The sequence below is a fragment of the Anabrus simplex genome, chromosome 1 (genome assembly GCF_040414725.1).
Source record: "Anabrus simplex isolate iqAnaSimp1 chromosome 1, ASM4041472v1, whole genome shotgun sequence".
In the NCBI taxonomy this organism is placed as follows: Eukaryota; Metazoa; Arthropoda; class Insecta; order Orthoptera; family Tettigoniidae; genus Anabrus; species Anabrus simplex.
The window spans coordinates 271,122,181-271,194,269 of NC_090265.1; the positions used below are offsets into that span (position 1 = coordinate 271,122,181).

A 72,089-nucleotide genomic window follows, 5' to 3' on the forward strand; every position below is an offset into this window, starting at 1 on the left:
TGATTACAAAGACATTTTATATAAAACTACAAGGATAGTTTAGGCCCCGACAAACAGGAATTCGACATTGCAGGATTTCCTCTCTCATATAAACAAACCTTCCCATTTTTTTGTCTACAATTCCTTCTGCGTGCCGGCCCCGTGGTGCAGGGGTAGCGTGCCTGCCTCTTACCCGATTCCCGGCCAGGCCAGCGAATTTACCTGGACCTGAGGGCAGGTTCGAGGTCCACTCAGCCTACGTGATTAGAATTGAGGAGCTATCTGACGGTGAGATAGCGGCCCCGGTCTAGAAAGCCAAGAATAACGGCCGAGAGGATTCGTCGTGCTGACCACACGACACCTCCTAATCTGCAGGCCTTCGGGCTGAACAGTGGTCGCTTGGTAGGCCAAGACCCTTCAAGGGCTGTAGTGCCATGTAGTTTGGTTTGGTTTTAATACCTTCTGTACGATGGTCGTCATTTATTCTGATAAACACTACTTGGAAGTTGGGCTTTATCTCACTTCATATAGAGTTAGCCCATCAGCGATCTCTCTCTCTCTCTCTCTCTCTCTCCATATCTGATACATATCATTCGCAAATTAACTGATAGCATATTGTTCTAATAGGCACTAGGGAAATTCCATTGTTGAATGATTAAATTGCGATACTCTACTGTACAAAATCTCTTCACTCTCCGATTTCGATAGCTCAGAATATTTTAGACCTTACAGGTGCAGTGAATACCTCCTGATTGGATGGCAATCTTCTAGCCAACAATTGGAAAGGTAGTAAGTCATAAAATGTGAATTTTACAGCAAAAAAGTGGTATTGCCAATATTCTGAAAAATATGTTATTGAAAAAAATAATGTAAATTCAAGGAGTAACCCTTTTTTAACATGTAAAATTATGCTAATTATATTTCAGGCCCAAATTGTGCGATAAAACACATTATCAAAAATCACAATCTAATCAATTTGTCAGGTGGCATGTATGTTTCAAACACAGCTTCCACGATAAAATGCATGACGCTTTTGACCCAAGAAATGCAGCATGGTGAATTAGTCCTCGCCGATGGTTTGTTCGTTTCCAAGTGGTTGTAAGAACTGCATGTTGTTGATTGGTTGATAGGACGTTGCGCTCCTTCCACAGTTCTAACACATTGAATGATTCCATTCTCTTGATTGACGCAAGTTCTTATCCACCTCACAGTGTAATCTTAATGTGTGGGATATTTAAATATCTCTTGCTTTACATGGCGAAGCCACAAATATTCCCAAACACCATCATGATTACATGAAATGGTCGAAAATGTTTAGCCTGTCTGATCATTTTCACAGCTTCCTCTGAAACTATTGTTGGGCACGTGTAGTACTTATTTATGAAAAATTAAGAACTAGTATGAACGTCATGTCAAGAGAATGGCAATAACGACATACCGTTTTGAATGTAAGAGGTTTTGGAGGCATTCTGGCAACTGAAATATCACTACGACAAATGTTAATAGCTATAAACGAGGTTTACATGCAGTTGTCTGCCAACAAGTGGCAAAGGTTATACCTAATTACTCCAGAGGCATGGGTTGACTTACTACCTTTCCCATGTCAACTCCTCGATTCTTGAAATAGTTTCCATGGTCTCAGCTACAACAGCAAACCTTTTTTTTCTCATAAAAGCAAAGCAAAGCAAAGCAAAGCAAAGTCATCTCCGTACAGGGCATGAAGGCCCTTGGAAGGTTGGAAGGTAAAGGCTTCCACTCTTCGTAACCTCAGCACTAGATGGGGTAGAGTTGTTACCTCTACGCCCGGCCCCTTTGCCCCCAGGAATGAACCTGGTACTCATTTTTGGTGTAGGCTGAGTGAACCTCAGGGCCATATGCACCTCCGGAAGTGGAAATCTCGTTTCTTAAATTTTACGACTTCCTGACGGGGATTCGAACCCACGTCCTTCCGGGGGAACCGTTTGTTTCTCATACAGGTCCGAATTAGTGAAAGTAAAAGCATCATAATAGGAACTTAAATTATGATCTTAATGGAAGATTAATTTTATGTATATAAGAACCAAATCTTAGAAAGAAGAAAGTGGTAGGCTTTGGACTAGACTTTCACATTTATACAACGAGAAATTATGCGCCTAGAGAGCGAATTCGTGCATCTGTTATATGAAATCAGATAACTATTATCTCAGTATTGCTCTGCTGACAGAGTTGTCGTCGTTGGTACCTTCATTCAGCACATCTATAACAAACTGAACTCTTAATCTTCCGTTTTGAAATATTTTGTGATTCTAAATTACAGCCCTAATGCACTTTTGTGAAATAGGCTCCATGCTGTACTGTTTATTCAATAATAATAGATAATGCAGTTACTCATATTTGTTAAAATTCAAGCATGCAGTGAATGTAGTTTGCATCACATCGCATCGCACCGACACAGATAGATCTTACAGCGATGGTGGGATTAGGCAAGGGCTATGAGTAAAGAAGGAAGCAACCGTGGCCTTAATTCAGGTAAATACCCAGCATTTACCTGGCTTGAAAATGGGAAACCGCGGAAAACCATCTTCATGGCTGCCGACCGTGGGGGTCGAATCTACTCTCTCCCCAATGCAAGCAGATAGCTATGTGACACAAACCGCCCAGCCAAATGCTCAATTTTTAAAAAGTAGTTACATTTTATAACAAAGTAAGTAAAATTATTGTGTGTTTGTGAAGAAATATGAAAATGAGGATCATTGCAGACAAAAATGATGCAGGTTTTTTTCTTTTTCTACATTAAATCACATTTCTCTACCGTCAGCAGTAACTACGGTACTAAAAAGTAAATAAAAATCAGAGTCAAAGTATACCCAACGTTTTCTATCGTAACTACATTGAGGGCGCCTCCAGCGTATGTATCAGATATCTTGAGTCCATCCAACTTTCACTCCCGTACAGTGAAATAGATCTAGATTAGGGCAATTTTGGGATAATTTCGTATGCATACTCACTTCTTTCTTACACAGTTCCGGTGTTTACAACAATTAAGTCACTGCCTGAGCCTGGTTAAGTCTAGATTCCATTTCACGTACTATGCTATTAATTCTGGCACATTACACATCTTAGGTATTTGACGTCCACCAACTTCGTATTTTCAATGGGCATTCGATCGCCTTAGGGTTCCTTCCACTTTAGCCTTGGAAGTGCTATATTAATGTGACATTCTATGCATTCCTCTTCAAGCTCCGTGATATTAGTTCACAGTCTACCATCAAGTCCAAGTCATCAAATTATTAGGGGAAATCATGTCAGGAAACGGCATTATAAGGGCGAACGTTCAGTAAAGGGTTAGATCGCATATCGTCAGCATAGTGTGTGTATGACGTTGTTCCACTGCGCTCTCGAACCTCGTCGGTGGCGTCAAACACGAGATAAGTAAAAGCATGTAAATATGTATTCGTCTTGTAGAGATTACAAGCCAGTTGAGAGTGTTTGGTCTTTCAATATACCTGACTCCTTCGTATAATAATTCATGGAATTTAACCGAATATTCTTGATCGATATGCAATTTTATTGCAGAAACTATTTCGATTCAAAACAGTACATTATTATTTATGCTAACGTTGGCGGAACACATCAATCGAAATCTAATGTATGTATGTTTAGTCCTCAGCCCAAAGGCTGGTTGGATCCTCAACAGCTCCGCCATCAGCTGTCATAAATGGCCTAGGCATCACTGAAGAGGCGTACTAAGGAAATGAGAAGTGAGGTAGTTTCCCGTTGCTTTGCTCACCGAGCCAGAAGTTGCTATTACATATCAGCCTGCCAAGCCCACTGAAATGCATGCACCAAATGACCCTATGAGCAACATTTTCACACCATTCATAGCAGGGACTGGCTGCATAAGGAATGGCATTGCTAGCATCGCTCATACCTCAGTCCCTTTCGTCTTGTCAAAGCGAAGGATAAAGCTGAGACAGATCAATGAAAGTAACAATATTGCTCTAGCCCATACCAGAAGACGTAGTGCACTGTAAATACTACGTCCTGCCAGCAAAGGCATCGAAATCTAATAATATGATAAAATAAATTCCCAAATTGTGAGTATGAGAGAGTGCGGTTCTTTCATGGTTATGTTGAGCGTACTGGCCTTCTGTTCATTTGGCTCCAGCTTCGTAGAGTTAATTCCTCTGGCTCGGGGACTGAGCGTCTCTGTTCGTTCTGACACACTTCTCTTCATTTACCCATAAAACACTACACTAGCAACCACAAAAACACTCAATAGTGAATTAATTCCTCGACATTGGATTGGCGTCAGTAGTATAATTGGACAGTTCGGTGGCCGCCGCCGCCGCACGCCTCCTCCTCCGCCGCCGCCGCCGCCCGCGGGAAATTTGAATTTTGGCGGGAAATTTGAATTTTGGCGGGAGATTTGAATTTGTAAACAAAGCCACGTGCTTTTTGACAGCTGTCATCGACAACAACGCATCGCTAACCTCACTGCTGCCATCTTGACGGGCCTAAACCTCACTAGTGCCAACTTAACCTAACTAGCGTGAGGTAAACAAAGCCACGTGCTTTTTGACAGCCACGTGCTTTTTGACAGACAACAACGCATCGCTAACCTCAGTACTACCATCTTGACGGGCCTAAACCTCAGTAGTGCCAACTTAACCTCACTAGCGCGAGGTAAACAAAGCCACGTGCTTTTTGACAGCCACGTGCTTTTTGACAGATTTGTAAACAAAGCCACGTGCTTTTTGACAGACAACAACGCATCGCTAACCTCAGTACTGCCATCTTGACGGGCCTAAACCTTAGTGGTACCAACTTAACCTAACTAGCATGAGGTAAACAAAGCCACGTGCTTTTTGACAGCCACGTGTTTTTTGACAGCCACGTGCTTTTTGACAGACAACAACGCATCGCTAACCTCAGTACTGCCATCTTGACGGGCCTAAACCTTAGTGGTACCAACTTAACCTAACTAGCATGAGGTAAACAAAGCCACGTGTTTTTTGACAGCCACGTGCTTTTTTGACAGCTGTCATCCGCCATCTTTAATCCAGAGAGCACCGTGCTGCCCTCTTTAGATGTAAATTCGTCACCTGTCACCCGCAGTGCTGCCATCTCGGCGGGCCTAAACCTTAGTGCTACCAACTTAACCTCACTAGCGTGAGATAAACAAAGCCACGTGCAGCTGTCATCCGCCATCTTTAATCTATAGAGCACAGTGCTGCCCTCTTTAGCTACTTACCTTTGAAATGTGGTGGCGGATAATTTGAAAAATGCTTTTTTGACAGCAGCCATCTTGCATCGCAAACCTCAGTGCTGCCCTCTTTAGCTAGATACCTGTGGTGGCAGACAATTCCACGTGACAGCAGCCATCTTTAATCAAGAGAGCACCGTGCTGCCCTCTATGTGGTGGCGGCAAATTCCACGTGCTCTTGTTTGGAAACAAACTCACGTGCTTTTTTGACAGCTACTACCCACCATCTTTAATCAACAGAGTATAGTGCTGCCCTCTATGTGGTGGCGGTAAATTCCACGTGCTCTTGTTTGGTAAACAAAGCCACGTGCTTTTTTGACAGCTGTCATCCGCCATCTTTGAGCACCGTGCTGCGGGCAATTTCATCACCTATCACCCGCCTTTTTGACAGCCGTCATCCACCATCTTTGAGCACAGTGCTGCACTCTATGTGGTGGCGGCAATTTGAAAAAATGTATGTGCTCTTGTTGGGAAACAAAGCCACGTGCTTTTTTGACAGCTGTCATTCGCCATCTTTGAGCACTGTGCTGCGGGCAATTTCGTCAGCTGTCATCCGCCATCTTTAATCCAGAGAGAACAGTGCTGCACTCTATGTGGTGGTGGTAAATTCCACGTGCTTTACAAACCTATGCGCTTTTCTGACAGCCGTCATCCGCCATCTTTGAGAACAGTGCTGCCCTCTATGTAGCGGTGGCAAATTCCACGTGCTTTACAAACCTATGCGCTTTTCTGACAGCCGTCATCCGCCATCTTTAATCACCGTGCTGCACTCTATGTGGCGGCGGTAAATTCTACGTGCTCTTGTTTGGAAACAAAGCTTTTAATCCAGAGAGAACAGTGCTGCCCCGGTGGCGGCAAATTCTACGTGCTTTACAAAGCTATGTGCTTTTTTGACAAAAAAAAATTCTGCTCTCGAGATACTTACCGAACAAGACGATACTATACTTACGAAACTGCTCATCACCTTCTTTCTTCTTCTATGAGTAATAAACAAAAACTCTATCTTGCAAATAAGGAGTGGGAGGAAGGTAATACCTAACCTAAAATAAAAGAATATGCCAATTCTACATTATTTATTTACATCTTGTATGTACACGTTTTATCTCGAATCATTTTACCCTAGTGATGTTTTGCGTACTTCTCGATGCAATTCTTGAATGTACAAGTTTAAACTTGCTGTACTACGCTCTCAGCGTACCTCCCCCGAATTGTGATGTAAGACAGCGTAACGTGAGTACACACACCTCTAGCATAATGTTTATGTAAAGTAGTACCTATCAATACTACTATGCCCCCAGGCTAGCGTGTTGGTAGAATTTGGGATGACAAACCGTTTACAATCATCGCTATTAAGGGCTACCTTACTAATTAAATGAGTGTACAACTGGTGCTTCTTGCTTCTAATGACAGACATTTGCTTATGCAAAACAGGTGGATTACTTTTAATGCAATTGTTATAGTTTTCAAAACTTAGCTGATTCTGAACGACATTCTTTTTAACCCCCTTCAATCTCTTTATTTGTAATTCATTTAAGAGTTTTATGCAATATGACTTGGATTTAGTACCTACAAATGAATCGATAATATTCCCAGCACATTCATCTTTCATTTTACCTAGAACCTTTTTGTTCACTAGCGGTAGATGATATTGATTATCTGCAGGATAGTTACTTGTATCAAACCTACCCAAGTCTGGCTTTATATCATTGTAATAGTCATCAGTTTTGATTTGATAAGTAAACGAATCGGTATCTGTGTAGAGCAATTGCGCATTATGCGCGTACTTCTTCATCATATAATCGTAATGGAATTCATACATGAGTGTTTTAGCCAATTCAAGTACTGCAAAGCCGACGTAGGTAGGTTTGTCATACTTAACCTTGACACGATTCATCTGTATAATAACTAAATTCTCATGTATGATGGTACAGCTGTGGAAATTTGGTTTACTTATTAAATAGTTAGCACCATACCTTTTCTTAATATTATCCCAGTTTGTAATCAATTTTACATCAACGCGTTTGTCAACATTCTCCATAGTCTTACCAAACACACTGTTATTCATGAGCTTGTAGAAATCTTTTTCAAACTCATTAACCGCATTCGTTCTTAAATTATTGTTCAGATCGATATATGGCTTTAGCCACGGTGACTGATTAAATTCTAGTACGCGATGAATTTTGGATAACTTCAAACCATGCTGCAAACACTGTTTTAAATTTCGGTAATGAATGATATACTTAGATTTATCGCATAAATTAGCGATGAGCATTTTCGTCGTTGATGCAATGTACGGGGGCTTCATATTTTCAGGGCAGAACGGTAGGTCATTATGAGAAGTGTGTAACTCTTTAGGATACTGTAAGTCAACTTCGAGGAAATAACCTTTATCAGCTTCATCACCTAGGGCGTGTAGCTGTAAAGCATCAATTTCGCACTGCGTCAGCCAGCGGAAACCACTCACCGGTAGATGCTGACTCATCGCCCACCCATACTGATTATTAGCATCGAGGTAAACGATATACCGAGATTCCTGACTAGAATCGAAACTCGGCATGTACTTATTATTAGCCCTCGAATGTCGGCCGCTGCACTGACTCAGACCGCCTCGAATGGATGCTTTTATAAAGTGCACCATATCGATATCGGTTAGCAGTTCCAAATTCACACGCGTGTATTTTAACATCGCGTCCCAACTTAACCCAAGTAAAATACTGACATGGGTCAAGGCTGTAGGTGTTCATGCAAACACAGCGAAAATTTTCAAAAACATCAGCTAACAAAAGTACATCTGTCTTTAAATATAAATCGGAGTATTCACCCAGCGTTTGAATGTGGAACTGCTCCCAGATATGTTGTGCATGTAAATAGTCATCATCACTAATATCTGCTGAATTCAGCGAGCTGTAAAAGGATTGTTTCGATGGTAAGGCACGTTCTTCGAGGCGGTCTAAGCAGTCGAGATATTCATAACAAAAAACACCCTTACGCCGAAGTAAATTAAACTGCGCTTCTTCGGGGGAAACGCGTCGAATTTCCGTAAATTGTTCAGGCTGTAAATGACTAGAAAGTTTATCGAGGCTACTCGCCATAAAGCGAAACGAGTCAAGGAATCTCAGTTTTATAGAATGCTCAGCATCTACTTTTACAGACTTTGCAAACGCAATGTACCGCTCTTTATTCTGAGGGATTATATCTACTTTTTCATCTGAAGCTCCAAATTGTGAAATGATGAAATGAGAGTCGTAACCAGATAAGTTATGAAAAATTACAGGGATGAATTTAGGAACTCTATACTTAAGATTACAGCTATAATGAGCGGCACATCTGTAGAAACCAGTTAAATGATCATGACCAAAAACTTTAGGGTCATTTTCGGAAAATTCCCCATCACAAATGCTACACTTTGTAGCACGTTCATGATCATTTAACTGAATGTCAGTGAGTGGCTTCATAGGAATATTACTATTCAGAATACGACCGAGACGAACTGCATCACTTTCAAGTCTTTCTAAAAATACTTTAGCAGCATCATGTCCTCGATACAGCTCTAACTTGTTAAGCGTACTATCGTAACTACACTTGATGTAATACGCGAAGCTATACGGGACATGCATGTGCGTAGTATTAGTGAAAGAGTTGTCAGGATTAGGTGAGCATGTGTTGCATGGCGTGAGGATGGCTTCAAAGTCTGCATAAATCACGAACGGTACCCACATCTGCTTGTGAAAATTTGTAAATTTTAAAACATTATTGCCTGTAGTAGGTATCTCTGTACGTACATGATTGCAGTCATTCTTGGAATGCTTCGTTAACTGATCTTCATTTCTGAAATACTGCAAGCATCCATCACATAGCCACTTTTTACCATCATGTTTTGACAACTGACTGCCAACAAGTCTACTCAGATTTTTAATCCAGCAAAAGTGGCTATTCTCACTGTTTTCAATATAGAGTAAATTAACGTGAGTACTCTTCTTATGACATGTATAATACAGAGGACCTACTACAGACTTTTTCTCTACACCATACACATTGATACTAATGTTATTTAGTTCCTCAAAGTGCTTAATATCCTTTATCTGTACAGGAAATTCTATACTATCGAAATTTAGCTGCGTTGAATAGTGTGGATACGATGATGTTCTCTTAGCTACGTCTGATTTCGCAGGATTTAAAGCTGACATCACCGCCCATGCAAAACATGCTTCGTCATTGTTTTGGATGTTTACAACAGCTTCTTTTCGCTGAATCCATGTCGGCAGCTCGATGTACGATGAACCTCGCATGGGATTGTACTTATTGATGTTAACTTCTAGATACATTATCTCAACTAAAGCCCACCCTGATTCCTTTTCCTGAAATTCCTCGCTCTTAGTTGAAATAATGTTAGAGACATCCCTAAGTACATCACCAAAATTAGTCGACTGACTTATGACAAAATTCTTCGTATTAAATGATTTAATGTCCGTTATTTCGGATTCATCCGTGCTTTTAATGTACAAGGCGAAAAGTTCAAAATTAACTTTAAATAAACTATGATTGGACAAAGATTTAGCAAGAAGCTGTTGTACATCCGGTTGAACGCAATTTAAAAAGTTTGAAGTGCTCTGAAACTTTTGACTGGTGCGAATTCGGTAACTAGCAATCCTACTTTTAAATGCTGTATTAATTTCCTCGATGTTTGCGTTACTACCACTTCTACACGCATTATTTTTATGCGCATTACTCCGTAAGTGCCCCTGAAAATGCGAAGATGGTACATCAGTGTTACAGTGCTCGCAGTGAATAGTTTGAAGTTCATGATTTTTCTAGGTTTTTTACTACTAGTACTTTCTACAGCTACATCAGTAGCTGCACGCTTTTCCCCTACTACTACCTGAGGGCAAGTAGATATTTGATGTACCTCTGCTAAGTGATCCTCATATCGCTCTACGTTAGCGAAATACACACTACAAACTTTACATAAAGCAGATGTTATGCTAGGGTGTTTTGATTTCATATGGCGCGTGAAGTTATCACGCCTTGCAAACGTTACATTACATTCCTCGCAGCAGGGGGACATCTGTTCATGATTTTTTCTAGGTTTTTTACTACTACTACTTTCTACAGCCACATCAGTAGCTGCACGCTTTTTCCCTACTACTACCTGAGGGCGAGTAGATATTTGATGTACCTCTGCTAAGTGATCCTCATATCGCTCTACGTTAGCGAAATACACACTACAAACTTTACATAAAGCAGATGTTATGCTAGGGTGTTTTGATTTCATATGGCGTATGAAGTTATCACGCCTTGCAAACGTTACATTACATTCCTCGCAGCAGGGGAACATCTGAAAAGAGAACGACCGATAGAGATTAGGTGAAAGTTACGGAAGAAACCAAGTTTCAGCGTATAGAGGTTGGACATGGCTGTGAGTTAGGCCTATAGCATGAGGATTGAAGAGAACGACTAAAATTACGATGTTCGGAAGAAACCAAGTTTCAGCCCGTTGAGGACAGACATAGCTATGTGTACGTGTTTGAAATTATACCACGTCTATAGCGCGAGGATTGAAGAGAACAACTATTTATCAATTGCTTAGAGTTACGGAAGAAACCAAGTTTCAACCCGTTGAGGGCAGACATAGCTATGTGCATGTGTTTGAAATTATACCCCGTCTATAGCGTGAGGATTAAAGAGAACAACTATTTATCAATACTCTAAAGTTACAATGTTTTAGAAGAAACCAATTTTCAGCCTGTTGAGGGCAGACATAGCTATGTGTACGTGTTTGAAATTATACCACGTCTATAGTATGAGGATTGAAGAGAACAACTATTTATCAATAGACTAAAGTTATGATGTTTTAGAAGAAACCAACTTTCAGCCTGTTGAGGATAGACATAGCTATGTGCACACCTCGTCTATAGCGTGAGGATTAAAGAGAACAACTATTTATCAATAGACTAAAGTAACGATGTTTTAGAAGAAACCAAGTTTCAACCCGTTGAGGTCAGACATAGCTATGTGTACGTGTTTGAAATTATACCTCGTCTATAGTATGCAAGAACAACTATTTATCAATAGACTAAAGTTACGATGTTCGGAAGAAACCAACTTTCAACCCGTTGAGGTCAGACATAGCTATGTGTGCGTGTTTGAAATTATACCACGTCTATAGCATGCAAGAACAACTATTTATCAATAGACTAAAGTTATAATGTTTTAGAAGAAACCAAGTTTCAACCCGTTGAGGTCAGACATAGCTATGTGTGCGTGTTTGAAATTATACCACGTCTATAGGATGCGGGTTGAAGAGAACAACTATTTATGATTAGCTTAAAGTTATAATGTTTTAGAAGAAACCAAGTTTCAACCCGTTGAGGTCAGACATAGCCATGTGTGCCTGTTTGAAATTATACCCCGTCTATAGCGTGAGGATTAAAGAGAACAACTATTTATGATTAGCTTAAAGTTATAATGTTTTAGAAGAAACCAAGTTTCAACCCGTTGAGGTCAGACATAGCCATGTATGCCTGTTTGAAATTATACCCCTCTATAGCGTGAGGATTAAAGAGAACAACTATTTATCAATACTCTAAAGTTACAAATTTTTAGAAGAAACCAATTTTCAGCCTGTTGAGGTCAGACATAGCTATGTGTGCGTGGTTGAAATTATACCACGTCTATAGTATGAGGATTGAAGAGAACAACTATTTATGATTAGCTTAAAGTTACGATGTTTTAGAAGAAACCAACTTTCAGCCTGTTGAGGATAGACATAGCTATGTGCACACCTCGTCTATAGCGTGAGGATTAAAGAGAACAACTATTTATCAATAGACTAAAGTAACGATGTTTTAGAAGAAACCAAGTTTCAACCCGTTGAGGTCAGACATAGCTATGTGTACGTGTTTGAAATTATACCACGTCTATAGCATGATGATTGAAGAGAACAACTATTTATCAATAGACTAAAGTTACGATGTTCGGAAGAAACCAACTTTCAACCCGTTGAGGTCAGACATAGCTATGTGTGCGTGTTTGAAATTATACCACGTCTATAGCATGATGATTGAAGAGAACAACTATTTATCAATAGACTAAAGTTACGATGTTCGGAAGAAACCAACTTTCAACCCATTGAGGTCAGACATAGCTATGTGTGCGTGTTTGAAATTATACCACGTCTATAGCATGATGATTGAAGAGAACAACTGTTTATCAATAGACTAAAGTTACGATGTTCGGAAGAAACCAACTTTCAACCCGTTGAGGTCAGACATAGCTATGTGTGCGTGTTTGAAATTATACCACGTCTATAGGATGCGGGTTGAAGAGAACAACTATTTATGATTAGCTTAAAGTTACAATGTTTTAGAAGAAACCAAGTTTCAACCCGTTGAGGTCAGGCATAACCATGTGTGCCTGTTTGAAATTATACCCCGTCTATAGCGTGAGGATTAAAGAGAACAACTATTTATCAATACTCTAAAGTTACAAAGTTTTAGAAGAAACCAATTTTCAGCCTGTTGAGGGCAGACATAGCTATGTGCGCACCACGTCTATAGTATGCGGGTTGAAGAGAACAACTGTTTATGAATAGCTTAAAGTTACGATGTTTTAGAAGAAACCAAGTTTCAACCTGTTGAGGGCAGACATAGCTATGTACGTACCCCGCGTGAGGATTAAAGAGAACAACTATTTTTCAATAGACTAAAGTTACGATGTTTTAGAAGAAACCAAGTTTCAACGAATAGAGGTCAGACATACCTTAAAAGATTCGCGCTGCAAACTGTTACTCGGATGTATAAAATGCGTGCGTTCAAGCCTGAAACTCGAATGATAATATTCTGGTCGTACCTAAAAAAAAAAGAAGAAACATATATGAATGTAGTGTAGGGTGCATCATCTAACCTAATTATCTTTACAACTCAAAGTTCGAAAACATACCTTTAAAAAAAATGCACGTGCTGCAGGCTGTTACTGGGATGAATAAAATTGCGTACTTTCGAACGGTACCTAAAAAAAAGAATAAACATATATGAATGTAGATGTCTAGCGTAGAAGTTGCTTTGCGAAAAGTAACTAACAGTTCTACCTTACCTTAAGATAAAGGCTGAAGAATAATATTCACAGCAGACGGGAGATGTGTGTGTGTACGTAATAAACGCATACAGAGAACTGTGAGCACTTCGCGCAGACTGCAGCGGCTAAATATTCTGCTTGTTACCGAGCGGATGTGAAAAAATCGCTGACAAACTGCGGGTACAGTCAGAACGAATGCAACAAGAGCCCTCCCTGTACTCCTGCAAGCTGACATATTCGAACCTCCTGTTGATGCCGAGGTGTCAGAATTTAAGAGTTCGAGCCTTGGAAAGTTAGCATGTGATCCTCGACTTCTCGAGGGTACATACGCGGTATTCCTTACCTGTAGGTATCGAGCTAAAGCTAGATCATGTAATGACGATCGCGCAGGCCCCCTCGCCTAGCATTTACGGCTTCTAGTTCGAACCCGCTATCTACCGAAGTAGCGAGAATGATTGAAGAATGTTGAGGGTGATTCATTTGTCGGATGGAGGCGTTAAGCTATGTGCAGGCTTCTTCTAGTCGGGGTACGCGATTCAAATCCTGGCAACTTATACCGTCGGGAAGGGCATCCAGCTAGATCATGCAATGACGATCACGCAGGTCCCTCACCTAGCATTTGCGGCTTCCAGTTCGAACCCGCTATCTTCCGAAGTAGCGAGAATGATTGAAGAGTGTTGAGGGTGATTCATTTGTCAGATGGAGGCGTTAAGCTGGCTTCTCCGGTAGGAGTAGGCTATGTTGTAATGTTCGGAAGAAACCAAGTTTCAGCCTACTGAGGTCGGACATTGTCGTGAGTTTTACTAAGCTAAGTCTACATCTACCGTACCCCCTACCTGCTAGCAATAACACGAAACGCTGAGGTACCGAAATATACAAGTTCTACAAGCTGACGTACTTGTACTATGATTGAACTGGGGGAGGTTTGAGCTCAACTCGAGAAGCTGCTAATAATTTTAATGCGAACTGTACACGTGTAGTGGACTCTGTACCCTGCTGAGGTAAACGCATTCCAGCGAGGAGCTAGCGAGCCGGATGCAGCTTGCGTGCGCGTGTGTGTGTGTGGGCATGCTATCCCAGAATATATTTTTCCTCGTTCTAGAGCCTGTTACCTTCCTGATGTAACAAGACTAGGATTTATTTTTTAGACTACACTTAGCTAGAAATAGCTACATGAAATATCGCAAGAATTTGTTGAGTTGCCCTTCCTGATGCAAACTACGAAGCTACGTATTAGGCGGAAAAATTTTGCCCGTTTTGCTCTACGATGCATCGTTTTCGAGATATTTAACATTTTGCATTTAAGCCTCCAAATTTAATGAATCGAACCTGCACGGTACGTTATACTCTCTACCATAGCTAGACCTGATCATGTTACGAAGACTCGCTTCAATACAAGCTAAAACAGAGCAAATGCCAAAGGGCCTAAGTAGGAACCGAACCGTTGATCCCATCATTAGACTATGATTTTCTTGTTCCTCATACTGCGAACCTAGGTATTAAGCAGAAAAATGTTGTCCGTTTTGCTCTACGGTGCACCGTTTTCGATATATTTAACATTTTGCATTTAAGCCCTAAATTTAATGAATCGAACTATCACGACACGTTAGCCTCTAAGCTAAGAGTAGCAACCATCTTGCGCAAGCACCCTTAAAGCGTCTCATAAGGAGTTATGTATAGCCGCCATCTTGTGTCCGCCATCTTGCGCAAGCATCCTTAGGGCGTCTCTAGCCAAGGACACTTAAGCCGTCCCATAAGAGCAGTCGCTATCTTGAGCAAGCATCCCTAGGGCATCTCATAAGGAGCCATGTATAACTACCATCTTGAGCAAGCATCCCAAGGGCGTCTCATAAGAACCTGTGTATAGCAGCCATCTTGCGTAAGCACCCTTAAGGAGTCATGTATAGCCGCCATCTTATGCAATTAGTGTCGAGAGAGGGCTGCTGTAGAATTTTCTTTTTAAATTATCCGCCACCACATTTCAAAGGTATCTAGCTAAAGATGGCAGCACTGCGGATGACAGGTGACGAATTTACATCTAAAGAGGGCAGCACGGTGCTCAAAGATGACGGATGACAGCTGCACATAGCTATGTTTACCAAACAAGAGCACGTGGAATTTGCCACCGCTACATAGAGGGCAGCACTGTTCTCAAAGATGGCGGATGACGGCTGTCAGAAAAGCGCATAGGTTTGTAAAGCACGTGGAATTTACCACCACCACATAGAGTGCAGCACTGTTCTCTCTGGATTAAAGATGGCGGATGACAGCTGACGAAATTGCCCGCAGCACAGTGCTCAAAGATGGCGAATGACAGCTGTCAAAAAAGCACGTGGCTTTGTTTCCCAACAAGAGCACATACATTTTTTCAAATTGCCGCCACCACATAGAGTGCAGCACTGTGCTCAAAGATGGTGGATGACGGCTGTCAAAAAGGCGGGTGATAGGTGATGAAATTGCCCGCAGCACGGTGCTCAAAGATGGCGGATGACAGCTGTCAAAAAAGCACGTGGCTTTGTTTACCAAACAAGAGCACGTGGAATTTACCGCCACCACATAGAGGGCAGCACTATACTCTGTTGATTAAAGATGGTGGGTAGTAGCTGTCAAAAAAGCACGTGAGTTTGTTTCCAAACAAGAGCACGTGGAATTTGCCGCCACCACATAGAGGGCAGCACGGTGCTCTCTTGATTAAAGATGGCTGCTGTCACGTGGAATTGTCTGCCACCACAGGTATCTAGCTAAAGAGGGCAGCACTGAGGTTTGCGATGCAAGATGGCTGCTGTCAAAAAAGCACTTTTCAAATTATCCGCCACCACATTTCAAAGGTAAGTAGCTAAAGAGGGCAGCACTGTGCTCTATAGATTAAAGATGGCGGATGACAGCTGCACGTGGCTTTGTTTATCTCACGCTAGTGAGGTTAAGTTGGTAGCACTAAGGTTTAGGCCCGCCGAGATGGCAGCACTGCGGGTGACAGGTGACGAATTTACATCTAAAGAGGGCAGCACGGTGCTCTCTGGATTAAAGATGGCGGATGACAGCTGTCAAAAAAGCACGTGGCTGTCAAAAAACACGTGGCTTTGTTTACCTCATGCTAGTTAGGTTAAGTTGGTACCACTAAGGTTTAGGCCCGTCAAGATGGCAGTACTGAGGTTAGCGATGCGTTGTTGTCTGTCAAAAAGCACGTGGCTGTCAAAAAACACGTGGCTGTCAAAAAGCACGTGGCTTTGTTTACCTCATGCTAGTTAGGTTAAGTTGGTACCACTAAGGTTTAGGCCCGTCAAGATGGCAGTACTGAGGTTAGCGATGCGTTGTTGTCTGTCAAAAAGCACGTGGCTTTGTTTACAAATTCAAATCTCCCGCCAAAATTCAAATTTCCCGCCAAAATTGAAATTTCCCGCGGGCGGCGGCGGCGGCGGCGGAGGAGGAGGCGTGCGGCGGAGGCGGCCGCCGAACTGTCCAATTATACTACTGGCGTCAGCAGAGCCATCCGACCATAAAACTGGGGCAAAACTAGATCGAGTGGTTCCCCAATGAATTTGGAAATGGCTAAGAAGACCTTGATTGATTTTTAAAACATTCATGAAGAAATATGTATTCGTCTTGTAGAGATTACAAGCCAGTTGAGAGTGTTTGGTCTTTCAATATACCTGACTCCTTCGTATAATAATTCATGGAATTTAACCGAATATTCTTGATCGATATGCAATTTTATTGCAGAAACTATTTCGATTCAAAACAGTACATTATTATTTATGCTAACGTTGGCGGAACACATCAATCGAAATCTAATGTATGTATGTTTAGTCCTCAGCCCAAAGGCTAGAAAAACCGCTATGTGACAATATTTTAGCTTAGAACTCTGACCAGATCTATCATCTAAGGTTCAGTATTGCATGAACTATATCAAGGAATTTTCTTTAAGTGATACCTGTGCTGCGGGTCGGTAATTTTCCGACAACTTTGTCGCATAACGGTATTTCGAGGCACAACGACCATACGTAGAATAGGCTACATTTATTTTTAAGCAATTAAACTATACAAGTATACGAATATAAATGGACAGTTTTATTTTTATATTTTCATTTTCCGAATTTCCTTTATTAGAGGAACTTTCACTTATCCCATGTATCTAATTCAAAAGTTCGGACGTTAAAGTTTTATTGACATTACATAACTATTCACAATGTGTTTATAATTATTACAACCATCTATATTTTATTATAACAGATCATTATTGGCCTACAAGTGTTGAAAATGCACAAATAGATGGACGGAACATGTAATGTGTAAGTATGATTATTTTTCACACTCTGAATGGCGTACTTCTTCTGATGTTCACCAGCTTAGAACTATTAGCGGCAAGAATAAAATATCTTGCAAGAAATAAAATAATATGCATGTAAACAATATCCGTCTAGAGATAGAGCGACATATGGACAGCAAAAGTTTGAAAGAACTACATGCCAGAAAATTCAAACTTACATTTCAGATGGTCCGGAATAAGGATGGAGAAACCATCTGTGATGTTCCAGAAATCATGATGGAATGGAAAAACGATTACAGTAGGCCTACACTTTCCACTTAAAGGGTTAACCATAAATTAATCGATTATAGATGACAGATAACATGAAATAATAAGGGGAAGTCAGAGAGGCGATAAAGAACCTGAAAACTGTAAGGCAGAAGGAGCAGACATGACGACAGCAGAAATGATCGAGGCAATTGGAAACAAGCACGTGGATATATTTCTTCACTTCTGTACTCAATTAATTGCTATATGGGCTCGAACTGTATCCAAAAGATTGGTGCCACTCTGCATGTATACCACTGCATAAAAAGGGATCTCCACGGGACTGTGGTAGTTAAAAATAGTCCTCAAGATAGTAAGATTCTGCCATCAACCATAAATGAAAGACTAAAATCTTAGCTTCTCCCACAGATTTCAGAAAAAAAGAATCAGGTTTTATTTCGGATTAGGGCAATAAGTGAAGATGCGCCAGCAAATGAAATGAAGCTAGAGAGTTTATTGCAGCGCTGTATTTGTGCTTTGTGGACTACTCCAAAACTTTCGATTCATTCAAATGGACCTAACTGTGGGATATTTTCAAGAGTATAGGTGTATCAAAACATCCGATAGGTCTGGTAAAGACAATATACGACAACACAGCAACAGAGCGTATGGTGCATATTGAGGTAGTTTCAATGTCGGGGTAGAAGTTGAGCAGGATTAACTTATGTGGCCGCTATCCTTGATAGTTGGGAACACGGTATCCCTATAGGTGGTAGGAAGATCAACAATCTCAGTTACGCTGATGGTACGCCTTGAGAAAGTGGTGCAGAAGCTAGAAAATTGAACTAAAAGTACGGTGCAGATCTGTAAAACAAAAGTGATGATTGTGGATAGAACCAATCTTGCAAAATTTGAGGCTATGAGGTTGTTGCGAATTTCATCTATCTCGGTTATGTAATTAATGACCATGGTGGCTGTGAATATGAAATAAATTGGCCGGGAGCTCTATTATCACGCTAGAACTGTACGGAAAGATTCAGTGCTCACTCATAACTCCAAATTCAAACTAATGCCGACCCTATTTTCTCCGGCAGCAGCCTATGCCGCTGAGACCAGGATGCTCAAATCAAATGACTGGAAGGAAGTCAACTCGTTGGATATGTGGGCATACAGAAGGATGCGGAGAAAACTTGCACAGAACATCGTACCATCGCACTGATCTTACAACAACTATGAATCGAACACAGGCCACAATTACTAGATGAAGTTATCTCATGTGCTGAACGAACGATATTGTATTGTGAATTGGGAAGTGTCGGAGAGGACAGAGACCTGCACGATGGTTCGATCAACTGATCTAAGCCTATATAAAGCCGTACTAGAAGTGGGCAATAATAATGCTGCCATGTGACCATACGGGTGAATGGAAAGAAAGGAGCGAATGGTTTACGGTGACTATGATCACAGCAGAGGACATGCATGCGCTATACGGCTCTGGATAACGCTGACCTTTGACTGAGTATTCTACGGTAATAAATCTTAAATGATGATGTCCATTACATATATATACAAGTTACAGAAATAAACCGACTGCATTACTCTCTGATGACGGTAAATGAACTACATCATTGGAAATGCTTTTACACGGTCACCCACAGCATCTTTTTATTTTATGTCCGCTACCAATTTCGGGGTTATAAATATAGTTTCAATGGTATTGTCGTGTACTGTGTTGCCAATTTGGTATTTTTGCCAGACGTTTTGAGGCGATGGCCTTCTGACTCCAACTTGGCAGGTTCGATCCTGGCTCACTACGGTTATATATGAAGGCGCTCCAAATAGGTCAACCTCGTGTCAGTAGATTTACTGGCACGTAAAAGAACACCTGCGGGACAATATTCCGGCACATCGGCGTCTCCGAAAACCGAAAAACTAGTGGGACGTAAAGCCAATAACATTATTATTATTATTATTGACACTTTTGCCGCCAGACCTCATGTTTTTGAACCTAATATGCTGTCCGATATTGTAGATTTAGTGCCATGTCTAACATTTAGTGTTTTTTTCGATGAAGTCATATACAGTTACTTGTCCAGTGCCTCATTTCCATTGAAGTAATGGACCGTCAGTTGAAAAAACTTCACTACGATGAATAGATCAAAGTGAGATATGATGTGAAATTTTGGACCGAGGTGGTATAATGCAGGGATGTAAAGAGGGAGAACTCCTTTGCCTAAATACGGGATAACGGAATACCCTTACTTTTCTTCCGCATGAAAATGCTGATGTCGAGAGTTTTCAAGCAGGTAAATTTAATGAAGACAAAACTAAGAAACAGAATTAAAATTCAGGCATTGCTTTCCACGTTAATTGTGCGCTTTGGACGTTACAAGATAGTATGGAAGGATGTCGTGAAAAGAATTGGACGTAGTACAATAGTCCGTCCCTTTCCTCCTCTAAAGAAGATGCAGTGACTGAAAACAACTATAAAGGGGAAGAATTTTAAGGGATAAAACGTGTGCACATCAATTACTTCTTATACGAGAATTATATTGTTGGATTCCATTGTTGGATGCCCTTGAGAATGGTCAGATGTTGAGAGTGCTCTTGCATTATCGTAGTGATAAAGTAGTTCAAACATATTGAAAATGAAAATTGAAACCCACAGCCTATTTCCAGTCATTCGACCGGGTAAGGAATGGAATGAATGAAGCCCCCACCTAGCGGCTAGGATAGGAATCGTACCGGCTGCTGAAGCCTGTCGCACGTCTCTGAGGCAATGATTAATGAATGACAGATGAATGAATTGATTCATTATTTTTTTTGTGTGTGTTCCATTTAGTGCTATTTATACATTGGTATTTAGTGCAGTGTTTGTTGGTAGCAATTGGGAGTAGTGATATTTATTTGAATTTTAAAACAAGTAGTTCAGTTGGTGTTCAGTATATTAAATTTTCTAGGTTAAGTAGTCTAACTACGTATACTTTCTTTCGAATCTAGGTTTAGGAAATAATATAGGCAATAATACAAACTTTATTTTAAAATTACCTGTAAAAATATCTGTAGGTTCGTTGGTATAATACTTACAAAGGCAGATTATCATAGTGAGTTAACTTCCGCAGCTTTTCCGGTATTTCTTATAGATATCCGTTCAAACCATTAAGAAGGTAATAATGTATTCAATTAAATAACACGATACGCTAGTAAACTTCGATTTAAAAAAGAAGTTAAATACAATACACGGTATTTCACTGCATAACTGCAGTTCAAGTCCCCGGAGTAGATTTGACAGAGATTAATGTAGACAACCTCTTATCTGTCAGTATTTAAGGACACTTTTATTCTCCGTCTCGCGTAGTAGGGCCAATAATAGTAATCACCAGCTGTAAAAATTATATAACCACATTTCACTTGAAAATTGTAGTGTAGATACGGTATATTTAAGTAGTATCCTGCCTGCTATATTCGCATGTATCTTTGTGTGAGTACCTTTCGTGTGTACCTATTGGAGCGTAGTAGTATAAAATAGTACTAATAATAATCTGCCTACGCATTTAGCTTTGTTGGTAATCTTTGAGCAGTTCTTTCGAATTTCAAACTTGAAATTTTCATTTCTGTCTGTGCTTAATAGTAACATAATTGTAATTAGGATACGTCTGAACCTTGTTAAAAATTATTGTAGTATATTGTAGTATCTTTTGGGAAATTAGTGTGTTTATTCTCTTATTGCAAAATATTTCTGTAGTATAGTAGAAGTATTTGTAGAAACTGTCTTACTAGAATTCTGTTACTGTAATCACGATAGGCTTAACAGGACAGGTGTCTGTGAGAAATCGGTACGAGTCACTGCAGGTAGAACAACAGAGGGAAGATGAGGAAGAGGGAACTGTTGCTGAGAATGTGGAAGTAGGAGGAAGGGAAAAGATAGGAAAGGGAAATGTATAGTAGAAGATAGAAAAAGACAGGTGGAACAGGGTCATGGTAAGGAAAAAAAGGGAGGAGGAAGTAGCTTCTGCAGCTGTCAGGAAAGATAGGAATGACAAAGAGAGGAGGGGATCAAAAGAGGTGAGTGGGGTTGGGGCTCTGGTCATAGGGGATTCCATTGGTAGACATGTGGGGAAAGTGTATGGAGAAACGGGAACCAGGTTAGGGTATTATCCAGGAATTAAGTTAAGGCAGGTGTTGAGAAAAGTAGAAGAGAAGGAGGAGGGAAGGTTTGGTACCAACAACGTTAGGCAACCAGGTATAAGTATCAACATAGTTTGGGATGTGCCGGATCTGGTAAATGCAGGACGGGTGAAGCTTAAGGAAGCGGAGATTGTTATCAGTGGAATACTGTGTAGCAGGGTTACTGACTGGACGGTGATTGGGGATTTAAATGAGACTTTGGAGTAGGTATGTGGGAAACTGGGAGTGACATTTCTAGATCCTAATGGGTGGTAGGACTTAGGGATCTGCACTCAGATGGCCTTCACTTAAACAGCAATGGTACGTATAAGGAAATGTGTTTACAAACGGTTATAGGGAGGCACATTCAGGGAAATGGGATGGTCTAGGGAGCGGCGATAAGGGTGAAGGAGGAAGTCAGGTAGGGATGAAATAAAATTGTTAGTGGTGAACTGTAGAAGTATTGTAAAGAAAGGATAGAATTAAGTAATTTTATAAATATATACTTACTAGTTATTGTAATATGAGTTGAATCATGGCTGAGAAATTACATAATGGATGCAGAATTTTTCTCACGGAACTGGAGTGTGTAACGTAGAGATAGGATATGATTGGTAGGAGGGGGAGTATTCATTCTGGCGAAAGAAGAATTCGTAAATTACGAAAAAGTTATAAGATGACGAACATGAAATTCTAGCTGCAAGGCTCATTTCTAAAAATTATGGGCAACTTAATGTCTTTGGAGTGTACAGACCGGGAAAGAGTAATGCTGACGCTGATTCAGAATTATTTGATAAGATAATCAGCTATGTAGGAAACGACATGGAAAGGAATGATATTGTACCTGGAGATACCAATTTACCAAATGTCAATTGGGAAGGTAATGCGAACGGCAGAAAACATGACAAAAGTGGCAAATAAGTTTGTATGGGAAGGACAGCTGATTGAGAAAGTGATGGAACTAACTAGAGGGAAGAATATTCTGGATGTGGTGCTGATAAAACCACATGAGCTCTATAGAGAAACCGAATAATATATGGTATTGTGATCAAAAATCTGTTTTCGTCGTTGTTAAAAATACATTTTATACAAAGGAAGTTATTAAAAGAAGGACTGTTAGGCAGTACCATATGGCTGATAAAGCAGGCATGAGGGAGTTTATAGAAAGTAACTATGATCGGTGGGAAGCGGTAAATAAAAATGTAAACAGATACTGGGATGGGTTTAAAGCAATTATTGAGGAATGTGAAAACAGGTTTGTACCTACAGAGGTGGTAATATTTTCGTGTGGCTATTTCTAGGCGAGTGCAGCCGTTGTAAGGCAGACCCTCCGATGAGAGTGGGCGGCATCTGTCATGTGTACGTAACTGTGAGTTATTGTGGTGGAGGATAGAGTTGTGTGTGGTGTGTGAGTTACGGGGATGTTGAGGACAGCACAAAAACCCAGCCCCCGGGCCATTGGAATTAACCAATGAAGGTTAAACTTCCAGACCCGGCCGGGAATCGAGCACGGGACCCTGTGAACCGAAGGCCAGTACGCTGTCCATTCAGCCAACAAGTCGGACTTAGAGGTGGTAAGGAATGGCAAAGAGCCACCTTATTATAACAGAGAAATAGAGAAGACGGAGGTGCAGACTGGAAATTAATAGAGTTAGAAATGGTTGTGGAAGTAAGGGGAAATTGAAGGAACTTACTAGGAAATTGAATTCAGGAACGACGTCAGCTAAGGATAACATGATGGCAAGCGTAATTCGGCTGTCATACAAATTTAAGTGAAAAATGGAAGGGTATGCATAGATACTTTAAAGCAGAAAATCTTTCCAAGAAGGACATTCCAGGTCCGGCCCCACGGTATAGGGGGCAATGAGTTCGCCTGTCAGCCGGCGGCCCCGGGTTCGATTCACGGTCGGGTCAGGGTTTTTAATTGTATATGATTAATATCCCTGGCGTGGGGCAGGGTGTTTTTGTCGTTCTTAATATTCCAATCCTCACATTCTACACGTTACACTACCACCATTTACACAATACACGCACGTTCCTCACATATGGTGCAAGTAGGGGCAAAAGATCTTCCTAGGTCAACGCCCGGAACAAATAGCATTAAAAAAAGGACTTTCCAGGTATTATTAATGAACAAGGGGAGTGTGTTTGTTAAGATCTTCAAAAGGCAGAAATATTCAGTCAGCATTATGTGAAGAGTTTTTGTTACAAGGATAATGTCCAGAAAGAAGAGGTGACTAATGCTAAAGGAGTATTAAAATTGACCTATGTTAACAATGATATTTACAATAAAATACAGAAGTCAAAAACGTTAAAAGCGGCCGGAATTTATAAGATTTCTGGGGATATACTAAATGGGTAGGTATAAAGCAACATAATATCTGAAGTACTTATTTCTTTATTGTTTGCATGAAGGAGCTATACCAAATGAATGGAGAGTTGCTATAGTAGCCCCTGTGTAGAAAGGAAAGGGTGATATACATAGAGCTGAAAATTACAGGCTGGTCAGTTTGACATGCATTGCATGTAAGTTTTGGGAAAGCATTCTTTCTGATATTTATACATCTTAACGAAATTGTTAACTGGTTCGATAGGAGGCAGTTCGGGTTTAGGAAAGATTATTCCACTGAAGCTCAACTTGTAGGATTCCAGCAAGGTATAGCAGATATCTTGGATTCAGGAGGTCAAATGGTCTGTATCGCGATTGACCTGTCTAAGCCATTTGACAGGGTGGATCATGGGAGACTACTGGCAACAATAAGTGTAATTGGACTTGACAAAAGAGTAACTGAATGGGTTGCTATATTTTTAGAAAATAGATCTCAGAGAATTAGAGTAGGCGAAGCTTTGTCTGGCCATGTAGTAGTTAAGAGGGGAATTCCTCAAGGCAGTATTATTGGACCTTTATGTTTTCTTATATACGGTATGTAAATTATATGAGTAAAGAAGTGGTATCAGAGATACTGCGTTTTTCGGATGATGTTATCCTGTATAGAGTAATAAATAAGTTACAAGATTGTGAGCAAGAGCAGGCAATGGTATGATGATAAACGGGCTTAAATTTCAAGTCGTAAGTTTTACAAATAGGAAAAGTCCTCTCAGTTTTAACAACTGTATTGATGGGGTGACAGTTTCTTATGGGGATCACTGTAAGTACCTGGGTGTTAATATAAGGAAAGACCTTCTTTGGGTTATTCACATTAGTGGGATTATGAATAAAGGGTACAGATCTTTGCACATGGTTATGAGGTGTTTAGAGGTTATTGTAAGAATATAAAATAGAGGGCATACAAGTCTCTGGTTAGCCCTCAAATAGAGTGTGGTTCCAGTGTGTGGGACCCTCACCAGAATTATTTGATTCAAGAACTGGAAAACACCCAAAGAAAAGCAGTTCGATTTGTACTGGTTGATTTCCGACAAAAGAGTAGCGTTAAAATTATGTTGTAAAGTTTGGGCTGGGAAGACTTGGGAGAAAGGAGACGAACAGCTCGACTAAGTGGTATGTTCCGAGCTGTCAGTGGAGAAGTGGCGTGAAATGACGTCAGTAGACGAATGTTTGAGTGGTAGCCTTAAAAGTAGGAAATTTCACAATATGAAGGTAAAGTTGGAATTCAAGAAAACAAACTGGGGCAAATATTCGTTTATAGGAAAGGGAGTTAGAGAATCGAATAACTTACTGAGGGATATGTTGAATACATTTCCAATTTTTTTAAATCATTTAAAAAAAGGCTAGGAAAATAACAGATAGGGAATCTGCCACCTGGGCAACTGCCCTAAATGCAGATCTCTAGTGATTTATTTATTTATTTATTTATTTATTTATTTATTTATTTATTTATTGTGATTCATACAGGCACACATCTAATGATATAAAATACCTATACACATTACTACATTAAATGAAAAGAAAGATCTTAAAATTACATTAACCCTTATGAAAGTCTTTGTTTGAACAAAGAAGTTGTAATAAAGTCTCTTTATTTGTCGTCGTCAACATGAGCATGGCCTCAAATGAAAATAAAATTAGCATAAAGCGTAACGTGGAAGTTAGCTGCGCGGTTAGGGTCGCACAATAGTGAGCTTGTATTCGGGAGATGATGGGTTCGAATCATACCGTCGGCAGCTGTGAAGATGGTCCGTTTGAACTTGTGGGATCGTGTTAGGCGGACGGACGTTTTCTACATAGAGTACCCGTAAATTGTTACCACCATTCTTATGTAATTCATACATTTATTTGTATCGGGTCACGAGATCATATTTGCTGCTAAGTTTGGCTGGACCGTTCTCTATAGCTGCAGTCACTTAAGTGCGGCCAGTATCCAGTAATCGGGCAGCCCTGAAGATGGTTTTCCGCGGTTTCCCATTTTCACACCAGGCAAATGCTGGGGCTGTACCTTAATTAAGGCTACGGCTGCTTCCTTCCCATTCCTAGGCCTTTCCTGTCCCATCGTCGCCATAAGAATATCTGCGTCGGTGCGACGTAAAGCAAATAGAAAAAAAAAAGTTTGGCTGTCACGTGAAAGGAATGGCATAGTCGGTATCTGATGACTTCTGTGAAGTGGACACGAAATGGTGTTATGTGAGAACTACTGTAGTTAACAGAGTTCATGCGCCAGGTTCTCTTCTTATCAACCAGGTCATGCTTTCAGAGCGTTCCTTTGTGTCTTTATGATGAAATAAAAACATGAACGACTTATTCGACAAGATGAACAACTATCCAGATGATGTGTTTTTATGTTTCATATTATTATAATATTAAGTTAAATTGGACTGAAAAATAATTATGTGTGGTCCTAGGAAGTAATGCTAGCCTGTGATGTACGGGTAGCGTGCCTGTTTCTGACCTGGACACCATGGGTTCGATTCCAGGCTATTCCAGGGATTTTAATTGCGAACTAAGGAATGAACCGGGTTCACTCAGCCTCATGAGACCAACTGTGAACCTGTCCCTTAGCGGCCAAGTTTTCGGAATCCAGTTTTCAGACAATTCATTTTTCCAAATGTAACTTGTTCCTTTTCCGTGACCAAATTTATCCAAGTCCAATTTTCGGAAGCAATTTTTCCGAATATAGGCCTATTCATTTTTAAAAAACCTGATTTCCTTAATCGTTTCCATATCCCTAAAATATATTTCGGACAACTTTCTAGAATTGCGTGAACACGGTTGCGACCAATTGTCACTTGTTCTGGATTACTTTTACACCAACTATATTGCAGGGACGCCGGCCCCGTGGTGTAGGGGTAGCGTGCCTGCCTCTTACCCGGAGGCCCCGGGTTCGATTCCCGGCCAGGTCAGGGATTTTCACCTGGAGGGCTGGTTCGAGGTCCACTCAGCGTACGTGATTAGAATTGAGGACCTATCTGACGGTGAGATAGCGGCCCCGGTCTAGAAAGCCAAGAATAACGGCCGAGAGGATTCGTCGTGCTGACCACACGACACCTCGTACTCTGCAGGCCTTCGGGCTGAGCAGCGGTCGCTTGGTAGGCCAAGGCCCTTCAAGGGCTGTAGTGCCATGGGGTTTGGTTTTTTTTTTATATTGCAGGGACAGCGTTCAATATTTTCTCGTTATCAATGCGGGTGGTAGTAACGATGTAAGTGAGAGGGAATATAATTCTCTGGTAAGACCCCCAATTAAACTATGGTTCCAGTGTAGTGAACCACACCACAATTACTTGTTACAGGAACTGGAGAAGATTCAAAGGAAAGGAACACGATTTGTTCTGGTGATTTCCGACAGAAGAGCAGTGTTACGAAAATGTTGCAAACTTATGGTTGGGAAGACTTGGGAGTAAGGAGACGAGTTGCTCTACTAAGAGGTATGTTCCGAACTGTCAGGAGGGAGATGGCGTCGGTTGAAATTAGTAGATGAATAAGCTTGAGTGAAGCTTTCGATGATAGGAGAGGTCTCAATACGAAGAAAATGATGGAATTCAAGGGGACAAATTGGGGAAATATTCATTTCCAGGAAAAAATAGGGACTGAAATAATTAATCAAGGGAAATGCTCGATAAATTTCCTTTAAAGTCAGTTAAAAAAAGACTAGATAAGCAATTGATAGGGAATCTGCCACCTGTGTGACAGCCCTATATGCAAAGCAATGATTGATTGATTGATTGATTGATTGATTGATTGATTGATTGATTGATTGATTGATTGATTGATTGATTGATTGATTGATTGATTGATTGATTGATTGATTGATTGATTGACAATAAGCAATGGACCAACAACACTAGTAATGGGTTGCATTACAAATTTCAACTATGGTTGTAATTTTGAAAGATTCATTCTGACAGTTCTTAAAGGGAGGTCCGTTTACTGCCTACGTAGGTGGGAAGAAAGGAGTAGAGGGTATGGTTGTCATGGAAACGTGGGCGGGTCCACTGCGGTTGCCATGGAGATAAGCCTGCTGGCCGGCTCGAGTTGCTTGGAGTTGCCAAACCTCACTCTACTGAGCGGTGTGAACGAACAAGTGAGCTGGAAACGAGGCCCAGGAGAACGGAATTCAAGGATGTGGCAACAACGTGCAATGGCACGTGCAATGCTCCTCCCTCCAACCCTATATGTCAGAATGCTTCTTTAAATGTTACGAATATAGTGATGAGGAGGCGTCATCCAGACTTCTACTCTACAGTCAGAATTACAGTAATTACAAGGAGTTCACGAATGTATGGTAAATGAGTTCGGAATGGGACGGATGTTCAAGGCAATACCAAGAAAATTGTGGAAAATTCTTCAGAGGAGAATAAAAGTATTGTTATGGAGCACAGGGCTTACAATGAAGAAAGGCGCCGTCTTGATATATTTCGCCAGCTTGGCTACAACTTCACATTATTATTATTTTTCCGTCATTATTATTCAACCACTTATCTAAATCGACAGGAGTAATTTTATAGGAATTGAATTTTTTTTAAATCGGATTTGAGTTTCAGGAAAAATAACTTTCGGAAAATTTGTATTCGGTGTACTTGATGTAGGCAATTTTGACTTTCTGAAAAGCTTTCTTCTAAAAAGTTCGATTCGGAAAGTTGATCTGATACGAGAGACAGCAGACGTGATCAAGAAATCCTAGCAATATGGCTGGAGAATATCGTGATCCTGACCATGTGGCGGGAGACTATAGCGTGAAAGTCGAACTGGTGAAATAGTTTATCGAGCAGGGCACTATTTTCTATCGTCAGAGAATGGAGCAACTTATTTTACGCTATCAACAATGCTTGAATAATGTTGGTAATTGTGGCAAAAAAATAAAGGAATGATATTGAAATGCAAATGTGTTTTTATTAAGGACAATTTTTATATGATCTTCTAAAAAGAATAAATGAAACTTTCTTTCATGGGTGGCGCTGACTTTTGAACAGTGGGTCCTGAACTGAGCATAATGATTCAATAGTATTTCAATTAAAGAGATTTAACGTCGTATACAATAACACATTGTATGTTTCACGAACTAAAGAGTTTCAGCTCTCTCTCGGCCGTTAATAATTTAACTGTTGTCGCTGGTGTTCTTTAACAAAACTTGCTCAGTACAACTTGTTCAACAGTCTGAGTTAAATACAATCATACCGAGCTCGCTAGCTGCAGTCGCTTAAGTGCGGCCAGTATCCAGTAATCGGGAGATAGTGGCTTCGAGCCCCACTGTCGGCAGCCCAGAAGATGGTTTTCCGTGGTTTCCCATTTTCACACCAGGCAAATGCCGGGGCTGTACCTTAATTAAGGCCACGGCCGCTTCCTTCTCATTCCTAGGCGTTTCCTATCCTTTCGTCGCCATAAGACGTATCTGTGTCGGTGCGACGTAAAGCAAATAGCAAAAAAAAAAAAAAAATAGAATCATCATCATCACCAATCACTACTACTGCTAAAATGTGTTCTTTCCGTTCATTTCGTACGGTGGGCCTCCTAGAGGGTAAAGCACTCTGTCGGGTCAGGAGATGTGTTGCTGTGATTTGAGGTGCGGAGAAGGTGATAGGGAAGCGGCCGTGCCCTATAAAATGAACTTTCACGGCAATCACCTTAGTGAGGAGAATGGAAATCCGCGGAAAACCTTTCTCAGGACAGCCGACGATGGGACCACCCCCCACCAGCTTCCGCATTCAGAGATGTAAAGCGGTGGCCACTGCCAATCCAGAGTCCACTCTGCTTGCTCATCAGTCACCACTGGTCTGCATTTAAGATTCTCACCTAGGTGATAGATTATCTATCAGTCAATTAGTATTTTCTTAAATGATTTCAAAGCAGTTGGTAATTCACCGAACATCTTCCTTGGTTAATTATTCCATTCCCTAATCCCTGTTCCTATAAACGAATATTTGCTCCAATTTTTCCTCTTGTTCCAACTGTACCATCATATTATCTTTCCTATTTTTAAGGACTCCATTTAAGCTTTTTCCTTCACTAATGTCTTGTGGTGTTTTCTTACTAACAAGCTCCGTGAATGTAACGTCCGTAATGATGTGTGAACTTAGTAGAGTACTTAATTAGTATTCACCTGAATTTGAAATGGGAAATCAGAGCTTAAGGCTTAACATAAATACAGCCTAACCACGTGTGTATAGTGCTGCTGACCTTTTAGAAAACATTCACTACCTCATACTGCACTACATAACATTAAATTTCACTTTACAAGATTACTTTGAAAATATAATCGTAACAGATATACACTCCTTAATTCTAGATTCTGTTGGTTTCATGGAGACACATGCACAGAAACTGTTCAGCTACGTGGAACTGTTATGTATCTAGGACAGTACTTACACCGAGACTGTTTTAAATCCCCCGTCTTATGGAGTTTTGTAATTATTTTTATACATTTCTTCATAAGTTCGAATTTGTTTGAATTAAATATAACATGATGATTATTAATAAAAGCGAAAAATATTCTGCGTGCACCTTATTTGCACGTAGTGCCAACTACATTGAGGTGAGACTAACTTCTATACTTTTCTGACTTGATGGGTAGGGTATGTACCAGTATTTCAGTTGCAACAAGTTCTCTGACACTCATTCTCACTTTTACACTTCACCATGTCTCAAGCTCTGTGGGATACAGTACAATATGATTGAGAGTGAGATTATAACCAACTAATTTCTTCTCTTGTATTACATTAGATGGTCAGTTCCCATCGAAGTTTTAAACCCATGGTTAAGCTGGAAATAGAACCCAGGCCAGATGGGTAACAACAAACTACTACAGAAACTCTTACACCATGGCGGCGGATTGGAGAACGCTCCCTGCAGATCCATGACCTGCTAGCTGAAAACTGGAACTTGAAAAACTGAACAACACGTTATCACTCAATCAGGGTGATAAGTACCCAGCAAGGTCACGTTACTGATGAGAAAGCTCGAAGTGTGATCTGAAGTGCCTGGGAAAATACGCTCTCTCAAGAGCGGAGTCTTTGATTGGGTAAGATTTTTTAATGACCGATATTCGACAAGCCTCTCTGAAGATATGCTGTGTCATTTAGGGACTATATAAAAAGGGAATATCGGTCCTTCTCGATACTAACAACACAACATGATACGGCGATTGATCCTAGCAGCTGCGCTGGTGGCTATAGCCCTCGCTGAGCAGACGAGATACGATGGGTGAGTGACACTATGTGACACACTTCACTAACTTTGATGTTCTGATGGATGATCTGGAGACAAGTTTGAAGTGCGGTGGAGTTACGTGGATTAGTCCACTCATTTGCGTAATATACGTCAAGGCAGATAATGCGGTTATAAAAAGGAAACTCCAATACAGGGTAATAATAATAATAATAATAATAATAATAATAATAACAACAATAATAAGAAGAAGAAGAAGGAGGAGAAGAAGAATTTCGTGTGGCTATTTCTAGCCGAGTGCAGCCCTTATAAGGCAGACCCTCCTATGAGGGTGGGCGACATCTGCCATTTGTTGGTAACCGCGTGTTATTGTGGTGGAAGATAGTGTTATGTGTGGTGTGCGAATTGCAGGGATGTTGGGGACAGCACGAACACCCAGCCCCCGGGCCAGTGGAATTAACCAATGGAGGTTAAAATCTACGACCCGGCCGGGAATCGAACCCGGGACACTCTGAACCGAAGACCAGTACTCTGACCATTCAGCCAACGAGTCGGACAATAATAATAATAATAATAATAATAATAATAATAATAATAATAATAATAATAATAATAATAATAATAATAATAATAATCTTTTGCTACCGCTTCTTTCCACACCTGTGGGGTCGCGGGTGAGAACTTCGTAGCACATCTGGATTCGGCCCTGTTTTATGGCCGGATGCCCTTCCTGACGCAACCCTATATGGAGGGATTTAATAACTATTGCGTGTTTGCTGTGGTGGTTGGTAGTGTAGTGTGTTGTCTGAGTATGATGAGAGTGTTGAGACGGACGCATACACACAGTCACCGAGCCAGAAGAATTAAGCAGAAGCGATTAAAATCCCCGACCCGGCCGGGAATCGAACACGGGACCCTCTGAACCGAAGGCCAGTACGCTGACCATTCAGCCAACGATTCGGACAATAATAATAATAATAATAATAATAATAATCATAATAATAATAATAATAATAATAATAATAATAATAATAATAATAATAATAATAATAATAATACAGTAATAATAATAATAATAATAGTAATAATAATAATAATAGTGTATACATACAAAATTTCTATTCTCTCTGTCTTTCTCAGCAGTATTGAGAACATGAGAATATTTCAACAGCTGATATTGGCACCCAATAAAATTTATCTCCCTTTTACGAGAAAAATCACTATGGCAAATTTTAAAGCAAATGACATCTCTTTGTGTGAAGTGATTTTGCCCTATTCGTCATGCTGACGCGCACATCTTCACCTATTGACGTAAGGTTGAATTATGTCCATCCTTGTGTTATGCCACTCTCCACCGAGCGATTCTGAGAAATCCGGGATGTTTGGAAGGTTGAAATTGGTACAAGATATATTACAAGGATGAAACATATTTGAAGTGAAGTAAATGAACCATCTCCACCATTATGGCTTATGCAACGATACTAAGTAAAGTAAACTCGTGTCCTCATCCCGAGGTGCTGCAGCTCTTTTCAGGCACACCCCCCTTGGAGGTGAGCTGCATGTACCATTTCGACCACATACCAGCCCTCCTGCCATTCTTAAATTTCTGGCAGTACCGGGAATTGAACCCGGGCCCCAGAGGATGGCAGCTAATCACACTAACCGTTACGCTACAGAGGCGGACTGCAACGGTACTAACCTCCGTCTATAAGAAGACTTATCTCTGAGGCTGGGGAGTCACATCTAAATACATTTGATCGTTATAGGTTTTTCCATGATAAAGATATAATTTGGGAATTCTTCGCACACTTCGTTCTTTCTAGACAGAATATCCCACGTTCGGGGATATGGATTTGTAATAATTTTGTTACACATGGCAATCATCTACTGTCACAAGACTGAACGAAGCCCTACTGCTTGTTTTGAAGTTGTCACGTCCGGAGTACGATATCTAAGAAACGCTAGTTGCTTTACGTCGCACCGACACAGATAGGTCTCATTGCGACGATGGGGCAGGGAAGGGCTAGGAGTGGGAAGGAAGCGGCCGTGGCCTTAATTAAGGTACAGCTCCAGCATTTGCCTGGTGTGAAAATGGGAAACCACGGAAAACCATCTTCAGGGCTGCCGACAGTAGGGTTTGAACCTACTATCTCCCGAATACTGGATACTGGCCGCACTTAAGCGACTGCAGCTATCGAGCTCGGTATCTAAGAAATGAGGGATGAAGCTTTGTTTTGGGTGGTTGCCTACGAGTACATAATGCAATACATTCTCTCACTGAAACCGAGTTTTGAGCCCGTATTATGATTTGAGTTTATTGAGGTGTTGAAAGGAGTTGCAAAAGAAGGCAGGTTTGTGCTAAAAAAATAAAACCAGAAGTCCCACTAACTAACTACCTGCAGAACCACAAGTAATGTCTTCAAATGTCAATGCCGACAGGATTTTATAACTACGCAGGCTGTTCCAGACCCCTGTTTAGTAAAGTTTAAAATCTTCTACTCACTGGCCCCCAAATGATTTTAAAATTAAAAGAAGAAATGTAAATTTCTTCTAAAACTCAAGAATGGAGAACCAGTCCATTTATTAGGTTTCACAAAAGCAGATTTCAGAAAGAAATTTTTGGGTTTATTCCAAACCAAATAAGATTTCAGTTATTTTGTCGAAAGTACACAACAAATTAACGTCATCAACCATCAAGTTCTTAACATTTTGAAAGGTGATAAAATAACGCCAAAAATGAGAGCATGATATTTTATAACTTCCTCGCAGGTACACATTTATCAGAAACAATTAAAACTATGGACAAGTTTATTGTGGATATCCACAGAGTTTGTATGTGCAATATTTTTATACTAATTAACTTTAAGTTCGATGAGATGCCAGGAACATACAATTACATGCGTTCATAACTCATCTTCTTCTTTGTTTGGGCAACTACACGTTATAATGCATGCGATGACGTTTATGAAGTAGTAGCCTGCATCATCCTGTTGAGTTTCTGAACTATCTTCATCCTTCAGGCATGCCACCTCACAATTTAGATATAAAAGTTGGGTACGTCATAATATTATTTATCATAATCTAAATACGAATATTGTTATCTGCAAGCGAGCTATAATGACTGAGATAAAGGTTTTAAAAATTGATGCAGAAATTCTAATGGACTCAGCAGGAAGAACGTGCTTCATTTATATTAGGAAATTCTGATGTATCAATTATTAAACGAAGGTAATTTTCTCTAAATTCAGTCTTCTCTGTCACAATCAACAAGCCATAGGGATTCAGTTGGGATAAATCTCTCCATTTCGGTGTTTAGCAATGTAGATTTTTCTAGAGTCGTAGTACAACTTCCATCTACAACTGCACTCAACATGGTTCATTAAGAAATTTCATTACACCTGTTATGATTCTGTACAACTGACATGTATGTAAAGCTCTTTCCTTAACTTAAAAACATTAACATGGATTTCAATTTTCTAATTATACTTTATATACTAATTTTGATTGTCGAAAACAGGGTATCATAGTAGTAATAATGTAGTATGACATCGCCTGTCAAAATGTAAGTCTTGTGAGTTAAAAAGACTGCAGTGACTTGCTTGTTAATTTCGACGTTCCGTTGTCTGTAACACTCTAGTTAATTACACTCTGTGTTACGAGCTGCTGTGGATGGCAGCCAAAAAAAGCGGCTGAAAAACACTTTAACGACGTAATTCACTTAACGTAATGATAATAATGATACGCTATTAGTTTAACGCCCCTTCGAATGCTATAGATTTCATGATACACTAGTATATCGGAGTTTTGTCCCATAGGAGTTCTTTAACGTGCCGAAAATCATTGACACAGATTTAAGACCCTGTCAAATACAACCGACCTCAGTCTCTTCTGAAGAGAATGTCAACGACTACCTGTCTGCACCATTACGGTGCGAAACTGAATGCATTGTTATGAATGAGCTGTACATTAACCTTTAATTACTGGACAACTTTGTATGTGATGATATGGTGTTTCTCGCTGCAGGTACAAGGTGTTCCACGTGCTACCCACCGAGGAGCAACTAAGCCTACTGGATCCGTTCCAGAACCACCCAGGATATGACTTCTGGAGCAGGAGCCGACATGCAGGTCACCCTGTCGACATCATGGTGAGCCCCACCTACGTGGACATCTTCGAAGAATACCTCGTCAGAAACAAAATGACCTACCAGATCATCATCCACGACGTGCAGATGTGAGTACTCGAAGGCGCAAATCCGAATTTGTTTTGTTTCTTAAAGCAGTATTAATATTCTTGTAGCTTCCAAACACATTTTACATAGTCAAGAAGAGTATTCTCCATCGTGGCCTCGTATTCCTCCGAACTATCGATACATTTTTATTTTATGCAGTCGAGTTATAATAATGACTTAACAATACTAATTACAGTTTCCAAATGGCCAAAGTTCCAGTTGCTTAAATGGGAAGTGTTGATAAAGACTCTTAATCTCTTATTAAAAACATAGTAAGGTCATAAAGTTGAAAATTTGCTACTTTTTTTCTTTGCTAATTGCTTTACGTCGCACCGACACAGATAGATCTTATGGCGACGATGGGACAGGAAAGGCCTAGGAATTGGAAGTAAGCGACCGTCGTCTTAATTAAGGTATAGCCCCAGCATTTGCCTGGTGTGAAAATGGGAAACCACGGAAAACCATCTTGAGGGCTGCCGACAGTGGGGTTCAAACCCACCATCTCCCGAATACTGGATACTGGCCGCACTTAAGCGACTGCAGCTATCGAGCTCGGTTTGAAAATTTGGAGATGTAACATACCATTTTCCTTCTTCATAATTTTGATACCTTTCTCTTGTATGAACATAAGTGTGAATAACGTCTTTAACAGTAATGGCGTCGAACACAACAGCCTGCGAAAAACAAGTCAATAACAATAAGTTTAGGTTAGAAATATCAATATTTTAATAATGTCTAAGCAAAAAGTGATATTTACTTTTCTTTGTTGAAATCATTATAGTTAGGCTGTCTAAAACACATTGTGTGGAACCTGTCCAATAAATGCATATTACGCTTGTCGCGTGGGTATAATACGCACACTTCGGTACTTTTTACATAAATAGCTGATTTGGAACATCCCGGAACAATTTGATCGGAAACAATAACCATTGAAGAACTGCATGTTCTTAGTAAGTGAGGTTCTGTTGCAGTACAAAGTAAGATTCACTTGATTTGGTTTGAGAAATATTGTTGACTAGCAAATGTACCCGTGCTTCGCTACGGTATTCTGCATTGTATACGAATATTGAAGTAAATACTGTACATGCAGTAAATAAGATTGTTTTAAAATAGCATGTCTCTTAGCGTTATCCGAGAAACAATATGCAGAGGTCCCCATACGTTGTTTCCAGTGTAAAGTGCTTGTTACGGATTTGTGATGATAACGACAGGCTCACTTCCCTACTGCGATTCACAATCGAGTTGGGAAGTTTACATTATAATTGCAGGCCCCATTGCCTACTGCGCGGTCACAATCTATTTGGGGAGTTTCCGTTACAATTGCAGGCCCCCTTTCCTACCTCCAGACATATTACAAATTGAAGAGTTTTTATTATAATGGCAGGAAACTTCCCTACAACCAGTCAAAATTGAGTTGTGCAGTTATCATTATAATGATAGGCCCCTTTTCCAACTGCCAGCCAGCTTCCTGCCAGTCACACCAAGTTGATGAGTTTCCATCAAAATAGCAGGCCAGTATGCATAATGCCAGTCACATTTTAGATGGGTACATCTGTTTATAACTGCGGGAACGCTTGCCTACAGCCAAAGACTGTATGCTGCATGCTCCCTTGCCTTCTGAAAGTCAAATCGAGAAGTGAATTATTCATTACAATGGTAGGCCTGCCTCATTAATGCCAGTTACACAGGAATTGGAGAAGGACTCCATTCCTACTGCCAGTCATAGTCGGTGTGCGGAGTACTGATTACAATAGCAGACACACCCTTTCTCGATCGCTACAAAATCGACATCAGTGAATATATATAGTTCGACATACGAAAGTATGTGCTTGTTTACAATATTGCAGACCTTCATTTACAGATTAACTGCTTCTAAACGGTACATCATATCGAGAAAAGATTGTACCATAAGACGCCGGATTTAGCGGCCTAAATTGCTGGTCATATGATATCTCATCTATTCATGGGTCAGATTGAGTTAGAAACTTGGGTAAAATTTGTGTAAGATTATCTCACATTGCATTGCTTTTCGGATAATTAAGTGACAGCTACATACATAGCATTTGGCTCACATATGGCTACTGGGTGGACCAATTTTCGTGTAGAGTATGATGATTCTATCTTTCCTCTAAGTGATGGAAGGTATGAATTATGTATGTGAAAAGTACTACTTTACTTAAGATCGAGAAATAGAGAAAAGTCAAACGTAAAATGGATATAAATACGACAAAAAGTCGTACGACCAAGGTTGTAGATCACTCCAAATTGAACGGGGATTGTGCCATCCGTTATGTGATGATACTTCCCGAAGGTCTGCACCATCATTAAAATTGCCTCCATATTTCGATATTCTTCGGGATAGAAAGGGAAAAATTTAAAGCTCTTGGAAGTTTTCCGCCCGTTACAGGCTAAGTCGTAAAATTTTGCCAAATTTCAGTTTTCTTTCTCGACTGGCAGATTATGCCGCAATCTGGGTTTTCAGTGAGAAGTGTAAAAAGTAGAACTTTCAAGATACTAAACCAAAAAATATGCAGATGATCATTATTACCCCTTAAGCGTGTAGCTGTACGAAAATTTCGACAAAATAGTCTATGTACAGGCACACAGTAGTTACGATTTTATTTACATAGATAAATAAGGAACCTGCTCCACGTACAACACCTTTTGGGCTATATCAGCTGGACTTAACCGGAAAAACGGACCGTTTATGATATCTCCCTTATTAATCCTCCTGTCGAAAAAATGCACATGAAAAAAAGTTTTAGAGATGGAATTCCATCATGTTTGGTCGATTTCCAGTCAGGTTGGTCTTGTACTGTATATATTCTGGAAGAGTAAAATCACCATTTCGGTTCCCTATAAACCGCCAGTCCATTCCGGGAACATGAAATGTTATTGACGATTAACACCTACCGTTGGACAGGTGGATGTTAATATAAAGTTTGACTCAAATATCTTCAGTAGTTTTCAAGTTGTAAAACATACGCTTTACACGCACCCGCTCTTGAGTTAAGTCCGGTGGGACTTGTACCGGAAAACGGTCCGTTAATGATATCTCCCTTATTAATCCTCGTATTGAAATGATGCACATGAGGAAAAAGGCCTAGAAATGAATTTCCATTACGGCAGCTAAATTTACATTAAGTTTGGTTGCAAAATGACGGTTTCGGTTTCGTATAATCCCCCAGTCAATTCAGGGATTCAGAAACAATACTTGCCCTAAAACCTACCAAAGGACAGATGGATTCTAAATATCAAGTTTGGTGGAAATATATCCAGTAGTTTCCAAGTTTTAGACAAACAGACAAACAAACAAACAGACAGACACCAAAACAGAATATATGCAGATGGTCATTATTACACCTGAAACGGATAACTGTACGGAAATTTCGCCAAAATTGTCAATGTACAGACATACTCTAGAAGTGTAGACCTTTATTTCGATAGTTACTGCTTTGCAACTGTACGACGTATCTACAAACGGACTTCACCATCAGACGCCCCTTTCAGTGCTCTACATGGTTGGTCCTATGACATCTTCTCGTATCTCCTTTATTTATGAGTTAGATTGAGTTAGAGTCATTGAATGGGGTGAAATCTTGTACAGTTTTTGAATGCTACTTTATATTTTTGATTCTCATGTGACAGCTAGAATCATAAAATTTGGCTATAACATTGCCAATGGTCATGTCAATGTGCGTGCCGAATGTCATGATTCTACCTTTCCTATAAGTGTGCCAAATGATAACATATACGTGTAAAAGTACAAAATCAACTTGTGTTTAATGTATTAGGGATAGAAATACGACGAAAAGTCACAGGACAAAAGTTGTAGATCTCTCCAAAATGAAACGCAATTTGCTTTGTGACTTTTGATACGACTTACTGATTAGCCACCAATTACCCCGAAACGAAGGTCTGCACCGCCGTTAAAATTGCATCCATATTTCGGAATTTTCCTGGGCCAGAAGTTATACATTTGCATAGCTTAGAATATTTCCTCAAAGGAAAGAGTGTACAGCATTCGGGATTAGCACTCGCATACATACGTGGTAATTAAGGAAGAAAGTAATACAGTTTAGTAAGTTGAAATTAATAGAAAATAGATTATAACAGAGGACATCCGGATGACGACAAATATATAAATACCAAGTGAATGTATTGGAAAATCAAATGCTCCTCAATAAATTATGCCGGAGTGAGTTATGGATATAAGAAAGCGGTAATCGGAGAGAAATTTAGGCGCAGGGATTCTTAGGTAATCAGATAAGAAGATGAATATTTGTGTTATTACTTATGCTATTCGAGGACGGTTATAACCTCCAATGATATTCCGCCAATATCCCGCAGAATGGCCGATTGACGACTCTCTTGCTTTCTACCCAAGGAACAACCACGAATTTAAAGGAATGATGAGGAAAATGACAATACGTTACTTCCCTGCTGGCAAGCAGTCAGAGAGGTTGCCATGGTAACCCATATATTCGTTATCGCTCTGTCGGTCCCTCAATGCCGAGCATGGTATCGGCAGAAAATAGTAAATTTCTCCGTCATTTGAAGAGTAAGGTAAATTATGAACACAACGAAAGTTGTTTGTGATGAAGAGACCTTTCACATACGGTCCACAGAGTTTGCAGAAAATCAATAGTATAAGAGAAAATGGAGGAAGACCGTTGTGGTTTTCCTATAGACCCCCGTCTTTTCAAAGATTTTAAAATGATATGCATATCGAAACCTTCCCCGGGGTGAGTATACTCTAAATATGAAGTTTGGTTGAGATCTATCCAGCCCTTTCGACGTGATGGTGGAACAAACAAACATTTTTATTCTTTTTATTTTGCTAGTTGCTTTACGTCGCACCGACACAGATAGGTCTTATGGCGACGATGGGACAGGGAAGGGATAGGAGTTGGAAGGAATCGGCCGTGGCCTTAATTAAGGTACAGCCCCAGCATTTGCCTGGTGTGAAAATGGGAAACCACGGAAAACCATTTTCAGAGCTGCCGACAGTGGGGTTCGAACCTACTATCTCCCGAATACTGGATATTGGCCGCACTTAAGCCAAACAAACAAACAAACAAACAAACAAACAAACAAACAAACAAACAAACAAACAAACAAACAAACAGAAACGAACAACTTTATTTATAAGATTATTTTTATACCACTCCCCTCGCCCCCTGCCAAAAGGGTGCTAGGGGTGTCTTACCCTCACGCGGTTTGTCTCCTGATACTAATTGATAAGTGTACCACGTTTGGTGAAATTGCTCCAGTGGTTTAGGAGGAGATGTGTCATATACACACCCACACCCACACACCCACGCACACACATACATCAATTTTTATATATAGTAAGAAGAAGAAGATAATATTTTTATATGTAGTTTTTCGATTAATTTTATATCTCACCCCCTTCGCTCCCCACTTGGATTTGCAAAAAATCCGGAGTAATACTATTCATCTCAGAGACCCTGAAATCTATGGATTCGAAACTGTTTTTAATTATTTCTATATCTCACCCCACCCCCCCCCCCCACCCTTTGCTCCCAACCTAAAAGGGGGCTGGATTTTAAAAAAATTCTAGAGTATCACTTTTCAACTCAGCGACCCCGAAAACTATGAATTCGACACTATTCTCGATTATTATTGTAACTACCACCCCCCTGACCCTCTCCCTTAAGGGCGCTAGGGATGGCTTACCCCCCACAGTGATCGTCTCCCGATAGTAAGTGATTCGTGTACCAAGTTTGGTTGAAATTGCTCCAGTGGTTTAGTTGGAGATGTGTCATTTACACACACACTTCCATTTCTATATATAGTAAGATTTTTACACTCGTTCTTCACCCCCTTTCCATCCCCGCCCAAAGGAGTCCTATGAGTGCCTTACACAACAGTATATTTTTTTCCCAGATATTAAGTCTTATTTGTACCTATTTTGGTTGACAGCTATGCCCAAACGTACATGCATAATCTCACTGCTCTAGAATCCTGGAGCTGACGTTGCCATGGTTACGGCAGTTCATTTCTTTATCCGATTCCTAGAGCAGGGGTAGTGTGGTGCCAATATCTCCGTAACGGTTGGTTTTAGGGCCTTAAAACATGGTTTTCGGGCCCGTAGGGCTTACCGAGTTTTGTTCTTTGCGTCAAGAGGATTACATTGAGCTTTGTCTCGTCCTTATACGACAAATTCGATATTTTGCCTATAATAGTATAAGAGAAAATGGAGGAAAACCGTTTTTCCTATAAAACCCCCGTCTTTTCAAAGATTTTAAAATGATATGCATATCGAAACCTTCCCCGGGGTCAGTATACTCTAAATATGAAGTTTGGTTGAGATCTATCCAGCCGTTTCGACGTGATGGTGGAACAGACAAACAGACAGACAAACAGAAACAATTTTATTTATATAGATTTCCTGTGACCAGAAATAAATTACTTAGAATATCGCTGTAACCTGTAGTCAATGCTCGCAGTTTAGTACTTAGAAAGTAATGGTATTCTATTTTTATAGGGTTTTTGACGCTGAGCGCTTGCGTCAGATGACACCTACAAACGCCACTGCTCGTGCAATCTCCTTCTCGAAGTACCTGACTGTCGATGAGGTAAGTTTCCCTGACTTTGCAATGCTTAAGGGAACAAGATCAATCATACATGTATTATTCCTTATTTCATCCCACTTTCCGACCAAATTTGAGCAAATATACCACTTCTGTTCACAGCCATTAGACAGAATCTCGTATTAGCTCTGTTGTTGAGTAATATGCCCGATCCCAAGTTCACAGATTCCGAGTCCGAATGTAGTAGTGGGATTTCTGAAAGGTGGAAATAAATCTACGGTGTGTGGTACGAAGTTGATATGCAAACGATATCTGGAGTTTCATTAGATTATTTTTATATGAAGGTAATATAAATGAAGCCCGATCAAAACACCCGAGCATGGTAGTCGAAATTCCACGATGGTGATATAATTATTATTAGATCATTAGTAAGATGTCGAGTGTGCCTCCATAGCCCAGGCGACAGTACGCCGGCCTCTCATCGCTGGGTCGTGGTTCAAATCCCGGTCTCTCCATGTGAGATTTGTGCTGGACAAAGCGGATGCAGAACAGGATTTTCTCCTGGTACTCCGATTTTCCCTGTCATCTTTCATGCCAGCAGCATTCTCCAGTATCATTTCATTTCACCTGTCAGTCATTAATCAGAGGAGTGCGACAGGTTTCGGCAGCCGGCACAATTCCTATCCCTAGCCACTAGATGGGGGCTTCATTCATTCCGTTCCTGACCGGATCGAATGACTGGAAACGGGCTGTGGATCTTCAGTAAGATGTCGAGGCTTGCGTAAAAATGACCAAACTATGAGGCACTTAGTGTGAACCAATTTCTACGTCCAAATGACATATCACCAACTGCAAACTAATCAAAATGTACACAAGAATTGTTCAGGAAAGTTGTATGCGCAACTTACAAATAAATCACCAGATTAAGAAAGAATGATTTATTTCAGTAAACAAAACTAAAAATTACCATGTCTTAAACAATTCATTAATCAGGGAAGAAACTGGAATCCTCAATTTGGTAACTTGTAAGATTGCTGGTATAGTTCTATATGTATTATACTATTGATGAATCATCCGAGGTTAAGGCTAGGATTAAGTTTATCTAATATATTTTAGGTGAACAGGTGCTGTAGAGAACGGCCCGATTCTGTGTGGAAAGGTGTCATATTGCTGCACGACATGACCTGGTTATATTCAACAAGCCCCACACGTGAACTGCTACAACTAATAACATTTGACCGAGCGAGTGGCTGCTTGATTTGGGTCATTTAGCTGTCAGGTTGCATTCGGGAGATAGTGGGTTCGAACCCTTCCGTTAGCAACCCTTAAGATGATTTTTCAGGTTTTTCCCATTTTCACACTAGGCAAATGTTGGGGCTGTACCTTAATTAAGACCACGGTCGCTTCCTTCCCAATCCTAGCTTTTTCCTATCCCATCGTCGCCATAAGACATATCTGTGTCGGCGTAACGTAAAGAAAAAAGTAATAAAAAGAACATCGGGAGGTACTGGATTATCATGTCCATCTTAACACGGGTACTTGTGGTCAATAATAGAGGTATTTAGACTAGAAACTAAAGGAAAAGTCCAGCGAAACTCTTTCTTCTTCCGACTCTGACATTTTTCTATGCCCAGACAATGCTTAGTTGTATTATTAAAATGCTTAAATTATTATTATTATTATTATTATCATTATTTTTATTATTATTTATTATTATTATTAGTATTATTAGTATTAACGTATTGACTTATTTCACAAAGAGTATCTCAGGCCATGAAACTTGCCGTTATTCCAAGCCAAATTATACATACTACGTTGTATAATTTCAGTGTCTTCAATTTCTTAAATTTATATATAAATTAATTAAATAAACTAAAAATAATATGATACATTAATGACGAAAAGTATGATAATAATCCTTACGACAACAATGTACCCAGTTCAGACGGTGCTCTTTATCTTACGTGCTCTTAGGAGATCAGTAAATACGTGGCGTGAGAGGTCCTTGTTACCATAGCCGTTGAATTGACTGCTTTCGAGGAAGTGACTAATTTGTTTGAATAAGGTGAAAGAACTTCTTTATTCTAAGTGCAGAAAAGTTATCCTTCAAATGTGTTTCGAAGTTTACAATAAGGTTACCTAACTTTGAACCCTAAAATTGGTTCAATCACTCAATCATTCACTACTGATCTGCATTTAGGGCAGTCGCCCAGGTGGAAGATTCCTTATTTGTTTTTTCCTGGTCTTTTCTTAAATGATTGCAAACAAATTGGAAGTTTATTGAACATCTTCTTTGTAAGATATTCCAATCCGTAACTCCCCTTCCTATAAACAAATATTTGCCCCAAATTGTCCTCATGAATTCCAACTTTATTTTCATACTAGCTGATGTACCCGTGCTTCGCTACGGAATTATACTGTACATTGTAAACAGAATTCTAGATTAGATAGTGTACACGTTGTGAGCAATACTGTATTCAATTGCATAGCTCTTAACGTTACCCTAGAAACGCGGCGGAGAAGTCACCAAACGTCTTTTCTCATATGAAGACTGGGTTAGGGAATGTTCATTATAATGGTAGGCAAGCTTTTCATTATAATAGCAGACACTCGCTCTCCACCTGCCTTTTACATCCTCAGAAAGACTGTCTTAGTAGTTTTCCCATCTGAAATGAACATAGGTCACAGTTCTACGCCGCCGATCTAACAGTTCAAAGTTCCAGAGCTGGATAACCAAGCCGCGGGACAGCCGTGATCCGTGAACATTCTTCGTCTTTTCTCGGCGGGATGGGGGGGGGGGGTAGGGGGTGAGAACGGAGGGAGGGGGTCAAATAGCGGAGAGTCCCAGGGCAAAAAATATGCCCTTTTACTAATCTGTTTCCAAGGAGTACCCGATGAGTTGGATAATCTTAATTCTTACAATGGTGGCGGGAAAAAAAACAATCAGACTTGGAGGCAAATTTCTCCCTCTTCACTGCTAAATTTGGAATGAAATTAATGTAGAATTTTATAAATCTGAATAGGAAGAAGCTTTTCTTAAGAAACGGCTCTTTTCAGGGATTAATTTTGAGTTATTTAGTGAATTGTGGTGCTATAATTTGGAGTAGGCCTAAATTGTAATTCTTTTTTGCTAGTGACTGTACGTCGCACCGACTCAGATACTGTAGGTCTTATGGCTACGATGGGATAGGAAAGGCCTAGGAGTTGGAAGGATGTGGTCGTGGCCTTATTTAAGGTAGAGCCCCAGCATTTGCGTGGTGTGAAAATGGGAAACCACGGAAAACCATCTTCAGGGCTGCCAAGAATGGGATTCGAACCCACTATCTCCTGGATGCAAGCTCACAACCTTGCACTCCTAACCGCACGGCCAACTCGCCCGGTAAATTGTAATTCTAGACCAGGGCATACTATTACTACTAAGAGTCTCTGCCGTAAATGTACACACTGCTCATTCAAAACAGCTTGTCAGAGAAGGGATCGAATAGCTGAAATAGCATGATGAACCAGTGTATTACATACCAGCAGTATCAGGAAATGTATGAACCAGAGGAATGGTATGTTAAAGAAGAAAGTTTTCCAACTCCCCAGCTATTTCCCACTAATATTCAGTCAGGCTGTTATACTCGGTACGCAGCAGTAATCCCATCTATCGGAGTTGAGTGGCACCATAAGAGACAAACAATATCACAACAAACAATGGTCAATGTAATGTTATTGTTGATCAATGTTATGCACTTTCGATATTGTAGGCCTTCACATTTAGTTATCTTCTGACTCTGAAATACTACCCTTATCAGAGTCGGTACGGTAAAACTGAATACAACATAAATGATCGCAAATTGTAACTTTTGTTATGTAGTACTTTTCGATACGACCAATTACGTACGTATGTAAAAATTAAATTTTATGTGCTTTCCCCAAAACTACAATTTCATCCAGGGTGAATAAAACTGTTTATAGCTTAGACTGTAGTTTCTTATTCCCCGACTCTATATACCGATTTTCATTAAATTCCGTTAACCCATTGATATGGATTTAGCAACAAGAATACAAATTCATGAATATCTGTGTTATCATAGCCGGCACGATGAAAATGTATAAGACATAAATGATCGGAAATTGAATTCTATATAACTTTACCGCAGTTATGTAGTATTTACTGATAGGACCACTAATGATATAAATATTTGAGAATGACATTTCAGGCCTTCCCCTAAACTACCATTTCACTCGGCGTAATAAAAATGATTTATAGCCTAGATTGTAGTGGCTCATCCTTCGACTTTATATACGGATTTTCATGATATTCTCCTCAGCCGTTTTCTTGTGATGCGTGTACATACATAGACTACTGTACAGACAGACAGACAGACAGACAGACAGACAGACAGACAGACAGACAGACAGACAGACAGACAGACAGACAGACAGACAGACAGACAGACAGACAGACAGACAGACAGACAGACAGACAGACAGACAGACAGACAGACAGACAGACATAAATTACGGAAAAGTAAAATGTACATTTCCTTGTTACTGCTGACATGACCGATACAGAAATACCATTATTTTCACATTCTGAGCAATGTACAGACAAAACTCTTATTTTATATATATATATATAGATTGTGATCTTTACTAGTTTTTAAAGACACCACTCAAACATATTCGTCTACTAATGTTATTCCAAGCCATCTCTCTGCTGACAGCTCGGATCATACTACTTAGTCGTCTACTTTCTCCCAAGTCTTCCCAGCCCAAACTTGGCAACATTTTTGTAACGATACTCTTTTGTCGGAAATCACCCAGAAAAAATCGAGCTGCTTTTCTTTGGATTTTTTCCAGTTCTTGAATCAAGTAATCCTGGTGGAACCATATTCTAGTTGGAATCTTACCAGAGAATAACAGTATATATCCTCTCTTTTACATACGGGTACTTACTACAACCCCTAAATTCCCTCATAATCGTGTGCAGAGATCTGTACCCTTTATTTACAATCCCATTTATATGGTTACCCCAATGAAGATCTTTCCTTATATTAACACCTAGGTACTGACAGTGATCCCTATAAGAGATCTTTCACCCCATCAACGCAGTAATTATAACTGAGAGGACGTTTCCTATTTGTGACTTTTAACCCCGTTTATCATTGCCTACTGTCCATCTCACAACATTATCGAGGTCATTTTGCAGTTGCTCACTTATTTATTACTCTATGCAGAATAACGTCATCCGCAAAAAGTTTTATCCAGGATTCCACTTCCTTACTCGTATAATATATATATATATATATATATATATATATATATTATAAGAAAACGTAAAGGTCCAATAATACTGCCTTGAGGAATTCCCTTCTTAATTATTACAGGGTCAGGTAAAGCTTCATCTACTCAAATTCTCTGAGTTCTATTTTGTAGAAACACAGCCACCCATTCAGCCACTGTTTCGTCTAGTCCAATTGCACTCACTTTTGCCAGTAGTCTCCCATGATCCACCCTATCAAATGCCTTAGACAGGTCAATCGGGGCACAATCCATTTGACCTCCTGAATCTAAGATATCTTGCTGGAATCCTACAAATTGAGCTTGGGTGGAATAACCTTTCCGAAACCTGAACTGCCTTCTATCGAACCAGTTATTAGTTTAATTTTGGTCACAAACATATTCCTACAATAGATGAACCTTGTTTGATTACAGATCAACAGCTACTTGACGAGCCTGGCTTCAAGCTATCCCAGCATAGTGTCTGTCGAGTCCATTGGCAGGTCTTACGAAGGTCGTCCTCTCAACATGATCAAGATCTCTTCTGGCGGTGGTGGTTCCCGTCCAGTGATCCTCATCGACGCTGGTATCCACGCCAGGGAGTGGATCGCTCCTGCCATGGCACTGTACGTCATCAATCAGCTGGTAGAGAGTGGTAACCACAAGGACCTGTACGCTAGCGTGGACTGGCACATCATCCCCGTGATCAACCCCGACGGCTACGCCTACTCCCACAGCACGGTAAGTCTCTATCCAAACACAGAGATAACCCCAACACAGGATCATTGTGCTCCAGCATCACTCAAGCCCGGACACGTTGCTGCACTGACACTGGTCTGCTGCCGTATTTGCACGCTACTTAATATCATGTAATAGTAATAGCTATTTCTGGTGAAACTACTAACAGGCTAAGAATTTACCTGGGTTTAAATGAGATACAAAAAGTTACGTCCCTCAGCTCTTAAACAGATTTCCAGACGCTCAACTAATCTAAGTCGTGAGATATTCGATATAACTTGCCAAATATTCTCCTATAGGTCTTCTCTTATGCAAGAAATGTTAGCGTCCAGTTTTTCTTCTAAAACCCTCCACATGTGATAATCACGGGGTTTTAAGTCGAAAACCTGTCAGGTGATAAAAAATTTAGAGAACTCCTGTTTCGTCGAGCTTTCCCCTCTGTTATCACTGTTCGTCCCCAGTTTCTTTTAATAGAGGAAATCCAGTAGTGCGGAAGTTCCTCACTTTATTACGCACCCTTCCAACTTGAGAGACGCGTGCCACGACATCTGCGAGTAAATTGAAACCGGCAGTCTTTGACAGACGAATACCGCAATAAAAACACCTTGTTCTAATGTAAACAATAGAGTGTATTAAATAAACATTCTTTCTGAAACTATGCCAAAGCGAACACTAGAACGATAGCAAGAACATGAAACGCTGGCGAAAGTAAAATACGTCTTCATTAATCAGCTGATCGTACTAAAATTACATCATCATGCTCGGCTGTTGGACTGAGTATTAAGATTACAACCGCGGCTACACAGGGTGACACCACCGTGCACCCACCTTGCACGGATTTAAAATAAGGACACTGTATGTAGTATCTGAGTCATTAGATAGTTACGGTTTCTTCATCTCGGCGTCAGATCTTCAGTGCTCAAACTTCAGAGACGTGTGCGACTACAATAGACTTCGTTTAGAAGCAATACTATTCAGAGCTGCTCAGTCAGTAATTATGAATTTGTTCAAAATAATCAGTTCCCCCTCCCCACTCTCCATGTCATGTATTTTTGTCTTCAATATCACTTTCCAAGTTTCGAATGTGGTCACCAGTGCTCCATGGCTCAATTTTGAACTTGCTCGGGATTTCTTCCAGCACACTTTTGTCGTGGTGTAAAAGGTTCATGAATTAATTGTTTTTTGAATAAGGTTACTGAGATTGTGACCTTCCCGTAAGATTGCAGTATCTTCTTCTTCCTCTGGCGCTTTCTTCTCACATAAGGTTGGTAGCCATCTTGGTGCAAGTTTGTGTTCTATTATCAGGGTTCTCGTATCGCAGGTGTCGAACCACTGTCACAAGTCTGCGTCTAGTATAATCTCCTCCGCCCGCCCCTACGTTTCACTTCTACGTTCAGTTGTAACAGACTGTTTGTCATTTCAGAATTTGTGCCCGAATTATCCTGCTTTTCTACTTTCTAGAGAATTAAAGCTTCGCATGATTTCCAGACACGACTGAGTAGCTTCTCTTCTCCCCATGTTATCTTCAACGCTGCGCTACATTTCAATTCAAAGGCCTTCGGCGTTCAGCCTTCGACACCGAAAGTAACACCAGTAAGACGGAACACTTAACAGAGCTGATAGGGCTGTTGAAACACGAATTCAACAATTAAACCACCATAACATACCTGTAAAAAGCGGCAATTGAACAGATATGTTCTATGTGTTATATTTCATGCTTGAATAGACTAAAAAGCTTATAAGTTCTACGAACCGTATCGCCAATGAAAAAACTACTTTCTTCTGAACAATCATAGAACTTCACTAATGCCAAATGAAGATCACGGTTGCACACAAGTTATTTTTCTTGCAATACCAATTCTGAATTTAATGTTTTACATCTGGATCATATGCGTTCCTTTGTCAGCATCTGAGTATTTGTTTCCTTCCAGGGTAGTAACAGCGTCAGTAATTTAATACTTGCTGATTACCATGCAGTTTGTTTTTCTGAATGATTATTTTAAGACCAAAACCCTTACTCACTTCATTGCTTCTGTTGAAAAGAAATTGAAGGTCTTCTAAATTGCCATCAAACATCATGGTGTTATCTGCAGAGCAGACAGTGTTTATTTGCTTCCCTTTGGTCTTGATTCCTTTATCAAATTAATCAAGAACAGTTGCAAAAAAGCTTTAGAATGTGCTAAAATGTGCTGTAGAAAGGTTACAATAGTATGTCACAAAGTTTCGTATCTCAATCTCTTCTGTAACGTGGTCTCCAATTTTGATGTAAGCTGTCTTGTTCCAGTACGGCTTTGTGATGATTATTACATCTTTATTTTCAATCTCATTATGCTTTAGTTGTCATATTTGTTGTCAAAAGCTTCTTCATAATCAATTATGTAAAAAAGTACTGTAGTAAAGCTCACAAATTATCGAAAATATTAATTGCACTGACATTGTACACTCTGGCAAACACATTGGAAAAGGAGATTCTTTTGCTACAGTCAGCGACACTCAAAGAAATAATATTTCACACGTGTCATTCGTATTATTACATTTTAAGAGGTACTTCAAACACTTCTCCCCTCTCTTTCAGACTCGTTTGTGGAGGAAGACCCGTTCACAGACCAGCAACAGCCGCTGTCCTGGAGTTGATGCAAACAGGAACTTTGGCTTCCACTGGATGGGTGAGTTCACTTTCATAAGCCTGTCCGTTACCATGTAGCAGTTTGTAGTTTTACTGAATGAACGTTGGAATCTTTCAGAGGTTGGAGCCAGCTCCAGCCCTTGCGATGAGACGTTCGCCGGCAGTAAGGCCTTCTCTGAACCCGAGACTGCTGCTCTCCAGAGTTACACACTGGCTAACAAGAACCGCATAAAGCTGTACCTCACCTTCCACAGCTATGGCAATGTGAGTACAGTATAATAACTGAAATAATAATAATAATCTTTCTTCATTCTTAATCCGTTTACCTTGGTTTTTCTCGCGGACTCAGCGAGGGATCCCACCTCTACCGCCTCAAGGGTGGGGATACAACCGGGGAGGAGGACCAGAACCTCGCCCATGCTGCCGCACCAGCTATGCTGAAGCCTTGGTGGGAGATGGGAAGATTGGAAGGGATAGACAAGGAGGAAAGAAGGAAGCGGCCGTGGCCTTAAGTTAGGTACCATCCCGGCATTTGCCTCGAAGGGAAGTGACAAACCACGGAAAACCACTTAGAGGATGGTGAGGAGGGAATCGAACCCCCCTCTACTCAGCTGACCTCCCGAGACTGAGTGGACCCCGTTCCAGACCTCGTACCAATTTTCAAATTTCGTGGCAGAGCTGGGAATCGAACCCGGGCCTCCGGGGGTGGCAGCTAATCACACTAGGCACTACAATACAGAGGCAGACGATAATAGTAATAGTAATAATAATAATAATAATAATAATAATAATAATAATAATAATAATAATAATAATAAGAATAAGAATAATAATAAACACAAATAGTCCCCGAACCAGAGGAAGTAACTAGACTAGGTTAAAATCCTCGGACCGGTTGGTCAGGAATCGAAACTAGGACCCTCTGAACTGAAGATATTGAGGCTCACCATGTGGTAATCTAACGTCCACGGGTCATCTGTCAGGGCAGTAGTCGTGTGGGGAGACTACAGCTCTTATGCCACAAGGTTTCTTCCTTTCAATTCAGCATGTAAATCGAAAAAGTTTCATGAAGTATTCGTCACGTAAATAATTCTGCTCTAGAAGTGTAGGCAATTGAATGTGGAATTGAGATAAACTTCTTATGAAAGTATGTTCCTAAGCGACAATTAATCACCGCTACTTGTGTAGGCTACAAAGCTAAACTTTTTAATGTATATGAGGTCTAGGGCCAGCCAGATAAAATCAGAAATAAGCAAACTATGACCGTGTTTCGTGTCATTGGGGTACCTCAAGTGTCTATAAAAGTCACGTAAAGGCGTATATAATGCTATGTAGATGCTCCCATACTTTTGTATGCACAAAACCTTTCTGGCATAAATATATAATGACTCTTGAACATCATTTCAGACCGACTAACGTTCGGTTGCCAATCTTTACATGACAATAAAACGATTAATACTTCATCGCTTTAGGTATGTAGAGAAATGTAGGAGAAGGTGTAATAACAAACGTCTTAACTCGAATTCACAGAAATGTGGGCGGCGACGAAATATAGTATTTAATTTTATAAATTCGTAAACTTTGGATATCCGGCGGCCGAAGAGATGATATTTGGAATCCTATCCCCGGAACAATATGTTCATCCTATTCCGAACAAGAGGAATTTGAAAGAAAGCCATATTCATCGACAGGCAAGTTGTATGCGGTTGAGTGTAGCTACATGTTTCACAAAGCAGATAAGGACGAAACAATACTACATCCGTCGCTGAACTGAGAAATCCCTGAACGAGTGAATGGTGAAGGCTTTCATCATTACTTACCTCGGTATGAGTGCATGAGGGAGAGAGTTGGTTTAGTTTTGTTTTCGGACACCAACGTCCCCAGCAATTAATTAATTGTTATCAGAACAGTAAATTTCAGAGCCTCGTGTTTCTTCAAGAGGGGAGATCTTCTTATTTCAAAATATCTCTCTTGTCGAGGAATCGAACTCAGATCCTCGCAGATGAAACACGCATTTATTTATCGTCTCTATTAGGTATCTCCATTGATAACACTGAAAATTACGTAAATCCTTCCACGATACTTAATAAGTGTGTGCCCAATTTTGGAGGTGACATGTACTTTTGCATGCCTGAAGTTGATTCTCTCAAAATCAGAAACTACCTTGTCGTAGAAACTTTGAGTTACTAATATGATTTGATATTCTTCACTGAAATTCATGATGTGCGGTAATTTTATCAGTATGATCTCCTGAGTAAGACATTTTTCTCTTCACAGTACTTGCTATACCCATGGGGCTACACTTCAACTCTTCCATCAGACTGGAAGACTCTGGTAAGTTTCCCTCGCAGGTTTACTCTATCCTAATTCCGTTTCTTATCACCAATGTTCGATATCTACAAATTCTGTACGGTACGTTTGTTCCTAGGATGACCTGGCTAAAGCCGCCAACAGTGCTCAGGTAGCTGCTGGAGGTGATCGCTACACCATTGGATCTTCAACCAATGTACTATGTAAGTATGGACTCAAAGATATACTTTCATTATCATTACTGAAGATCTTTTTGTTAAAGGTAGCATTCGGTGATCAATAAACTATTAAACTATTTTATTTACACTTTTGTGCTCAATATTGAGCGTTCAGTGACATCCAAGGTTAGATAATTTTCGTTCATGTTTGCATGTAAAGAATTCCAACGTATATTCTACAGCAGAACGGGTGGTATGTCTGGTATGGTGTAGGCGTTTTAGTTCGCTGTGATGCACGAAGGCTTACAAGCGATGAGGTTAGGTCGGGGAAGTAGTTAAATGTTGCGGAGGCTGCAGACTAAATGAAAACTCAATTTTCTGAAACACCGCATGAGCGCTGTGTGTATTGCTCATGGTACAAAGAGCCTCAGAGCCGTAAATATTACATCTACTCAAATGCAAACAATGTAATGGCCACGTTTGTATTTCGCATTTTCCCACTGTCGGAATTGCACGTCCATATATGTAAAAGTATATACTCCAGGCAAAGCTCTTCATATAGGTCTATACCATCTTTTTTCAATATTTATGTACTAACTGGTTAGCACACAAACACACACACACACATACATATATATTTATGTATATTGCGCTGAAAGGTGTCTTAAGCCATATTTATTATTATTTATCGTATGATGAAAGGATAAATATCACCTATTTACAAAATATGTACAAAATATACACATATACACACACTCTCAAGTTCATAAAATTATTCACAATACTATGTCCAGATGGTTAATCCACTCAACAGCTTCTTGTGTTCGGTTGTGGGGATCCTTCATGAGACTCTAAACGCTCTGAGGGGACATTCGAGCACTATGTGATGCATGGTTTGCTGTTCTTCGCCGCAGTCGTAATGAGGAGAAGACTTCCATCCCCACTTGTACAGTATTGCTCCTCATCTTCTTTGGCCAGTCCTTATACTATTCAGTACACACCACTGTCGTCGAGGTGAATGAAAGCCTGCGGGCTGCTCCCAAGGAGTTTTAAATAAGTAGTGATGTGTCAGGGAGTTTTGGCGCTGCCACTGATTGTTCCATGCATCTAGTATTTTGAAGTTATTGTCTTGCAGGTTGATTGCTGTTCGCCACGATGGTTTTCTGGACTTTAATCGCTGCGATAATGATGCTGGACAATCTGAATGTATTGGTAGCAGTGGGTTGTTTTCAATTTTCTTCCATGTGTTCAGCAGTGACTCAGATCTTCTTAGGGGTGGGAGTGGAATGTTACTTAGAACCGATAGCCAGTAGTAGATTGAATACATCCTGTGATGAGGCGCATTGCTTGATTGAGCTGCGTGTCAATTATTTTGGTGTGAGCATTGTTTAACCATGTAGAACAGCAGTATTCTGCAACTGAGTACGAAAGAGCCAGAGCTGTGGATTTAAGGACTGATGCATTGGCACCCCAGGTGGTCCCTGTTAACTTCTGTAATATGTTGTTCCGGGTTTTAATTTTAGCTGATACATTCTCGAGATGCATTTTGTATGTCAGTGATCTGTCCAGGGTCACCCCCAGGTATTTAAAGTTACTGCAGTATTAGAGAATCTCATCTCTGAAACTGACTGTAGGATTTTAATTTGCATGTTTGTTCCGCGGGTGAAAAGTTGATACAACTGTCTTTTGAGGATTCGGTCGAAGAGAATTATGTTTGAAGTATTCATCCAATATCTTCAGATCTGCTGTTAATGTTGCTTCAGCTTCGGGAAAGCTTTGGTCCTGGGCTATCAAGGCAAAATCATCAGCGTAAGTACATTTCTTGGACTTGGTATTTGGAAGATCGTATGTGTACAAATTAAAAAGGAGTGGAGACAGCACAGACCCCTGTGGGAGCCCTCATTTATTGTGTGCACCCTACTTGTAGAGTTTTCTGAAAACACTTGAAAATACCTATTGCTCAGCATATTGCCTATTAGAGTGGTTAGTTTCCGATAAGGGATGACACTAATGAATTTGAGTAACAGTTTGTCATGCCAAACGGTATCATAAGCAGCAGTTAGATCTAAGAAGATACCCGTGCTTATCAGCTTCTTCTCAAAGCCATTTGCGATATGAGTTGCTACTGCTAGCACCTGTTCCTCACATCCTCTTCCTGGTCTAAATCCAGCTTGTTCTATAGGAACAACCTTGTTGATGGCTGAGGAGATTCTATTGTGGATCAGTCTCTCTAGCAGCTTGAATGTGACACAAAGGAATGAAATAGGGCGGTAGTTTTCAACTTTTGAAGGGTCTTTGTTTGGCTTTAGTATAGAAATGATCTTGGTTTTCTTGAATAGTGGAGGCAGATGACCTGTTTTTACAATATTGGAAAAGAAGGTGTTCAACCATCTAACAGTAGCTGGACCACAGTGTAATAGAAATTCGGGGTAAATACCATCAGCACCAGCTGCCTTTCCAGGTTTCATGCACTTCATAGCTTCTATAGTCTCTTCTAGTTTAAATGGGGCAGAGCTCAGATGATTGTGGAGCTGACCTTTTCCTTTTAGCCAATTGATGTCCGACTTCTCTTATGATATGTTTTTCCTTTCTTGACTTGGAGGTAGTGATCATGTGTTTGGCCATATCATCGAAGTTTATGTTACATTTTTGCCTGATAGTATTTGTTGCTGTATCCAGTTTCCGTATTAAGGACCAGGCCTTTCTGCTGGAGTGAGTGTGGTCCAAGGATTCTACAGTTTGTTGCCATTTATTTCGTCTACTTTCATTTAGTGATTGTAGAAGGACAGAGGCAGTTGCTGGGTCACCCTTGTCTTCATATTCCTTGAGAAGCTTTTCACTGTCTTCATTCCAGCCAGGGATGTACTCTTTGCGGTAACCTCTTGGTATGCATCATTTTGCTGCACCTTTTAGTATACCAATAAATCTGTTGTAGTTGTTGAAAGTGGGGTTTATCCATCTCATATTAGAGTCAGTCTGCTTTGAAAATTCTGTCCAGTTTGCTTTCTTGAAGTTCCATCGTGGTCTCGGGTAGGACAGGATAATGGGTATGAACAGACCTGTCTGGAGAATTACTGGCCGGTGCTGGCTGTGAGAGAACCTGGCTAGTACTGTGCGATGTACCTCATTGTGAACGTTTGGAGACAGTGTAGTGAAGCACAGGTCAGGTGTATAGCCAAGATTCCATCGTGCAGAGATAAAAGTTGCCTTGTCTTTAGCATCATAAACGAGTTTGAGGTTTTCTGTAACCATCCAGTCAACAAGTTTTTGTCCATTTTTATCATACTTCTGGTATCCCCAGAGAGTATGATGGCTATTGAAGTCTCCAACGATGATGCTTGGATGTTGCAGTGAGGGTAGGAGTGGAGAAGGCCAGATGAATCCTGGTGGTTTGTATAAGTTGATTATCGTCAGGTTACCCACCTTAACTGTTGCTGTAAAGACATTGTCATCTGAAGTTCATGGCAGGACTTCGTAGTTGCTGATGTTATTTCTTATATAGGTTGCTAATCCATATTTGGGATGATTGTTCGTAGCCACAAGTTTAAACCCTGGAATCCTTCCTCTGGTGTAAAGCTGTAAGTCATCTTTAGCATGGGTTTCTTGGAGTAAGATGACGTCAATTTGATGATTCTTCAAGCTTTTGGATAAATATTCACATTTTGCTCTGCCTATACCCTCTACGTTGAGTTGGTAAATTTGTATTGATGGTCCAATCTTACGAACTTGAGGGCCCTGAGATGGACCTGTTCGGGTATTATTTCTCCTTAATCTTTGACCGAGAGGTCGTTTAAGACAGTTCGGTCTCATCTTGATTATTGTTGCTCGCTTAGCACCACCCGGGGAACACATGTGGAGTAATGAATAAGTAAATTCTGCGGACGTGAGCAGCAGTGGACATAGGTATTATTTTCTTCACATCAAAGGTACTTCAGCTGTCACTGGTGACGATGCATCCAAGTCAGCAAAACTGGGTTATCTGCTTAGTGTTTAAATTTCTGATCTTTATATCAGCCTCTGTTTTAATCATAATAATAATAATAATAATAATAATAATAATAATAATAATAATAATAATAATAATAATAATAATAATAATAATAATAATAATGTTCCTCCATCTGATACTCACATGCTGGAATTTTAGCCTGCAAAGGTATTCTTTTACGAGTCAATAAATCCATTGACACACCTCTCGCACATAAACACTCTTAATTGCTATCTGACAGTCCTGGGAATTGAACCCTCAACCTTGAAAACAGGGCAGCCGACCAGATGCGATTTTCTGTTGTTTGATGACTGAACTTTCAGGGAAGTCCACAACCACTGTGAGATACTGTTTGCATTTCAGACGCCGCGGCTGGAGGCAGTGACGACTGGGTAAAGGGTGTTGGCGGAGTGTCTCTCTCATACACCATCGAGCTTCCCGGTGGCGGGTGGTATGGTTTTGATCTGCCCGCCTCGTCCATCAGCAGTACCGTCAAAGAGTTCTTCCCGGCTGTACGAGTCTTCGGGGAATACGTCACCAAGAACTACTAAACAATTGCTCACTTTGACTTTTGTACATTTATATGCAAATAAATACTAACATATTTATTACAATCTCTATGTTACCACTCTGATTATCTTCCTTCGTCAAAAACACGGTACACCTATACCCGAAAGGTGCATGTGTTGAGCTGTGCTGAGCAGCAGTCCTGATTCTGTCCCTTATTGCAAATTTCATCAGCTTTTGCTTTGTTCAGATGATAGCCGTGTGTGTCTTAGTGCCAGCGATAGCTGTAGGTTGGTAAGAAGGAAGCCAGCTGATCGTTTGGAACCAAGTTATCTACGGCGTCTACTCACTCTATTGACACCAGCAGTTATGGTCTGTGTTGTAAACAAGGTTGGGTTTACAAAAAACACAACTTCTTTATTTGCTTCACATGTAAAATTACAATATTTACACTAACAAAACTGAAAGTTATCTCGAAGCAAATTGAACTATGAATTTGGAGAAAGAGTCTGTCTTTGTACACTATATACACGTTGGAGTATTCACGTTCACTACTATTTCGAAAAGATAGTCCTTGTGACATGAAAAGTTCTTGATAGTCGAAAACTATCAGAAGCACTGACGTAAATATCTCAGAGAGTCCTTCCTTGTTGAAGTGCCTGAGTTCATTAACGTAAGTTCAATGACTGAAGAGTTCCTACTTAGCGAAAATAAGTTGATAATGGGAGCTTGCATTAGCTAGGGAATGATAGTGGCATATAATGGTAAGACTGGGCATGGACAGCGGAACAGGCAAGAGGAGCGGTGACCCGAGGTGAGACCTCTTACTGCCAGAAATTCAGTCCACCTGGCCGAAGCACATTTTCAAGAGGAGTAGCCTCCGTGTTCGACGTAGGGTGTATTCTGGAGCTGGACACCGGGGTCAGTGGGCATCTGGACAGGCTAGGAGCTCCTTTTTATAGCACACACGACGTTCCAGGCACGCGCACTGAGGGCTGCGCGTCGAGGCTCGAAGAATAACACACTGGCACGCGTGTAGCTGGCTGGCGGATCGAGAAGGGAGCGACGGACATACAACAGTCTGGGGAGTGACTTTCTTTGACGGTAGGAGCACACTCGTCGTTATCCCAAGAACCCTGAGAGGGGATCTGTACGTCAGACTGGTGACTGAACCAGATGTACTGCCATTCATTCGCACTTCGCAGTATTCAAGGGGCTGTTTTCCAACAGGATAACGGTCATCCTTGTACTGCTGCTGTCACCCAGCATGCTCTCAGCCTACGAGACCACACGTATGGGATATTACTGGGCGGCAAATATAGCTTCATCCTATACCAGTATTAACCGTTGCTGATTTAACTGACCAAGTGTACCAGGCGTGGAACTCCATCCCACAAAATGACATACGGCACATGTACGACACATTGCATGTACAATTGCATGCTTGCATTCAAAACTGTGGTCACTACACAGGTGATAATTGTACCATTCCTCGTCCATCCTTGCAACTGTGGCCGAAGCTTCAATCAAATAAATATGTTACCTAGACAATCGCTTAGCCTAAACTGAATTCTTTTACACTAACATCTTCTTGGTGTTGGGATTTCATTTTCCGCCAGTGCATTTCGAAGAGGGCTGGAATCAACAATGGAGTAGGGGTGAGATAGAATGAATAAGCAACTCCTCAAAGCTTTGACCATTTGCATTCTTTACGTAATTTTTGTTTGTTTTGGCCATGTTATTTTTATTGAATTTACCTTTGGATTAATTAGGATCAAAAATATTATCACCATATCTTACAAAATGTTAAAAATTCGCGTGACAAAATGTGATGCAAGAGGCTAATTTTCATTACAATGTGCAAACAGATATTCAACCTGGCCATTTAGGTTACCCGAAATGTATATACACTTAGCTTTTAGGGGGACGGAATTGAGTCACAGCACGATATAAATAGCAGATTTTGTAAGAAATGTATTTATAATATGATTAAACGGGGTTCATAGTTAGTTTCTCCACGTAAAAAATCAGTTTATAGTAAGTCTAAACATAGCCCCCCTTTAGTTTATGAAATGTTTCACCACTAGCTAGCAAAAAATTATACGCATGTGTATTTGAATGCAGCATGAGCGTATAATACAATGCATAGACCATTTTCTCTCAGTATTACACATGATTGTGTACGATGCGCATCGCCTCATTATACAAAAGCTGCGCAAACTACTGCATTATATTATGACGAACCTTTCATTCTAATCAACAACTACTTAGTGAGCCTGGCTACCCGCTACTCCAGGTTAGTCAGTGTGTTGATGTTATTTGAGTCATCAGTCCATAGACTGGTTTGATGCAGCTGTCCATGCCACCATATCCTGTGATAACCTTTTCTTTTCTACGTAACTATTGCATCCTAAATCTGCTCTAATCTGCTTGTCATATTCATACCTTGGTCTACCCCTACCGTTCATACCACCTAAACGTCCTTCTAAAACCAACTGAACTAATCCTGGGTGTCTTAAGATGTGTTCTATCACTCTATCTGTTCTTATCGTCACATTTAGCCAAATCGATCTCCTCTCACCAATTCGATTCAGTATCTCTTCATTCATGATTCGATTTATCCATCTTACCTTCAGAATTCTTCTGCAACACTACATTTCAAAAGCTTCTATTCCTGAGCTACTTATCGTCCATGTTTCAACTAGCTGTCATACAATGCCACACTCCACACGAAAGTCTTGACAAACATCTTTCTAATTCCTATATCAATATTTGAAGGTGAGCAAATTTATTTTCTTAAGAAAGCTCTTCCTTGCTTGTGCTAATCTGCATTTTATGTCCTCCTTACTTCTGCCACCGTTAGTTATTTTACTACCCAAGTAACAATATTAATCTAATTCAAAAAAGGCTTTCACGGCCGCAGATCGTAAAATCACAGGAATAGAACCAGCTTTTGGGTGGTTAGGCCGTGTGCATTATGCAGAGTTTCGTCCAGACGTGCCATTTGGACTCATCAGCTGGAATGGCACGCCCCTCCAGGACTCTGCTTAGCAGTGGCAGACCAAACTGTGTGGCCCCGCCGTATTAGCAAATCAAGTTTGCTAACCTGCTAAAGGAGAAATGACTTCTCCGTTTAAAAAATGCTCCCCCATTGGAGATACAAATTCAAATCTCCAATGGGGGAGCATTTTTTAAACGGAGAAGTCATTTCTCCTTTAGCAGGTTAGCAAACTTGATTTGCTAACACAGCGGGGCCACACAGTTTGGTCTGCCACTGCTAAGCAGAGTCCTGGAGGGGCGTGCCATTCCAGCTGATGAGTCCAAATGGCACGTCTGGACGAAACTCTGCATAATGCACACGGCCTAACCACCCAAAAGCTGGTTCTATTCCTGTGATTTTAATATTAATCTACTTCCTTTAAGACTTCATTTCCTAATCTAATATTTTCTGCATCATTCTTTCGACTGCACTCCATTACTTTTGTTTTGGACTTATTTATTTTCATCTTGAACTCCTTAACAAAGACTTCGTCCACACCATTCAAAAGCTACTCGAGATCTTCGGCTGTCTCAGATCAAATAAAAATATCATCGGAAAATCTCAAGGTTTTGATTTCCTCCCCTTGGATTGTGATTCCCTTTCCAAATTCCTCTTTGATTTCCATTACTACCCGTTCTATGTAAACATTGAAAAGCAGGAGGGACAAACTGCAACTTTGCCTCACTCCTTTCAGGATTGCTGCTTCTTTTTCAAAGCCCTCGATTCTTATCACTGCAGACTGATTTTTATACAGAACATAGATAATTCTTCGTTCTCGGAATCTGATCCTCATCACCTTCAGAATCTTAAATAGCTTGGTCCAATGAACATTATCGAATGCCTGTTCAAGATCTACAAATGCCATGTACGTGGTCTTGTCCATCTTGATTCGATCCCCTAAGATCAGACGTAAGGCCAGGATTACTTCACGTGTTCCTACATTTCTTCTGAAATTGATCTCCTCCTAACTCAGCTTCAACTTGCTTTTCCATTCTTCTGTAAATAATACGTGTAAACATATTGCAGGCATCAGATACTAAACTAATGGTGCGGTAGTTTTCATACCTGTCAGCACCGGCTTTCTTGGGAATAGGTATAACAACATTCTGCCGAAAATCCGATGGAACTTCTCCTATCTCATACATCTTACACGCTGATTGGAATAACCCTGCCATGCTGGTTTCTCCTAAGGCAGTCAGTAATTCAGAGGGAACGTCATCAATTCCAAGTGCCTTGTTCCTATTTAGTTCGCTCACAGCTCTGTCAAACTCTGACCTCAAAATTGGGTCTCCCATTTCATCAGCATCAACAGCCTCTTCTTGTTCCAGAACCAAATTATCTACATCTTTACCTTGATACAACTGTTGGATAAGTTCTTGTCATCTTTCTGATTTGTCTTCTTTCCCTAGACGTGGCTTTCCATCTGAGCTCTTACTATTCATACACCAAGATTTCCTTTCTCCAAAGGTTTCCTTGATTTTCCTGTATGCAACATCTACCTTTCCCAGGTCCATACAACCTTAGACATCCTTGCACTTCTCCTTCAGCCATTCTTCCTTAGCTACCTTGCACTTTCTATCCACTTGTTTCTTTAATCGCCTGAATTCTTTTCTGCACTCTTCATTTCTAGCATTCTTGCATTTTCGTCGTTCATCAATCAGGTCTAGTATCACCTGAGTTATCCACTGACCCTTAGTTGATCTTTTCTTGCGTCGCCATAAGACCTATCTGTGTCGGTGCGACGTAAAGCCCCTAGCAAAAAAAAAAAAAAAAAAAAAAAAAAAGATCTTTTCTTCCTTCCTAACATTTCTTCAGCAGGCCTACTGACTTCATTTTTCATGACTAACCACTCTTCCTCTACTGTGTTTATTTCAGCCTTTTCATTTAGCCCTTGTACAACATGTTCCTTGAAACAATCCCTCACAATCTTTTCTTTCAACTTGTCTAGATCCTATCCTTTTACATTCTTTCCTTTCTTCAATTTCTTAAACTACAGATGGCATTTCATGACCAACAAGTTGTGGTCAGAGTCCACGTCTGCTCCTGGGAATGTTTTGCAATCCAACACCTGGTTTCTGAAACTCTGCCTAATCATAAAGAAGTCTATTTGATAACTTTCAGTGTCTCTAGGTCTCGTCCCTGTATACAGCCGTCATTTGTAGTGTTTGAACCAAGTATTGGCAAGGACTAAATTATTATCAGTGCAGAATTCAGCCAGCCGACTTCCTCTTTCGTTCCTTTGTCCCAACCCGAATTCTCCAACTGTATTACCTTCTCTTCCTTGGCCTACCACTGCATTCCAGTCTCCCATCATAATTAGATTCTCGTCACCTTTTACATATTGTATTAAATCTTCTATCTCTTCATATATTCTTTAGATTTCCTCATCATCCGCTGAACTAGTAGGCATATTAACCTGCACTATTGTGGTGGGCATTGGTTTGGTGTCTATCTTGACGACAATAATTCTTTCACTATGCTGGTCGTAGTAGCTTAACCGCTGCCGTATTTCCTTATTCATTATTAAACCAACTCCTGCATTTCTCCTGTTTGATTTTGTGTTGATAATTTGATAGTCGCCTGGCCAAAAAACCTGTTCTTGCTGCCAACGTACTTCACTTATACCAACTACATCTAACTTTAATCTATCCATCTCCCTTTTCAGATTCTCTAACCAACCACAACGATTTAAACTTCTAACATTCCACGCTCCGACTCGCAGAATGTCAGTATCCATCTTCCTGATGATCGCCTCCTCTCGCGTAGTCCCCACCCGGAGATCCGAATGGGGGACTAGTTTACCTCCGGAATATTTTACCCGGGAGGAAGCCTTCATCAGTACATCATTCATACAGAGAGAGCTGCATGTCCTCAGGAGTTAGTTACGGCTGTAGTTTTCCATTGCCTTCAACCGCGTAGCAGTATCAACATAGCTAAGCCATGTTGAGTATTATTACAAGGCCATATCATTCAATCATCTAGACTGCCGCCCTTGTAACTTCCGAAAGGCTGCTACCCCTCTTTCGATGTGAGTATGTACTCCATTGAAAACACCTACGAAGGTCATCCGATAAATGTGATCCAGGTGTCGTCTGGTGGTAATAGTTTCCGTCCAGTGGTTTTGATTCATGCTGGTTTCCATGCATGTGAAGGGATCGGTCCAGCTATTGCCCTCAAATGGTGGAGAGGGGTAAACACAAGGACCTGTTCGTCAGTGTGGACTGACATATCATCCTTCTGATAAACACTGGCGGTTACCACAATAAGGTAAGTGAAAACTCAATCACATTCCCTAATGTTAGGCGTGTCCTAGTAACACATACTGCCAAATAAAACTATATTTTTTAGTTTACATGATGCATTAGGGTGGATTGTTCTACTTGTTTCATATGGTACTCTTTGCGTTGACACACTTCTTCTCCTTCATGAGGAGGAACATAGGGCTGAAATTAAGTTTTACTCCCTGGTTCTATGCAGAGCTAACGAATTCAACTGAAACCAAGCATAACCTAGTTGCTGACTCTCCTCTTCCACCGATCTCATCCACGAAATCTTAAGTCATCCTCTTCTCCTCGTTTGTCCCTGCGGATTCCACTAAAGAGTGTGTTTGTTGTTATTGTTGTCAGAGCTTCTCAATGTATGTCGGATCTACTTTTATTCCTCCCATGGATCTGCTGGCCGTTTGGTAAATGGTGTGACTTTTCCCAAAGTTTCATAGACACTATGTACGGCCAGTGCATGCCTAATATACTTCTAAGTAATTTGTTGATGAATGTTTAGTTCACGTTAATCCTAAGTAAAGCTTAAGGTTACCTGTCGCCCAGAAGTTCTACTGCTGTGCTTGTAGCAGTTCCCTTTTATCACAGGGTTACTACAGCTCTGTCACATACAGCATAATGGGAGATGAAATGGAATCATTTAGGAGTTACAAATGTTAGAATTTTTTATGAAACCCATTTAACTCACATTTTGAGTTCATAGTGCTACTTTGACCAATTTTGGTTTGTATCTAGCTATTGTAGAATGTGTTCAACGTATCTTCAACTAATGTCCATATACCAGCTAGAAGGAACATCTTCCTTCAGAGAAGACTTGATAACAAATTATAATCTGAAACCAACCCCAGCTTCCAAACGTTTCCTGGACGAACGGCTCCAGAAAACTGCCTGAAAACCCCGCCATGAACAAAAATGAATGGAAAGCAGCCAATTTTGAGCTACGCCAATTCAACACGAGTGGAGAAATCCACGGATTTCATCCCTGTATTTCTAATAAGAAAGATTTACACCAGGTATCCAGCGAATGTGTTTGTGAAATCTGCCGCTCACATTGTTCAATATACCACCTGTTCGGCTGCAGACAACGATTACTTCCTCTTTCTCATTGTGCAAAAGATGAAACCTTGTGCTGACAGTGGATTTCTATACTTTTAAAATCACATGTACACATTGTGTTTAATATTAAATATTAATTAACAATTGTCCATTTTAAAGGACATCATAATGCAAGGATTTTGTTGTAAAAATCAGTCGAATTCACCATGATTCAGTCCCACAAACTTGAACACAGGTAATAATATTAATAATAATAATAATAATAATAATAATAATAATAATAATATAATGGGGACATACGTATGTTTCCATTGTAATTCATACAGCAGGAATATTCAGTCTAGGGAAGCCACAACCCGTTCAACGGCTACGACAGAGCAGTTGCCGCATCACTCATTCACGAAGGCAGTGAAGAATGACTCAACTTCTCCGTGCGTACCAGACCGTCGGTGACATAGCTAGCATCTGCTGCGGTTCGTGTACGCTAGTGTTCTTTTATGCGGAAAATTGCCTGAAAAGCCTTACATCTGATCTGTTTTTGACAAGCTCTGTTGGTGAAAAATATTTAATTCCCTCCATGGGAACTTAGAATTTTCCATTCGGAATTGCTAGGCGGGCAATAATTCCATTGTGGAGATTTATCTCCCGTATGCAGTTATCAGACTGTGCCTATTATAATGGGCTTCTGATAAGTTCACCTGCATACACCCCAGCGTCAGTGGGTAGGGCCTGACACATCCCACTCTGATGAGTCTAGTGTCAGACCTAAAATGAAACGCTGGTTAATGGAGCAAACGCCTGAAAAGCCTTACATTTGATCTGTTATATGAGCATTTCAGACACCTACATTTTCATAAGGGCAAAAAGGATTCATAAACTAGGAGGAAGATTTTTGCTGTTTATGGTGAAGATGCGGTAACAGATCAAAAATGCCAGAAATGATTTTCTAGGTTGTGATCTGAACTTCATTCGTTGAAGGACAAACCTGAGAATGACCCGTTGGTAACTCAATGGTGAGAGCGAGAGAAATAGCTCAAGTGCTGAATACATCGCCCCATATTGTGAGGAAACGTCTGAAGAAGCTTGGTTAAATACGTCATTGCGATATTTGGGTGTCACATGAACTCAGTGAACGGAATTTGGTACAGAGCGTGTTCATTTGTGACTCCTTACTAAGACACGATGAACATGATCCATTTCTGAAACGTATGGTGACGGGTGATGAGAAGTGAATTGTTTATAACAACACTGTAAGGAGACAGTCATGGCGAAGGAAAGGTGAACATCTACTCACAGTTGCTAAAATAGGTCCCCATTCCAGAAAAGTACTCTTTTGTATTTGGTGGGACTGGGAAGGCATTCTCTACTACGAATTGCTTCCTAAAGGTTTTAACATCAATTCAGTGAGATATTGTCCTCAGCTGGACCATATGAAAAAAGCCGTTGAAGAGAAACGACCAAAATTAACAAACAATGAAGTGGTGTTCCATCATGATAACACGAGACCGTACATATATCTTGCGATTCAAATGAAGTTGTTGTCTTTTGGCTGAGAAGTGTTACCTCACCCGCCCTTACTCTCCGGATATCACCCATCAGGTTATTTTCTATTTCTACCTCTGCAGAATTTTATGAATTGTAAATGCCTTGTTTCGTTGGAGTACTGCAGAAATACCATCGAACAGTTCACCCAACAAAAACGGCAACCTTTTGCGAAACTAGTACTTTTAAGCTAACCGGGAAATACAAATGTTATTGATAATAATGGACGTTACTGTGCTAAACAAAACTTGTGCGATAATGCAGATTTAGAGAATTTAAGATAAATTCGATTAAACCCTGATGCACATTTGAACAAATGCATTTATGCTTTCTTTTACCTGCTTCCCAGAGAGTCGATTGAAATGAAGTTCACCTTTCTAGATTATCCATGTCTCCCATTGGACCGATGGTGCTGCTTCGTGAACCTACTTTCTTCTGTCCCACTAACATAAACACAGTGTCTTTACACTGGAATAGCTACGAGTTAAGTCGGCAACTTGTTCTTCCACTCCGTCAAGTGAGTACGCAGACCTTCCAGGCGTTCTAAATGACGGTACGAAAGGACTTTCGTTATCACCAGCTTGTTAGCTAAATGCTCAGCATTGCGGCCTTCCATTCAGAGAATTCTGGGGTTCGATTCCTGGCTCGATCGTGAAATTTAGTCATGTTTGATTTTGTCTAAATACACACTTGCTCACACACGCACAACATATCACATTATTAACCACCACAGAAACATCCAATGATGAATACATCACACAAAGTGTAGGATTGGTGTTGGAAGAAACATCTGGCCATAGAAAAGGACAAGTTCACATATGCGACACATGTGTTACTACTACTAAAAATGTTTCACCGGGTGAGTTGGCCATGTCGCGCAGCTGTGAGCTTGCATCCGGGAGATAGTGGGTTCGAAGCCCACTGTCGGCAGTCCTGAAGATGGTTTTCCGTGGTTTCCAATGTTCACACCAGGCTGTATCTTAATTAAGGCCACAGACGCTTTCTTCCCATTCCTAGGAGTTTCTATCCCATCGTCGCCATAAGGCCTATGTGTGTCTGTGCCACATAAAGCAAATTGTAAAAAAAAAAAGGTTTCATTCCGTAACCCGGTGGGGTGCGGCGGGCCACCTGACGCCCTCTCTCAGGCCAAGATATGAGTTGCGATGATTTAAGGAGCGGAGAAGGTGAGAGGGGAGCGTACGTGGCCTATAAAAGAGACTGTCCCGGCATTTTACTTAGTGAGGAAAATGGAAAACCACCGAAAATCATTCTCAGGACAACCGAGGAAGGGACCAGCTCACTACCTCCCGTATGTAGAGCTGTAAAGCCACGATAAAGTCAAAGCTACTCTGTTTCGTCTATGTATTATGATTTATTTCTGAATAATCGTAGTTACTTTGAACGTCACTGAAGGCAGAATCTGTTACTGTCATGTGAAGTGCACTGATCTGGACGCAGCACTATTGTAACTTAATATAAGTAATTCGTAGGCTTAACATTCGTCTCTTACACTTTTGGTACTTACTGTTTCTGTGCAACTACAATAGAAAGAGGTTAAATAGACTTTTGATTCTAGATTTTCTCCATTCCTTTTATCCTCACCGTTACATGAATTACAAAGAATATTACGCTACCCATCCAGCGGAATGGCCGCGCGCGTTAACACACCAAGCTCTGTATTTGGAGACGAATGGTTTCGAATCACACCATCGCCTGTCCTGACAATGTTTTTTAGTGGTTATCCTTTTTTCACTACTAGGCAAAGGCCAGGACAATTCCTATTCACAGCCTACGGCAGATTTCTTCCACCTCCTTACCGAATTTCAATCACCGTCATTCACATTGATCTTCACTAGCTCCTAAATTGAGGCTGTAGTCATCAAAAGCCTTCGGCCTTAGAAACATGTCACATAATTTCATCTCACCTCATCGGCGACTCCGTAGTCTACAAGGAAATGGAACTAAGTGGTAGAAGTACCTGTAGTATTTTGATAAATAATTTTATAATTATATTACTGTGTCACAAATTTGAAGAATTTCTCACGAGAAATTATTTTGTTCAACAATGTCATTAGTTATCTAATTAAGACTAAATAAGTTCACAAAATAAATATTAGTAGTATCAATTTCGGTATGACAAGATTAAGTGTCCTTATTTTACTTTCATCACTCCATACAGTTGTGGTTCGGAGTTAACGAATCAGCAATTATTAAAGAACTCTAAGAACTAAAATCGCCTGATTTGAACGGAAACACTTTCTCTTTATAAAGCAAGTGACCACGCGGTCTGAGTCACTTAGCTATCAGAATGCATACGGGAGATAGTAAGTTCAAATCTCACTGGCGGCAGCCCTGAAGATGGTTTTCGGTGGTTTCTCATTTTCACATCAAGTAAATGCTGTCCACGGTCGCTTTCTTCCTACTCCTAGCTCTTTCTAGCCCATCGTTGCCATAAGATCTATTTATGTCTGTGCGGCATGAAGCAGATGGTAAAAATTAAATAAATAAATAAATAAATAAATAAATAAATAAATAAATAAATAAATAAATAAATAAATAAACAAATAAATAAATAAATACTTTCCCTTCGACTGCGGATATTACACACGGTTGTATTGAAAGTTGCATAATATTCCCCTGAAACATGAACACTAAATAAGCATAGACCATCATTGAGGAGTTATGATGTGACGCTATCGTACAATTCTTAATGAACGTGGGGGAGATAAAAATACAAACAATCCTGATTCGAAATCTGACAATGTCACATAATCAGGTAGCCTGGAGACGTTTCATGCATCTGATCAGACTTCGAATTGCAAACCACTGAAATGAAGCGATCCGATAAGTTTCTGTTATTATGAATGAACATTTCGGTCAGAGGGATACTGAGTATGTCGAGTACTACGGCATTTGTGAACATGCAAACAGACGACAGCCCCTCTCCACTGACTGGGAAAGTAGAGATTGATCACCGATAGCGGCTAGCTGTCTTCCTTGTCTTCTGGCTTCCAGTTGATCTGATCTGTGGTCGAACACTAATTTAAATAAACAAAATTGCTCTGGTAAGAATTGTCAGTTGATGTATTGTGCCAACTACAGTACATCAATCTCTTTTATTTTTTACCAGAGGTTTCAAAGGTGTTGTGTGATAATCTTTACAATCCACTTTACGTACGTGGTCGTGTACGTAAAAGTACAAAAGCTACCTTCGATTCTCCAAACTAGCATCATTTACCTGTGTTAAATTATATAATTTATTATTTTAGATTGTTACCTATTCCTGAAGATTTGGAAACGTTTGTGGAGAAAGGACCGCTCCAAATCCAGCACCGGCAAATGTCGTGGACTGGATGAAAACAGGAACTGTTGATTTCACTGGAATGGCGAGTTTGAATTCCTGACTCGACTCAATATTTTGAAAAGAAGCACAGTTTTTATCGATTAGGTTATTAAAATGGTACAGAAGAAGGGGCCAGTTCAGGACCTTGCTCTGATGTTTACGCAGGCACAGAGGCATTTTCAGAGGCCGATACTGCAGCTTTCAGAGACCATGCACTGACAATACAGGGGTATATAAAGTTTTTTTGCTAGTGGCTTTACGTCGCACCGACATAGATCGGTCTTATGGCGACGCTGGGATAGGAAAGGCCTAGGAATGGGAAGGAAGCAGTAGTGGCCTTAATTAAGGTACAACCTCAGCATTTACCTGGTGTGAAAATGGGGAAACCACGAAAAACCATTTTCAGGGCTGCCCATAGTAGGGTTCGAACCCACTATCTGCCGGATGCGAGCTCACAGCTGCGCGCTCCTAACCACATGGCCAACTCGCCCAGTGCATAAGTTTTATCTCACCTTCCGCATCTTTGGTAACGTGAGTATCCTCATAACCATGTCGGAACTGTGTTAAGAGTTGTGGTGTAGTCCCGGGTTTCTCGGCTAAGTCAAGAGTATTTTCACAAGAATCAGAGTGTAGCAGCAGCAAGTGTATTCAATCTTAAAAACCGTCATCCAAGGCCAAAACTGTGCCTTTAAAAACATTCAGTCACCAGGAGGAGGTGCTGGTGGTGGCGGTGGAAGAAAGGAAGCGCTACTCACCGCCTAACAAGAACCATTTATTTTGTACATTTTATTTTAAAAACTGTGGCAATGTGAACTCCCCAAGAATTCATAACTTTATGCGTTGTCTCCTCAGTTTCATGATAATATCTGAGTTGTACAAACCGCTGGGTTTCTTCATGTGGAATATAAACCGATAGTATCGGAATGACACTGTTAATGATCACGCTTTACAATACACTTACTATATACTAGAGTACGCCAGCACAGTTTGGAGTCCAAGATGCAGCTTCTATGTTCAAGAAATTGAGGAAGCACAAAAACGATTTGTGAGGCATATTCATTATGAGAAATATATAAACAGTCAGATTCTACGAATTTATCATATTTAAGGAAATTTACCAGATATCAACACTAGGTCTACCACATCTGCATTATTAATTGGCTTGACTCATTCTAGACGTTTTTCAAAAACGAGGGTTCTCTGCCTGTGCCACAGTACCTGGATGCTCCGTTAGCTGAAACGCTATTTACCCACACTTCGCATGCAGTAAGCAATGTGTCTAATTTGTGGAACATAATACATTTTAATTTTGATTAAAGTTTAAAATTCTGTATTCACTTAAATTTTTAGAATTAAATAATATTATTATATCTTTTTACCCTCCAGGGTTAGTTTCTCTCCTGAATTCAGTTAGGGATCCCACCTCTACCGCTTGTACAACAGTGTCTCTTGGAGCGTGAGACATTTGGTCGCATATACAACTTGAGAGGAGATCAGTATCTCGCCCAGGCCGTCTCACCTGCTATGCTGAACAGGGGCCTTATGGGAGGATGTTAAGATCGCAAGGGTTGGGCAAAGAAGAGGGAAGGAAACGGCAACAGCCTTAACTTAGGTACCAACACAGCATTTGCCTGCAGAAGAAGTGGGAAAATACGGATAAGAACTGCGAGGATGACTGAGACAGGAATCGAACCCCTCTACTCATATGACCTCCCGAAGCTGAGTGGACCCTGTTCCAGTTCTCGTACCATTTTGTAATTTCGTGGCAGAGCCGGGAACTCAGGTCTCCGGGGTTGGCAGCTAATCACACTAACTACTCCAGCACAGAGGCGGACAGAATTAATTTAGTAGGCAAACTTGCATTTGACGCGCAGCTGTTTTTTTTCTTTTGGCTAGTTGCTTTACGTCGCACCGACA

The 72,089-nt window shown here is 40.4% G+C and overlaps 1 protein-coding gene across 1 annotated transcript; it reads left to right on the forward strand.

Annotated features, from left to right (window-relative positions):
• Positions 1-31,440: 31,440 nt before the first annotated feature.
• Positions 31,441-58,020, forward strand: LOC136886768 (carboxypeptidase B). Its single transcript, XM_067159577.2, has 9 exons — positions 31,441-31,566; positions 35,554-35,763; positions 42,273-42,363; positions 48,022-48,327; positions 50,900-50,990; positions 51,069-51,214; positions 53,228-53,284; positions 53,379-53,463; positions 57,770-58,020. The coding sequence occupies exons 1-9, from the start codon at positions 31,496-31,498 to the stop codon at positions 57,955-57,957; spliced, it is 1,245 nt and encodes a 414-aa protein (XP_067015678.2). The 5' UTR covers positions 31,441-31,495; the 3' UTR covers positions 57,958-58,020.
• Positions 58,021-72,089: the final 14,069 nt, after the last annotated feature.

Excerpts from the sequence above, each read along its gene's own strand:
- LOC136886768 (XM_067159577.2), top strand. The coding sequence starts at position 31,496 with ATGATACGGCGATTGATCCTAGCAGCTGCGCTGGTGGCTATAGCCCTC. Across the intron at positions 42,364-48,021 it reads AGTACCTGACTGTCGATGAG|ATCAACAGCTACTTGACGAG; the intron begins GTAAGTTTCCCT and ends GTTTGATTACAG. Across the intron at positions 53,464-57,769 it reads ATCTTCAACCAATGTACTAT|ACGCCGCGGCTGGAGGCAGT; the intron begins GTAAGTATGGAC and ends TTTGCATTTCAG.